At 38.9% G+C, this 72,089-nt stretch overlaps 1 protein-coding gene and 1 long non-coding RNA gene across 2 annotated transcripts in view; both read right to left on the reverse strand.

The window, feature by feature from the left end:
• Positions 1 to 22,788: 22,788 nt before the first annotated feature.
• On the reverse strand, positions 22,789 to 38,769 carry LOC117657274 (uncharacterized). The gene is made up of 3 exons (XR_004589097.3): positions 33,033 to 38,769; positions 28,017 to 31,787; positions 22,789 to 24,214 (listed from the first exon to the last, which is right to left on the reverse strand). It is a non-coding gene; the product is annotated as an uncharacterized LOC117657274 (long non-coding RNA).
• Positions 38,770 to 62,466: 23,697 nt separating this feature from the next.
• The window catches only part of BOD1 (biorientation of chromosomes in cell division 1), a 12,601-nt gene continuing 2,978 nt past the window's right edge, over positions 62,467 to 72,089 (reverse strand). The window contains exons 2-4 of the mRNA XM_034405414.3: positions 69,123 to 69,247; positions 64,160 to 64,362; positions 62,467 to 62,906 (exon numbers count right to left, since the gene is read on the reverse strand). Of these exons, the coding sequence (XP_034261305.1) occupies positions 64,161 to 64,362; positions 69,123 to 69,247 (327 nt within the window). The 3' untranslated portion in view covers positions 62,467 to 62,906; position 64,160. The remainder of the gene's footprint in view (positions 62,907 to 64,159; positions 64,363 to 69,122; positions 69,248 to 72,089) is intronic.

A 72,089-nucleotide genomic window follows, 5' to 3' on the forward strand; every position in this document is an offset into this window, starting at 1 on the left:
AAATATGACACAGTATCTACCTCACTAAGAAATTCAAGTGGGGTAGACTCCTTCATAGAATCATAAAGTTTGCATTGGGCAGATGCCAGTACATTTGACCTTCCATTTTGAGATGAAATTTTAATTTAGGGCTTGGTCCAAATCAAAGTGTAATAGCCACAGATCCTTTTTCATAAACTCTCATCTACAAACACACTTAATCCTACATAAATATAAGCGTACCCAAACAAAACAAACAAACACACATACTACCTGAGAATAAATATGACATTTTCCATCACAATCTCAATCTGTGCTGATGAAGAGTCATAAATGCCTTCCTCAAGAATCTTGGATTGGTATGATATGCCTCTTCATTCCTCATGGCCCAGCTGATCCATGCTGAGAACGAACACTAAGAGTGTATTGATAGATGTGCTTTGTTGCCTGCTTCCAACATTATCAACCTGGCACTGTAGGAGGAAGGCATGCAATGGATTCAGTGTCATTAACTGTAGGTACTTTAAGACAGTGGTTCCATGGGCCCCTGGGAGCTGTGATGTCATCACAGGTGAATCCTTGAAGGCTTGAAGAAATATTATGATTTAAATCTTGAGTTAACTCTTGGGGGCCACAAAAGGTATTTAAAGGGGGTCTGTGGTGAAGAAAATGTTGAGAATCGCTGTCTTAAGATATAGGATCCCAAAGTGCTAAACATCATAACCATTCATAAAATCATAGGTTAAATCCCACCTGAAATATGTATTTTCTCAGTAAAGCTACTTACTTGGCATACTTCAGAATTTTTCATGGGCTTCTCAACTTTATCGTTTGCTTCATACATCAAATCAGGTCTTAGTTGCTCTCCAGTAATTTGGCATTACCATATCATTCTTTGTCTCTTAGCAAAAATAAACATATTTTGTTTTCCAAATCCCAGTTGAATTGCTTTATAAGGGAGTTTATAACTACATGGTTAAGGTATGAAAAAAAAAAATCAAAATTCCAGAGGCATAACTTTGTTGGCTTTTATGAGCATCACAAACACAGAAGTCTGATGAGGATACTCTTAACCAAATGTCTAGCAAGCCAGAGCTGAAGGAAAAAAAAAGTGGGGTGGGGGGAAGGAAGGGGTCAATGTAAGGTACTGGCCATCTAAAGAAAAAGAAAACCAACATCAGTCACATATTTATCAGGAGGAAAGAAAGGGAAAGGTATTAAAAGAAGGCTGCCAAACAAAATAGCACAGTCTTATTTGATGCAAAATGCAGTTTCCAACAATAACGTCCTTAGTTTTTTGATATGGTAAATGTGTAAGCTCTTCTTGATCCCTGTCTGTGAATTGTGGCTACTTCTGACTCCAGAGTCCTTTTTTTCAGGGTTAAGACTAGGTGAGCTGATTGCATTTGATAGGGCTAGTCTGGAAAGGCAATTCCCTCAGTTAAATATTTGAAAATGTTTTCAGACGAGAAATATTTGTTAACATAACTTAATATAGCTGGGGGAAATAATAGGATCGCTATCTATTTTTTTTCATTGCAATAATGCAAAGGGACATTGGAAGCTGGTACTAGATTCAGTATTGTGTGATGGCCAGTCTAGAGAAAAAAAAAAGGACGGATGGGGGCATGATAGCAGTATTTCAGTATTTGAGGGACTGCCATAAAGAAGAAGGGATCAACTTATTTTCCAAAGCACCAAAAGGCAAGTCAAGAAACAAAGAACGGAAATTAATCAAGGTGAGAAATAATCTGCAATTAAGGAGAAACTTCCTAACAATGAGGACAATTAACCAGTGGAAAAGCTTACCTTTGGAAGTTGTGGGTGCTTCATCAGTTTTTTTAGAAGAGACTAGACAGTCACTTGTCTGAAATGGTATTGGGTTTCCTGCTTGAGTAGGGGTTGGATTAGAAGACCGCCAAGGTCCCTTCCAACTCTATTCTGATTGATTGATTGATTGATTGATTGAACTACTGCTACTGGACACCTCAAAGTGTCAAGTAGCCAAGACATCCTTTGAAAGGCACTGTGGCTGAAAGAAGCTGCAGGGCCTACAGAGGTGGCCTCAAGTTACCTCTTTTTTCTCCTCTTCATTTTTATTTATTTTATTTGTTAAATGTTTACACTGCCCATCTATCCTGTAAGGCGAGTCTCCTTCTTACAGGCCCTTGGAACTTCAATTCCATATTTGAGATGCAGGGAAGGGTGATGAACCTCTGCTATGGTTTATGCTCAAGATTTTTTTAATATTTCAAGAGAGATACTTTTCTTTCTGCCTCCAGGTTTAGGGACTGGGACAAAGCCTGGCTATGCCCTTGTATAGATAGACTAGTACATTTATATATGCCGTGTGCAAGATCCAGTGATGAAGTCAGTTTCTAGCAATGCAGAGAATGAGAAATGATATGTGTTTATTTGTAGCAATACATGGCAGTGTTGAGAAATTCTTCTGCTTCAGCTAACTGCCCAATTATTTTAGATTTACAACTGAAAAGTCCATTGTATTCAAAACCCTTATTCATGTAGGTTTCTGGCCCACCCTGAAAAAGCACAACAGTGTCAAATTTGCTCACTTACTTTTACCAGGGATTGTATATCCGAGGGGAAAACCTCACCTGTCATACTGACTAGGATGCACTCTTAGCATACTGACATTTATGAACTAATACAAAGTGGAAGATGATGTACATCAAGCTAAACCAAAGATCTAAATCAAGGTCCTAAATCATAAACTGTGGTGTGACAAACTACACAGCCTTTGCCAGTACTTTTAAAATGGGTCTTTCTTGCCAGGCAGAGAATCCATAGAGCCCAGCCAAAGAAAACAGTCAGTGGAAGCCAGGATTCTCTCAGTCTTGGCCTCCAATCAACAATAGTAGCTTTGGATGAAATCCATGGTTTGGAGCACATGCTCCTCAAGGTCACTTCAGAACACCATAATTACTTGGTATTTACTTCAGGAGCTTTGCAGGCGAAAACAATGTGGACAACAATACTGTTTAAGGCCCAGATCACTATCCCAGGACCCTTGGCTGATCTCTCTCAACCCGGAAAACAAGACCCAGATCATCACAGTCAGTTCTTGACATCCTTTTTTGTTATTCAAACAAAGAAATGTTGGCAAGAGGCAACCTGGAAGGTTGTAATGTAACACATTTATAGTGCTTCTAATGAATTGCATTATGTCAAGCCATATCAATGAAGACTATGTGAAGCTTCACATCTCCAGATCAGATCTCCTTTCTGAACGGAAAAATAAATGGAATCACTGAATGTCTTTGGACTGCAGCAATTTGATGATCTGGTAAGGATTGTATACAGACCAGAAATCAAGTTGATTTTCCAAATTTATTTGTATTGTAGAATGAGATTGGATCAACAACTGGAGCAAAATAGATCACGACAAAATGCACATACTTGGAGTATTCCTCTTGTTTTAAACTTATTTTTGACGAGAGAGAAAGAGAGAGAGAAGGGGGGAGGGAGGGAGGGAAAGGGAGGGGGAGAGGGGAGGGAGGGAGGGAGGGAGGGAGGGGGAGAGAGAGAGAGAGAGAGAGAGAGAGAGAGAGAGAGAGAGAGATTGGGTGACTTTGGGCCAGTCACTCTTTATGTGTCCAGCCCACCTTACAGAAATGTTGTGGGATAAAAAGGAAGAGGAAGGAGTATTATACATATTTCCTGCCTTATTTATAAAATAATAAAGACAGGATTAAAAAAAACAACAAAATTTAATATTGCATCTGACTCCAGCTAGATCTTTTGTTGAGGAGAGACTGACAAATATAACATCTTGATCCTTGTAAATTCTTTACTTTTCTCCTGCATCCTTCTTAGGGTCATAAGCAACCCTTCTCAGCACTTTAGGTTAGCTTTTAAGAGCTGCAATATTTGTGGAATATTATGGAAATTATGGAGAGGCCATCATAGAATGCTATATAATGTTTCGTTCTACTGCTGACACCACAATCACCACTTCATATACTTTCTACGACAGTAGTTCTTAACTGTTCAACCCAATTATTCCTTTTTTTCTATCTCAAATAATGTTCTTATCCCCATCAAAAGGAAAAAAAACCCCATCCAGATTGTTGTTTTATACAAGCATTTTGACAATGGCAATCCTAAACAGGATCCTCAGTTTACACACAAGCTATTATAAATTGCTCCGTTACCTGCAGGATATGAGCAAATCAGTCCCATGGTAATTACCCCCAATTTAAGAAACAGTTCTATGAATTTTTTTTGAAACAAGTATGTGTGGCCTTAATTCTAATTTCATATCTATCATCCTGATCCCAAAGCCATCCAGAATCATTTTGGATAGTGAGGTAGGCAGCATATAAATTTAATAAATAAATGAAAATAGCACCTACCATGTTTTCCCAAAAATAAGACCCTGTCTTATATTTTTTTGAACCCTGAAATAAGCGCTTGGCCTTATTGCCATGCGCTCAAAAGCCCAATTGGGCTTATTATCAATGGATATCTTATTTTGGGGGAAACAAGATAGCTCTTTTGCAATTTTCCAACCAGATGCAGATATGGAAAATTGTTAACCAAGAAGATTATCTAGTCTCCTTTTTTAAAAAAGTGACTGTAAACTGGAATAATCCAGAAAGTAGAAGAATATAGTTCATCATTAAAAGAGATTATAAAATAAGGCATTATTGATAAGGACAGATACGCATTTGGGCTTTCCTCATTATTGGTAACAAGCTATTATTGTCAAAGCGATTAAATGCTTGGAAGTTCCACTAAAACTTCAATTAAACCTCCTGTCCACAGAGTTTTCGCACTCTGAATATCTGCAATTTGAGAGATTTAAAGGAAGGAAGAAGGGGATACAATAATTGACTTTGGAGAGATATCAGTTTGTTAACATGTGTTTATACTGTATTTATAAGACCTGGCTGCCCCAGGGCAGTCTTCTTGGTAAAACAATGTCACAATTTAGTTTGCCAGAATAAGTTTTCTAGACTCTGCATTGCAGTAGAACTAATGAAGAGAGAAATAAGAGCTGGAAGCCAATAATCAGATTCAGTCTGTGTCAGGCAAACCACACCTGCTTGGTATCTCAGGAGCTAAGAAATGAAATTCATCCAGCTGCGGAATCTATGCCAAATCTGTATTAGAATGAATTCTTTTCTCTACCATGTTATAGGGCATAAAAAGACTTGGCTGACTTTTGGAAGAACCTTCAGTACCCTTTATACTTTATTCAAGTATGCTTTGGAATAATTTTATTTTAATAAGCATTTTATCACCAGGGATCAGATTTTCTTAAGGCACATTTGACAAAGGATTGTCCCAAAAAGTTGGAAGGAATTTTGGAGGTTTACTACTCTACTCTCCTGCCCAGTGCAGGAATCCACAGCCCATGCCAGATATGGGGTTGTCTAGTCTTTTTTTTTTTTTTTTTTTAAAGCACTCTAGTGATGGAGCACGCACAACTTCTGGAAACGGGCTGTTCTATTGCTTAATAGCTCTCTCAGTCAAGAAGTTTCTTCTTTGTTCAAGTTTGCTTCCCTCTCTGTAAAGATTTCATTCCTTCATTCTTGCCTTGCAATCGGGTATTATGGAGAATGAATCTACATCCACTTCCCTGTGATATTCCTTCATGTATTGAAAGAATGCTATCATGTCTCCCCTTGTCTTTAGTTTAAGAATATACAGTGCTTTTAACTACTGTTTGTAGGAGTTAGCCTTCAGGCATCTTGCAATCTTTGTTGCTCTTCTCTGCATTTTCCTCCCTCAATATCCCTTTTGTATTATGGCAACCAGAAATGAACATAGTATCTGAGTCGAGGATGTTGTGACTGTAGATTCGTCAGATTTTACTAAACTACAAGATCCTTCGCTGGTTTTGCTGATGCAAGATAATACTGTGAGGCCAATATGTGTGATCGTAACTACAAAAGAGGGCTATGGAAGAGTTAAGTTTTTATGGAGGTAGATAAGTGTGGTGGCATGTTGATGTGACTAAACCAGAGCTCTGTATCTGAAAATATATGGATACAGCTGGCTTGTACATCTACTAAATATTCCACTCAAGTGAAAGTACCTGAGATTAGAAATGTATGAGATTATATATTATCCTATTTTCTTCTTGCAATAATTTTGAAAGATAGATTATCCATTAGAATCAGAATCAGAACAGAACTGGAAGGGACCTTGGAGGTCTTTTAGTCCAGCCATTAGATAGGTACTCACAAGGCAGATGGTGTTTTGTGAGCTTAGTTCAGTCCTCAACATCACTAGGTAAAGAATCAGAAGATTATGGGAAAAGCTTATTATCTTAAATGCAGAGAACTGTAGCCACTTTAAGTAGACAAGAATAGACTAAACCAGGGGTCTGCAACCTTAAACACTCAAAGATCCATTTGGACCTGTTTTCCACAGAAAAGAAAACAGTAGGAGCCACAAGACCTGGGTGGGCGTAGGCAACTTGACGTCACTCACTCCCACCCAGTCACATGACTCTCTCTGACTCTCTCTCTCTCTGTGTGTGTGTGTCTCCTGTCTATTTCTCTCTCTCTTTCACCTCTCTCTCTCTTTCCCTCCCGCTCTCTCTTTCCCTCCCCTCTCTCTATTTCTTGCTCTTTCTCTCTCTGTGTATCTCTCTCTTTTTCTCTCCCTCCCCCTCTCTTTCTCTGTCTGTCTGTCTATCTTTCTCTCTCTCTTTCTTCCTCCCCCTCTCTCTTTCCCCTGTCTCTTTCTGTCTGTCTGTCTCTCTCTCTCTGTCTTTCACTCTCTCTTTCCCTCCCTCCCTCTCTCTCTTTCCCTCCCTCTATCTATCTCTCTGCAGGAAAAGCAACTGACATCTGGGAGGCAGGGGTGGGTTCTACTTACCTTTACTACCGGTCCACAATAGGGCCGTGCAGAAGCATTTTGATGACATCAGGGTTGGTGGGCGGAGCCTCCCACCAGTTTTATTACCGGTTCTATAGAACCGGTGCGAACCGGGGGCAACCCACCACTGCTAGGAGGTGAGAACGAGCCGCCGACAATGCTCTGCATAGTAATGGGCTCCAGAAGGAGGGGACACTGTCTCCCCCATTGTGAAGCACACTGAATTTTACTGTGCTCTGCAAGGAACTGTGAGAGCAGCAGGCAGCCATGGAGGTGGCAACAGGAAATGTACCGTGATGAAGGTGGAATGCTGTTTTGTGCAAAGGCAAGTGCAGGGGCACTTCGCTCCCACACTAAGGCTCCCGCCATGGCCACCTCCATGACAGGGTGACAGCTCTTTCATCCCTCTGCTGTGACAGGGAACCATAGCAGAGGGATGAAAGAGCTGCATGCCACTCTGGAGCCGTGGGTTGTCGATACCCGGACTAAACAAAGACAAAATGGGGTACCCCAAGGCTCTGTTTTAGGCCCAGTACTCTTCAACATCTTCATCAATGATTTGGATGAGGGGATAGATGGGGAATTCATCCAATTTGCAGACGACAACAAGCTAGCAGGAATAACCAACACTCTGGAAGATAGGCTTAAGATACAGAAGGATCTTGACAGACTTGAACATCTAACAAAATTAAATTCAATGGTGAAGAAAGTAAGATTCTACATTTAGGCAAGGAAAACAAAATGCACAGTTAAAGTATATGTGGTACCTTGCTCAATAGTAATAACTGTGAGAGGGATCTTGGAGTCCTAGTGGACAACCATATAAATATGAGCCAGCAGTGCGCAGCAGCTGCCAAAAAAGCGAACAAAGTTCTAGGCTGCATAAACAGAGGGAGAGAATCAAGATCACGTGAAGTGTTAATACCACTTTATAATGTCTTGGTAAGGCCACACTTGGAATACTGCATCCAGTTTTGGTTGCCACAATGTAAAAAAGATGTTGAGTCTCTAGAAAGAGTGCAGAGAAGAGCAACAAAGAAGATTAGGGGACTGGAGGCTAAAACATATAAAGAACGATTGCTGGAACTGGGTATGTCTAGTCTGAAAAAGAAGGACTAGGGTTGACATCAGTGGTGAAATTCAGCTGATCTATCTGGATCACGCGATCTGGTAGCGCTGGTGGCTCTGCCCACCCGCCCGGACATCATCACGTCCTGTTTTTGACCCTCAGCGCATGCGCAGAAGTTTCTGTGCATGTGTGGTGGAGGCGCGTGCGAGCGTAGTGCATGCATTTGCCATCCGGTAGCGAAGTTAAGTGCATTTCACCCCAGTTGACATGATAGCAGTGTTCCAATATCTCAAGGGCTGCCACAAAGAAGAGGGAGTCAAGCTATTCTCCAAAGTATCTGAGGGCAGGACAAGAAGCAATGGGTAGAAACTAATCAAGGAGAGAAGCAACTTAGAACTAAGAAGTAATTTCCTGACAGTTAGAACAATTAATCAGTGGAACAACTTGCCTCCAGAAGTTGTAAATGCTCCAACACTGGAAATTTTTAAGAAGAGATTGGATAACCATTTGTCTGAAGTGGTGTAGAGTTTCCTGCCTCAGCAGGGGGTTGGACTAGAAGATCTCCAAGGTCCCTTCCAACTCTGTTATTCTATTCTAGTCAATATTGTTAATATTACCTATCTACTGGTACTTCATTTTTACACTTGGAGGAATGAGTATGGAGCACAAACATTCCAGAGCTAGCTTGCTACAATTTGCATTAAATAGGAGTAATATACATAGGTTTTTAACAGGGCCCAAAGAAGACCATTTAAGGCCAGATTGTATTGGTGGTTTTAGAAAGAATGTTTATCCTGCAGTGAAGTGATTGCAATTTGAGCAAAGGTTTTTCCCATGCCCTAATTACTTACACACCCCTGGCAATAGAGACTATATTTTCCCAGTTAAGGATGCTCTCTTCTTAGTGCCCTCTCACTGGTGACTTCTTCGACATTTTTCCTAGGCAGGTCACCTGCCCCACAGAAATATATTTTTCCCCTGTGATTTCTAATCCTGACTTGATCGAATCAGGAGGCTATGAAATTAGTTAGGGACTCATCAAATATGCAGACTGACAAACCTGCCAAGGAACCTGAAACGATGCACTGATGTTCAAGCAGGGGTGCCATTAGATAATTATAGAGCGGGGGTGTCAAACTGGCAGCCCACGGGCCATGCCCACCCGCTCTGAGAATGGGAAAAATGTCGTGAAACGTCATGTGATGGCAGCGTGATGCCACGAGTCTGACACCTGTGTTCTAGAATGTTTCCAGATGGATGGAATATGCTAGAATTATTTTTTTTTGTTCCCCTAAACTGCTCTTTAGAAAGAAAGAACTGTGGGGAGTTAAAAATAGAAGATAGCTTTAACTGGAATTCTATAATTTTTTTCAAAGAAAGAAGCATCCCATCTACAAAAGCACAAACATAGGTTGGACTTAATGTTCTTATGGGTTGCCTTAATTCAATAGTAATGTGAGCTATTGCAAAATGTGACAAGCCAGTCCTATTCTATTTGGGATTTTACAGCTCATTCCACCATAGCTTTTCCCTTCCATTTGTCTCCTGATTCTTTTCCTACAGGTACTGAGGTCTGAACCTATACCTTTTGCTTGCAATGCCTGCCTTGGTTCTGGATGTTGACTGCTATAGAGCATGACGATGCATTTATCATATCAGTCTAGTTATATGTTAGAATATACTGAAATCTAAACTTCATATCCATTGCTAATGGCACGATAAAGCTTCATGGGGCCAAGCATGTTTTGCCTATGGCTGCAAGGTTTAACAATGGGTAAATCTAAAAGGGGAAAAAAAATCCTGTTCCTTCATCATCTTGTATGAACAGAAGGTAAAGATCCAACCAACATCACAGTGCACACAACATATTTTACTAGAAGAGTACCCAAATCTTCTGCTCGAAATAAAATTCCCTATTGCACCAGGCTTGAAATTTTAGATCTGGATAGCCTCAAACCACACCGTCTACCTTCCAACCTATGCTTAGCTCATAAGATTATTTACCAAAATGTCCTACCTGTAAATGAGTATTTTAATTTCAACCGTAATAACACAAGGGCTATCGATAGATTCAAACTCAATGTAATTCACTCTAATCTTGATTGTAGGAAATATGACTTCTGCAATAGAGTAGTAAATGTCTGGAACACCCTACCTGATCCTGTTGTTAGTCTCACTAATCCCCATACCTTTTACCTTAAACTGTCTAAGGTGGACCTTTCATGTTTCTTAAGAGGTCCCTAAGGGGCCATGCATAAGCGCACCAGCGTGCCTTCCATCCCTGTCCTACTGTCCCCATTTATATGTAATCATTCTATGTATTTATGGCTATGTTTTGCCTGTTTATATCCTTTTATTTGTGCCAATTTTTTTATGTGTCCATGTCTATGTCTATACTGTTACTTGTTTCCTTGTACCTGTTGACATATAAATAAATAAACATCCAGAAGCTCTTGCAAATCAATACATTTCTTCGGGATGGCATCTCGTTAACTTCTGTGCGAAATGCTGTGAATGTGCCTCGATATGGTTAATAGAAATCCTCTAGAGCAGGTGATTCCCACATGTGGTGGTGATGCCTCCTTTTGTCCCAGATGTTTCAAGGGATAGGAAAGCGTGCAGTGGGAAATTAAGCCAAGGATTCAGATGAGGAAGATAAGGAGTAGCATGACATTGACCCTTGCTGCCCTAAGAGGAAATGTGAGCAGGTGGTGGGAAGGTGGGGGGTGGGGGTGGGGGCAGGATTTTGCATGCCTGGAACATCAGGACCTTGAAGGCTGCTTGAGTCCGAGAGGCTAGTTTTAAACTGAGCAGAGCCTCCTGAGAACCTGGATCGTAACTCCAGACTTCAAGTCCAATATAGTTTTATAATGTTTGCCTGTCTGTCAATAACACACAACAGCAAATGCATATTTTTGCAAGGACAGAGAAACGAAGAAGCAATTTGAGCAGGGTTGGCAAGCAATGAACACCCCCCCCCCCAAGGACTTGGTTTAGAGCTATGGGCTTGTCCACCCATTAATTTCTCATTGGTTTCATCTGAGCTATTATATTTGACTCTCAGCTGTAAGTAGATGCTATTTGAGCTAAGATTCTGATGAAAGAAAAGCTCTGAAATGTTCAGGACAAAAGACAGACGCACACATAAAGAAATCCAGCTGGAGAGACCAATGTTTCAAGGGCAATTAAGATAAAGAGGCCAACTTCCATTTTAATAATAATAATAATAATAAAACACTGGTAGCATTATCTGAAAAAGCTCCGTGTTCTATTAATCAGCATCCCAAGTAACTAATTAGGTTACAATGCATTATTGGGGAACATTTCAAATAGGCGGTCATTGCCTTCAAATTTCATTTTTAAAAATTCAGCTAGAGTGCCGGATGATGGTATACAATATACTGCTTCTTACATTTCAAACTCTAAAGGTTTAATAAATATTACCATCTGTATGAGCCTCTTTGCAACTTCATATCTTTTGACCACTGCAATCTTGCTCTAGATTACATCTTATGGATGGGGTGATGGGGGAATTTTGGGGGTCAGGTTGCCCCAGTTTTATGAAGTGCTATTTCAAGAAACCTTTATTTATTTATTTTTTGCTAGCGTTGTCATGTGTACGCACACATACATTTTAGCTGACCAGAGAAGTGGTATATAAGACTAAGTGCAATTGCTAGTGCTGTTTTTCCATCATAATGTAATAAGTGATTAATAGTTGAGTTTTTATAAATGGCCAGAAATATATGCAAACCATTATGGAAATATCAGATAAAATGGCTATTAAGCTACAGAACCTCTGCTCAGTTTTAGGGATCTGAAGAATGCAGAATATGTATATGTCCATGTTTGTATGAACACCTCGCACATTAGCCTTTTCCTCCAGCTGATATGAAGAACTGAAAGTAACTTCATTGTTTTTAAACACTGATTTTTTTTTTCCTGGTCTAATAATACTAGAAATATTTTCTTATTTATATACCTTATGCCGTTTAAATTCACCTGCTCAAGTATGGTTTTCAGATACCCTATAAAGAAAGGGAGAACATGATTTATGAGAATAAACCCAAAACCAATGTAGATTTTGCATGCTTTGCTTCCTTCAAATTACAAAATGATACTGTTTACATAATCCATTTAATCTTTGCCACCATGGCACAAGACTGTTTTGAGGCAACAGGTTCATACTTGGAACCATGGCAAGGTTTAATTAACAATCAGAAATGGAAAGGGACATGCCAAGTGTCATTTGCTGCAGTAACCGCTGGTGCGTTCAGCTATGTCCTGTTGTTCCCAGAGTACAAACTTGAATTATGTATTTTTGTTTTTGTGCTCATTCAAGAGTGGAAGTGCCCTTTGTTTGACATAAAGTGTTAGCAATGTTCCAAAAGCAAGTAAATAGCTCTGTTTAAATAAGGTCCATAATGGTTTAGGTTTCTTTTTGTATGACAAAAGCATGTCAACGTCTGCCTTTCATACTCATCATCACTTAAATATTCAGCTCAGATTTGTTCAGGGCCCATTCATTCTTAACCTTATCTCTTCTTTTTTACCACTCATACTTCTTAAACAGTGGTGGGATTCAAATAATTTAACAACTGGTTCGCCCAGGGTCAGGTTGGCTGTCGTGGGAGGTGTGGCCCATGTGAGACAAGCCTCCAACCTGATCCTGGGTGAACCAGTTGTTAAATTACCCCCCCCCACACACACACTATCAAAGTGGATCCTGGGCGCTGCACTGCAATGGAGAAGTGCGCAATGGAGTGGCCGGCACAAGGGAAGGAGGAGGGAAAGTGGCCTTCTCCTTTTCTCTTGCTGGCCACTCCATTGCCTGTTTCTCCATTGCAGTGCAGGATCCACTTTAATAGTGGGGGTTGGGTAATTTAATAACTGGTTTGCCCAAACTGGTGCAAACCGGCTGACTGTACTTAAATATCCCATTCACAATACATTCAACCCAGAGGTGGGTTTCAGCAGGTTCTGACCAGTTCTGGAGAACCGGTAGTGGAAATTTTGAGTAGTTCGGAGAACCGGTAGTAAAAATTCTGACTGGCCCCACCCCCATCTATTCCCTGCCTCCCAAGTCCCAGCTGATTGGGAGGAAATGGGGATTTTGCATAACCTTCCCCCAGGAGTGGGGTGGGAATGGAGATTTTATAGTGTCCTTCCCCTGCCATGCCCACCAAGCCACGCCCGCAGAACTGGTAGTAAAAATGTTTGAAACCCACCACTGATTCAACCTACCTTTAGGTTTCTCCTGCCATACCCAACTCTCATTTCTGTATTCATTTAATCAATTTACATGTCTCACCCCAGTCCTGCAAAGCATACCTTTGTACTAGTGTTTGCACATTTTAAAACATCTCTATTTTCTCATTTTCATAAACATTCTAGCAATTTATCCATGTGCTCTAGGTGTTTACCATTTATCCTAAGTATAACTTTCAACTACTCAATCCATGTTTTCCTGTCACAACACATTAACTTTTAGATGTAGACTTTTCTCTGGGTCATGCTTAACATTTGCTTTAACTCTTTTGGGTTCTCAGCCAACTACTGTGCAGCACCTGCCTGCAGAATTACAATATATTTGCATCCCAAACTAACACAGCTATAATTTTGCTACAAGTATTCCTTGTGTATATTCAGAACTTCTTATCCACTCTTTTGCCCGTCATTAATTTCCTATATCTTTCCTCCCGAACAATCAGTTCATTTACATTTAGAATATAAATCTTATCTCTTAGATTTATATTTTCCTTTTCCATGTATACATACAATTAGATCTATTCTTTAAAAAAATATGTTCTAAACAGTTGCTATTATCCATTCTTGGGTCTCTGGCCCAATTATTGCTGGTCATTGTAGTTTTGTAAATTAGGATCTCACAAAATCCTTTTCAGTAGTATAAGGAAAGTATAATCTAGACTAACAGTCTTTGTTGTACCACCAAGTCTGCAAGGATAGTTTACAATAGTTGTTGTAGATTACAACTTTTGTTGTTGTAAGTCTACAACCAAAGACTTAAAGCAGTTTGGGGATGTTGGGGCAATATGACCAAGTGTGTACAATTAAAGCCCAGTTTACCACAAATACTCATGCTATTCTATGTAAATTAGGAATTCTGGAAATTACTTGGAAAGCCAACATATTACTCCCTGAACCCTATCACTAGGAAGGATGTGCAGTGAATTGATCTACACATAGGATATACTTCAAATTTTTCCCTATCGGTTCTGTAGGCATGGCTTGGTGGGTGTGGCAGGAGAAGGATATTGCAAAATCTCCATTCCCACCCCACTCTGGGGCCAGCCAGAGGTGGTATTTGCCAGTTCTCTGAACTACTCAAAACTTCCGCTATTGGTTCTCCAGAACCTGTTAGAACCTGCTGGATTTCATCCTTGATATACTTCCCTTTTCATTCTGTGATGTTCACAAAGCAAAGTTTATACAGTGAAGACTGAATCTTAGAATTCATATCCTACTTTCTTTAGCTTCTTGATAAAGTCATTGCAAACGGTCTCTCATGGTCTCTCAAGTAGCTGAACAGTTTTTCATTGCACTGTTTTAATTTCACAAAAAGTAAAATAAATTGCCAATAAATGAATCCATGAATTTGCCACATGCCCAGTCTGCTTAAAGCAAAAGGGGCTATGTGGTTAGACATGATCAAGCACATTTAAATATATATATATATGCCCAAGAATCACAATGAGGAGAGAGCAAATGACCACATGATGCAAATAAAGAAGCTTGCATCATATTATGAGGAGCTTGCATCATGATATTATGAGGCATTTTTTTGTCTTTTTTTCATCACTCCAGCTAGTAGTGGAGTGATGATAGTGGTCTCTCATGGCAGGAACTAAAGCACATGTGCATTGCACATTGATTGAAATCAGGAACAGTAGGAATAATGCTGACTCCACGTACAGTCCTAAAACTAAATGTTATACCTCAAACAGATCTGAACTCAAGAAGAGATACTTATTTTTTTTATCAGTAAATTATCTTCTGTCTGTCAGTGAGAGAAGTTTTGAAGACAACGTATTTCTTCTGCAGGAAACAGATACCTAGAACATATTTGCAGCCCAAAGCAAGCTGGATAGTGGTTCTGGTCTGCACATTCTGTATTGCCAGCATTAAGTACACATAGAATGGGTTTGAAAAAAAAAGTTTCATAGACACTTTTTGTCTATATATACTTAGACAAAAAAAATTTTTTTTCTGGTGTTTTGGCATCTAACATTTCAGTTGTAACTTTCCAACTTTTCTTTATACTGGCTGTAAAAAAAACCAGTAATAGTGAAACTGGGTTAGTCATGATTCCGAGAACTGAGGTTTTCAGAGTGATGCCATATATCACAATAAAATGGTGAGATCTGACTGCCCTTGTAAATTTGGGTTTAAACAAATCATTTTAATGTCAGTTTATGGACAGTTTTTGTTAGACAAGCGCATTGTTGCATAATGATTCCCTGTCAAAGATGCCACAGAAGTCAGTTTGCCATGCTGAACACATTAAGTGGGATGGACGCTTTGACTAATAAAAGCAGTCATGCTGAGCAACAGCTGGCTGGTTTTCTTGTGATTTGAATATTAAACTTTCAAAAGAAGGCTTTGCAGTTTTAGGAGGGGGAAAAAAAATAACTGGCTCATCAGTTTAAAGCTGTATCTAGATTGTAGCCTAGAAGATAGAATAAAGTTGAAGAGTAATGTTGGTTTCAGTCTTTCTGTGTATAGTGAAATTTATTTTTCTCCTCTCCTCTCCTCTCCTCTCCTCTCCTCTCCTCTCCTCTCCTCTCCTCTCCCCTCCCCTCCCCTCCCCTCCCCTCCCCTCCCCTCCCCTCCCCTCGGTTAGTTGCATGTGATTATACTATTCCTTATTTTATGTAATGGCCTATGACTATACAATAAGCTTGAAACTAAATTCAGTGCCATTACTATCATCATAGTCAACTTTGCTAGATCTGGCATCACCTTCTGAGATGATGCCATTAATCGTGGGATGAGAAAAACACATGATGCTGTTATTTAAAGAGTACCCGCTGAGCCAATATTTTCTCCTGACACTTGTCCCGGCTTGGATATGCAAACTGACAATGTTTCTTCACAAAGAACAGACTAATTTTTTTGGGGGGGGGGAGAGGATTAATGTTATATTCAGTCTAGAGGCATAATATACAGTACTTACATTCCTGCCACTATAACATCACCGCCCCCTAATTACTGTAGTATTTAGCTAATTCACCAAATCATTGTCCTTGGGCTGTATCTGCCTTTATATTTATTTGTTCAAATCAATTCCACATATTTCAATCAGTATTGCTGTGTATGTGGGTTTTCCCTATGGCAGTAACTAATTTTGCAGTACTGGCCTAATATTATTAAAATTGTATGGATGAAAAGGGTAATTAATACCTGTCAAACTGATTTGGCAATATTTTCTTAGCCTGTTTTTCAGTTCCTCTGTGTCTATGACTGAGATGTTTAGCAACCTATTACTGAAATTATAATTCATTTTTCAATCTTTTGCAACCTGCAGCCGTTTCTGTGGTTCTTATGGTAACGATTTATGCCCCTGAACTAAGCTCATGGGTATTATAACTCAAGTGAATTGGAGTGGCCACAACGTGCAAAAGCTAAGAAAAGAGGTCCACAGTGTAAGGAGTGACAGCACATCAAGATCACAGATGGTTAGATAACATTGTTGTTGGAATTTGTGTGTGTGTATCTGTGTTTGTTCAAAACAGTGTTCCACTGGTGACTGGCTGGACAAGTCCCAGCAGCAATTTCAGAACTGGTTGGCCATTGCCTACTTCCTTGGGCTGAGAGAGAGACTGGCTCAGAATCACACAGCATGCACCTAAGTGGGACCAGAATTCATGGCCTGGTTTCTAGCCTGATGACACAGTACTTAGAATGCAGTATTGCAGGCTAACTCACCGCCAAGAACTCAATTCTGACCATTTTAAGGTTGACTCAGCCTTCCATCCTTCTGAGGTCGGTAAAATGAGGACCCAGATTATGGCGGTAATATGCTAACTCTTTAAACCACTTAGAAAAGGCTGTAAAGCACTATGAAATTGTGTATAAGTCTAAGTGCTATTGCTGATGCCTTAACCACTACCCAAACTGGCTCTCAATGGACATGTAGCTACGTAATCTGTTATATTTAGTCAGATACTATTATGATTTACTGGGAATGATTGAGGGCAAAAGAAGAAGGGGATGACAGAGAATGAGATGGCTGGATGGAGTCACTGAAGCAGTAGGCGTGAGCTTAAATGGACTCCAGAGGATGGTAGAGGACAGGAAGGCCTGGAGAAACGTTGTCCATGGGGTTGCGATGGGTCAGACATAACTTCGCAACTAAAAACAACAACAATTATGATTTAAACCAATGAGGGTGCAATATCAAGTTCATTTTTTTAACATTTGTGTTGCAATATACAGGCACTCTATATATTTTTTAATAGTTATGCAACAAATATGTAGGATATAACCTTATGAAATTATAATTTATATGCGCGCACACACAAATAAAAATAAATATATATAATCATTGGCAACCTTCAATCTCAAGAGACTATGGTATACTGCTCTGGAAAGAGGTCCTAAAACAGCATCTGGTGTGACTAAAAAGGCCAATTTGAGAGTGGCAATCCCTTCCACTCTGAAGGCAGATATATTCTGTCCCCTGCCCAGCCCCCAGATTTCGCTGGTTACGGGACTGCCTCTTTGCCTCAGCCTGCCGAACAAGTTTCTCTTCAAATTGGAGAAGGCCATGCTGCATCTTTAGCCTCCAAGCTGAATGATCGGAGGTCAAGGTTTCCCAGTCATTAATGTCCATTCCCAAGGCCTTTAGGTCCCTCTTGCAAATATCCTTATATCACAGCTGTGGTCTCTCTCTAAGGCGCTTTTCCTGCACTAATTCTCCATACAGGAAATATTTCGGAATCCGACCATCAGCCATTTTCACGAAATGCCCCAGCCAGCGTAGACGTCACTGTTTCAATAGTGTATACATGCTAGAAATTCCAGCATGTTCCAAGACTGCGCTATTTGGAACTTTGTCATGCCAGGTAATGCCAAGAATACGTCGGAGACAGCACATATGAAAGGTGTTCAACTTTCTCTCCTGCCGTGCGTAAAGGGTCCAAGACTCACTGCAGTACAAGAGTGTGCTCAGGACGCAGGCTCTATAGACCTGGATCTTTGTATGTTCCGCCAGCTTCTTATTAAGCCATACTCTCTTTGTAAGTCTGGAGAATGTGGTGGCCGCTTTATATATATATATAAACAGAATGTGAAATGACCAAGCTCTACACATTCTCTGAAATAAAGAAACATAGTTAGCAACTATCCATCATTCCTTCTATTTACAAAGAAGCCATTATCGAAATTAAATCCACTAGTAGAAACACTCTCCTGATTATAAATAAATGTGTTTCGAACAAGCGCCTAAACTGCAACGCCCTTTGCAATCGATCTGTAATTTCAGAAAAGCTTCTTGCCTCCATTTGGAGGATCTGGAAACATCTGGAAGTCTTGGCAAAGGGAGCAACTGAATTGCAGCAGGGGAAAATATGCTTTCCAGTTCTTTTTGGCAAATGGTGAATGTTATACTTGGCTATTTTTTTTTTTTTTTAAATGAAGAGGGGAAGGGAGGGAGGTCGACCAAATCTAATGAAAGCTGGCTGGGATGAATGGCTGGTCTGTCTGGAGATCCCCTTGTGCCGCTTCTTATTCAGGTGCTTCCTCATCTGCAGAAGTTGATGCTTGTCACCTGTGCTGGGGGGGGGGAGGGAGCAGCTGTCTGGCTGGCAAGTGCTTGCTGATACTAATTTCATCATTCTCCATTTGTTGCCCTCGGGTCAAGCTGAAGCTTCCCTTGGGAACCATTGTAATGAAAGGCCCTTCACATCACCCACACAGCTGTACAAACTACAGCCACCTTAGCCCCTTGCTTGGCCTGGAATGCAGCTGGGATTTGGAAGCGGTGACTGAGCACTGCCTTTTGAGAGCCTGGAGGATTCCTTTTAGCCTTGTTTATCTAATCTCTGCTAAGGTCACCTTTCAGAAGACAACGAGCATTCAGACAACCCTGATTTGGGGGGCGGCGGGCGGGGTGGAGGGGGAAGAGAAGGGATGGGATAAGCTGTTTCAGGACTTCAAACTCCTGTCGCTTTCCCATGAGCAGAGTGTATATAAAGTGAGTTCCGGGCTCTGCGTAAGAAAGCAAAGTGAGTGGCATAAATTAAAGTCAGCAAATTCTGAACAAACGTTTGCATTAAGTCTCTGCTTTAAGCCTTAACCTCACCAGTTGAAGCCCCATGACATTTGGGGGCTCAAATAAAAATAGTCAAAAATAATCAAAAATAATGCTGGGCATTCATATGCAGGTGTGAATGATCCTGTTGGCCAAAGAGTCACCCTACATCCTGGTCAGCAAGTAAGGAAACCATTTGAAAATTGGCTGGTTAGCTCTGCCTTCTTCAGCATGGGGATTGCTGGCAAATTCCAATGTCAAAGCTCCTATTCCTTCCTGATCCCCCTTTTTAAAATCTCTTCCTGATCTTTGGGGAGAGAAGAGCTATATACAGGTAGCCCTCGATTTACAACAGTTCGTTTAGTGACCGTTCAAAGTTACAATGGCACTTAAAAGAGTGACTTAAGACCATTTTTTAACAGTTACCACCCTTGTAGCATTCCCCATGATCATGGGATCAAAATTCAGATCTTGGCAACTGGTTCATACTTATGACTGTTGCTGTGTCCCAAGATCATGTGATCACCTTCTGCAACCTTTTGACAAACGAAGTCAACGGGGTAGCTAGATTCACTTAATAACCGGGTTACTAACTTATCAACTGCAGTCATTCACTTAACAATTCTGGCAAGAACGGTCATAAAATGGGGCAAAGCTCACTTAACAAATGTCTCACTTAACAACAGAAAGTTTGGGCTCAATTGTGATCATATATTGAGGACTACCTGTATAAAATGCACAAGAGATTACTTCATTGTCAGTCCCACTAAAGAAACCAGATTAGAAAATCAACACCACAGGAAGGCTAAATAAACTTTTATTAAGTCATAATAAGAGAATCTTGCAAGTCTGATTCTGCTATATCTTCTTCCCCTTTTTATACTGTAGTGAATTGTGGTGGGCAACATCTGTCTGAGTTGCTTCCAAATATTATCTCCTTTCTCAGGAATTAAAAATCATGAGAAACAGTTCACAGGTAACAATAGCAATAGCAATAGCACTTAAGAATTATATGCCACTTTACAGGGGATCGCTACACCACACCACATCGCCGCTGTCACCGATCCCCATCACCTGGAACTGGCTGAAAACACGACACGCAGAGGCCAAAAACACGACGCGCAGAGGCAAAAAACACGACACGCAGAGGCCAAAAACACAACACACAGAGGCCAAAAACATGACGTGCAGAGGCAGTGATCGGTGCCAATATGCTGTGTTGATCCCTGCAGCCTGGAACGGGTCTAAAACGGAGCAGGTGGAGGCTGAAAAAGGCCAAAATGTGGGGGCCGCTGGGTGGGCAGGGCTTCGGCAATATTCACCATATAAGACGCACAGACATTTCCACCCACTTTTTTTGGGGGGGGGGAGAAAGTGCGTCTTATACTCCAAAAAATACGGTACTTCTTGGTGGAGATGGGAAGTGATTTTTTTAATCACACGGTAGTGTCCATCAATAGCTAATATCTGAGTTGAGAAGAATCTAGTAGACTAGATTCAGGAACTAGTACAAAGCCATTTCAGTCTTCCAAGGCTCACTGTGGCTGATCAGTGGTTGACTTCATTACGAAATCCCTGAACTTGAACTTATCAGAAAGCCTGGCAGTGTCTTTAGACTTGAATCGCAATGGTTTTCTATATCCATGCAGGTATTTATTTTTATAGGAAAAATGAAGTACTGTAACTACCATATGGAGTTATCAATTACTGCTGCTGTGAATGCTAATGAAGCAATTTTAATTTTCTTTAGTGGACATTCCCTCTTCAGACTGTAGGAAATCTTTCATTCCATCTATAGGGTTTTGAAAAATAAAATGTAGTATAAATGGAAGCTTCTCTCAAAATGTAAATAGCACTTTCAGAAAATCATCTTGGAGGGACTAGCATAGCAAGAAAAGGTCTCCACTTCCCTCCATCTCTGCTATTTCTAATTCTTAAAATGAGGTCTATAATTTACACATATAACATTCTAAAAGGATGGGCTATTTAGCTTTGGATATTAGTACTATCAGAAATACCTTGGATTAGCAAATAATTTTTTATCTTGAGGCTTTAATACATCTACAGTTTTCAGTGTCTGATAAAGCTATTAGAAGATTTCATAAGCAACTTAGCTAAAGTCAGGGCTTTAAAAATGAGCAGAAGGGTGATTGATAACTTGTCATGTGACCAATTGCTTAAACCAAGGTTTTTCTTATCTCGTTTCCTTCCCTTTCTCTCGTTGGGCCTTTGGTTCATGTGGCTCCATCAGCCACTTGGTTTTAGTTCTGTAGAAAAATTCGGATTTGACAAGAACCATCCATTACACTGCTGTGCAGCTGTTCAAGTGAAGACAACTCTAAATGCTTCCAGAAATTGTTTGCATTCATCTGCAGACATTCCTAGCTGGACCAAGAATGAAGGAGTCAGAATTGCCTTCTTTTTCCTTGGCAGAGAAGATCAAGCTTCTATCACCTTCATCACTGCCTGGTTTGTTCTCTGACAGGTAGGGATTTGGGGAGGACTAACTGTCTTCTTGTGCTCTGCACCATTCATCCTGACATCAGTAAGGAGGTTGTATTAAGAATACCTGAAATCTTTTCCCCTCTATCATTTATGAATGCTATGTAGCAATTGCTAATGGATTCCTACCTCCTTTCACACAGTAGGACTTCACTATTTTAGTAAGGCAAAGTCTAGACAAGTAATTTCTCCTAAGTAGAGAATGATTTTTCAAGTTGTTTTGGCTTGCAGCACAACATTCTTAGTGAACACACCTAACGTTTGCTCTTACCATATCCAAAATTAGCATTGGGGAGCCCAAGTCATCTTGCCTTCAGAGCCAAAACAAATTAACTCCCTAAATTTTCAAAATTTTCCTTTACAGCTGTTTGTGTCAACCATTCCTCTTAAGAACTAAAATAGCCTCAGTATAGTCCCTGAATACTGGATATCCATAATCCTTACCCCAAATATATTTTGCATTATTGAATAGTAGATAAACACAATTGATTGCTTGGTTCAGCAAGAGTGTTGACAGCTTATTCATTTCTTCTCTTGATTGAAATTGACTATGGTGAATTATTAGGTTAGTCTTGATTATGTGCCATTCTGTCAGTGTCAATTTCCAGTGGCCACATAGATAGACCTCTTCCATGATGATCTATTCCAAATTTGGCCTTTCAGATGTCTCCATTGCTGCTGAAATTTAACCAAACCACCTTGCAGCTGCCCATCCTCTTCCCTTGCACTTTTTCCAGCACCACAATAATTGTGATATGCCCCACCTTCAGGTTAATTGTCAACACTGATATCTGCCCTAGAATCTTTTCATATATATATATGAATGATATATTTGTAGTGCATGCTCAATTCTTCATTCAGGGCAATGAACACTGCCCATTTTGAATAGAGCACATGCATAACATTTGCTGTGAGTGCATTTCTTGGAAAAAAAAGATTAGTAATGGAGACCAAGTTATCTATTTGCGTTGCTTCCATGGAGGGAACCCTGATTAACTTGCAAAGAAGGTTCCTGGAAAATAATTTCCAGTGTAGAAATGGATATATCATACTTGACAGTTTTTGATGGAAACCAATTAAAGTTTGCAGCAGTACGCATTAATCATGTCAATGGCACTTTTAAATAGAAGAAATACTTTATTATCAGGTTTTTTGGGGATATTTGGAAATCTGTTTCCAAATTTCCTATTTTTTTTCTTGCTCGCAGCGTAAGATTTCCAGTGAGCAAATGCAATAATGTGCTATTTCTGACATTTTTATATAATCATTCATTCTTATTATATACTGTATATTTTAAAGCTTTCCTTCTGGCAATCTTTTCTCTGGTGGAGTGATGACAGTGTATTAAAGATGAATATTCATAAGGATTTGATGTAGCTCCTGAAGCATGATCTAGCAAAAATGTCAGACCTCCATTTTTCCCCCCTCTAAATTGTTTTTCAATATGAGTGGATTGATCGGCTGAAAAAGCAGCCAGTGAAAAGCCCCACCCTCCGGGTTTAAGTTTCAAGGGAAAACTCTTCAACTCAAGTTTTTGACAAAAGAAGGAAACTTCCCTTGGTTCTGTGAAAAGATGTTCTCCTCATCAAATGCGGAACTGTTGTGGCCCGCCAGCGGCTTGCGCGGATTGTGGCTGATCCCGACGACGAGGAGGCTGGTGTGGTGTCGCGCCAGCAGACTGTGCAGCTGGCGCTCGAGTTGGACAGTGAGGAGGCTGAAGAAGATGTGGTGCCAGAGGCAGGGATTTAGCCAGGGCCTTCAGAACCTCCAGAGACTCCTTTAAGTGCAGAGGATGAAGTGGAGAAGCCTCTTCTCAATGCACGAGCACGCAGAGCTGCCAAAAGGCAGGAATACTTACTCAGGAGGAGGTGTCCTCAAGAGTAAGGCTTGGGGCTAATTGGCCACTCCCTTAGCCTATTTAAGTTTGCACACAGCTTGTAAAAAGCTGCAGGAAACAACATGTGTTCGTTTGTTCGCTGATCATTGAGTTTGAATTTTCTCTGCAAACCTCACTTCTGGGCTTTCTGCCAACTCTAGTAAGACTTTGTCTTATCTATGGAATTTCTGGCAGGTTGTTGAGAATGTTTTATTAACAGCCTGCATTTGCAAAAGACTGTGTTTTGAAGTAAACTGAGTTTTGTTTGGAGTTTGTGTGTGCTGCGTTCTTTGGGATCTGTAGCTGGGGCAGAACAGGAACTGATTACAAACAAGGAAAGCAGAAATACCATTGCCCTATAACAGTGATGGTTCACCTTTTCGGCACCGAGTGCTGAAACAGGAGTGTGCAAATGCCAGAGCGCCAGAACCCGGAAGAGAGCAGCTGGCTTGTGTGCATGCGCGTGATGGAACCCAGAAGAGCAGCTGGCAACTGCGTGTGTGCCCACAGAAACTGGCACGCGTGCCATTGGTTCGCCATCATGGCCCTATAAGAAGGAGCAGTTCCTCTGTGTAAATGTTCTTTTTGGTACTTGAAAGTATAAAGTCCCAGATGAATAATAGTCAGTTGGTCAGAGGCAATGAAGTATCCACCTTAATTAAATAATCTGCAAGGAAAAAAATATATTTTCATGGATGTGTGCACTTAATTTTAAACAAAGCTTTTGAAGCAATTTCCACACTAGCATTTTGCAACAAGTAATGCCATTAACCTGCTGTTGCTGTGGCCACAGTTAGCAATGCAGAGAATTTTAAAGCATCAATGATTTTTAAAAACATTTTAAAACTGAGAGTTGGGTGGGGAAGGAAGCCTTCTTGTGTCTTAGTTCCTTCCGATTTCTTGGCAAGAACTTGAACAACATGATATATCAATAGCAGACTTATATACTGCTTCATAGTGCTTTACATCACTCATTAAGTGGTATGCAGAGTCAGCATATTGCTCCCCACAACCTCAAAGCTGAGTCAATATTGTGCCGGTCAGGATCGAACTCCAGACTGTGGGCAGAGTTTGCCTGCAATATTGCATTCTAACCACTGTGCCACCATTCTCCACTGTGGGAGAATTGGGAGATGAGGAGATGGAAAACATGGCTGCTCCTTCTTTGTTCATAATTAAAATTAAAAACTCTTTTTTGAGTTAGCAGGTTAGCAATTTCATTTATTTAATCTTGGATTTTCTTTCTTTCTCTTTCTTTCTTTCTCTTTCTCTCTCCCTTCCTCTTTTCTCTCTTTCTTCCCCCCTCTCTCTTCCTCTCCTATTACTAACAAAAATGATTGCAGCACCATCAAAGGTACTAAATTTATATCGCTACAAGGGTTCATGGAGCATAATCAATTTCATTAAATGCCTGGAGAGATGAAAAAGACTTCCACTCTCAACCTTTTAAGCCACCATACCTTTATTAGTCTTGCAGATGCCACAAGGGACTTTCTGTTTTGCCTCTAGCAGACTTGCTTGTTTACCCCTCTGGAAATAGCACATTAGTTAAATGATAATAAAAGAGGCTATTGCTTTCCAGCAAAGTAATGATGTGATGCTATTGACAGATCCATTTTTAAACCTTTATGGGGGGAGGGGGAAGAGACTCTCTGGACATAAGAGAACAAGAGGCCAGGCAGGGTGTTATAAAGATGATTTAGAGGCAATAATATTTGAGCAGCTGCTTCTAACATTTGTACTATCTATGGACGTGTTATAAAGTGGGACTGTTTTTTTTTTCTAGTAAGATTTAGCAATTTGATATTGTAGTATATCAGGTATTTATTCTGAGGTTGGGAAGGGAGATTTACTTTCTCTTCAAGGCTCCATCAGGCTTCCCAGGATTGCTTAACCCTTGCTCCACCCTTACTCCTTTTGATGGCTACTTTCAAGATGGCATTCTCCTTTTTGTCACTCTTCTTTACTTCCCAAATCTTCTTCCTTGACGCCTTTCTTTTACCTCTTCTGTTCCAGTCTTTCTCTGCTCATTTGCTCATCACACTGGTCCACCCCCTTATAGATTGCACACACTTTTCATTTTGACTTTAATGTATGAAATAATTATGATAGGGCAACTATTTTAAAATAGGTACATAGATGTCTTGTATATCATAACTGCTCACCTGTGACTGGCAAAACCTAGCACATACTTGTGGTATTGGTGGTGTTTATCTTTCCCAGTCCAAAGCAGTGGGACTTGTGTAGAACAACCAAAATGGGCCTTCTGTGAATGTATTATCACTGAACCATTAATCTATATCTTCATGGTTTCCACCATCAACCATTATAAATGAAGTAATGTTCGGGATTCTGTCTGTAGACCCTGATGCACACTTTCTGTTAATTGTGAGAAAAGCTCTTTCATTTACACATGGCTAGTGTCAGGTCAAAAACCAAGAATGACATGTGTTGATTCTTCCAAGCTGAGTTCTTTATTGTTTAACACCCAGAGACAAAATCTCGCCAGACTGAGGACTCTACAGTCTGCATCTACAGTATTCTCTGTGAGATATTAGAGAGGGGTTATCTTTACCCTTTTTCTCTCAGAAGTAACATCTGGATTCAGTTGCCTCTTATTTCTCTGGACTGCACCCATCAAACTTTTCACTACATTCTACCACATCTGGCTTTTAAAAAGATTATGAGCTGCTGCTCCCTCCTTGCCTTGTCATGATGAGCCATGGTGATGCAGTGGTTAGAATGCAGTAGTACAGGCTACTTCTGCTGACTGCCAGCTGTCGGCAGTTCGATTTTCACTGGCTCAAGGTTGACTCCGCCTTCCATCCTTCTGAGGTCAGTAAAATGAGGATTCAGATTGTTGGGGGCAATATATTGACTCTGTAAACCGCTTAGAGAGGGCTGTAAAGCATTGTGAAGCAGTATATAAATCTAAGTGCTATTGCTATTTGGTAGAACAGTTGGATGGTAAGAACATACATTACTTAAAGGCACCGTTTATTTTTGTATGTAGGTATGCAACAGTTAGGTTTCTCTCCATATTACACAGACTGATGGAAGTGTTGCTGGGAAAGCTAAGGCACTACCATGGCTCAATTCTGTTCATGTTTTTTTTTTTTTTATGTACTGTGAAAGTTTATTGAAGCCTTAACATTATTCCGCTTTTTTGTATCACATACATCTTGGAAAGTTAATCCTAGACATAAAGTCAATCCCCCAGGAGCAGAAAGAGGTGGCTCAAGGCAAGGAATTTATATAGTAATGAGCTGCACTAATTTAAGATTTGTAGGGACAAAACAGAAGGAAAGTCAGAACAATCAGTGGGAAAATTTCTGATACGGAATGCACACTTTTTAAAATTTTACCAAGATCGCCAAGGAACAGATTACAATTTTCAGATCTTGCCCCTGTTAATAAATTAATAGTAAATTTGTTGTGTTAAACTTGAGGGAGTTTATTGCATTGATTCTTTTAAAATAAAATTTACATTATCAAAATTCGGTGGTGTCCTTTCGAGGAACAGAAAAAGGGACAAGGGACCAGGGAACTGCATGCTTTTCCTTAGAAATCTATTTAAGCCTTAAATAATCAATAATTTTGAATCTTTTAATGATATATCTGCATTTATTTAGGGAACATAATTTAAAAGTTTGGCCTGCACAAATATGAATGACCACTAAATGACAGGAAAAAAGGTACAGAGTATCTAAACCAGTGTTTCTCAAATTTGGCGTTTTCAAAACATGTGGACTTTAATTCCCAGAATGCCTCCCAGAATGTCTGGCTGGAGCATTCTGGGAGTTGAACTCCATACATCTTAAAGTCGCCAAGTTTGAGGAACACTGCTCTAAATTATTACTGCCACCTAGTGATGATCTGGATTTTTATACGTCTAGATTTGGTAACCGTGATTACAGATGCAGAGTTGAAAGAGATATCAGAAGTAATCTAGTCCAAACCTTTGCTCAGTGCAGGATCCACAAAGTATATTTTAAAAATGACCACCCAGACTCTAGTGAAGGAAAACTTGTGACTTCTTTTGGCAGCCTCTTCCACTTGTATATTTAACAAATTCCTCCTGATGTTGAGCCTGAATAATAAGCCCATTCCTTCTTTTTTGAAAATCTCTCCGAAATCTGAAGACTCCTATCTCCTTGTAGTCATTTTCTAAACACATGCAGATTTTTTAAAAGTTCTCCAAAAGTTTGCTTGATTCAGGAGAATTATATGTGACTACCCCTAAAAACTTTCTGGATATTAAGATACCAAACTATCCAGGGAAGTTGGTTGTCACAGGGAAGGGCTAAAAGCTAATAATTAAAGTTGCATATCTGTTTAGCAATTGACTTTCAGTTAAACAATATCATTTGGGGCACTTCAGTTGAGGTGTAAGGGATTTCCCTACCTTCAAGGTCCATGCACTATGGATGATAAGAAATGTTCTTTCTTTGTATCTTACAGCTGCTTACCAGTCTTCTGTTCTTCCATTTTGGTCAACCTGAAGAATATGCAGCATATCATACACAGGCCATTCCTTTTTCCTGATTGACTCTCAGCAAAGCCATTGAGATAAAAGCACAGAAGCTGTTGGAGTGAGGAACTAGAAACTTAGAAATCCTGCTACCTCAAATCATACAAAAGAGGCATGCAGATGAATTGGGCGTCTGAACCCTGGATCCTTAGACAAATGAAAATAAAATGTGTTTCAGAGAGCAATTTGTTCCTCGTTAGTTTGGAAAAATAAGGCTCAGATAGAAACAGACCTATCAAATTAATGATCCCCCTCCCTTCATTGCACTGGAATCCCTGGCTTGCAGATGACAAATTATTTTGTTTTCTTCACGGTCTACTCCAATATTTTTTCAGACCACTTTTACGACTTGTATTTATTGCAGTTTCCAAATTATATTAAGCTGTGTAGCAACAGCACAATATTGTTCTTCATTCCTGTGGTAGTATCAACAAAGTTATAGAACCCATTTGCAACATTTTCCCCACCATTATATTTGACCCGAGACAGAAGACAGCTTATGAAGACAGGATAGTTGTGGTTGGCCTGGCCTACAATTTCTCCTCTTTTACAAGAAGTGGGTCATTGACAATTATTGTTTGAGCAAGAGAGACTTATTCTCAGCATGTAGCTGCAGATAAATGTATAAGTTTTAAATTTTAAACTGCATTTTGTAGGAGATGACCAAACTGAACTTGAGGGAAGGGGTCAAATGCCTCATCAGTCATGAGTCCCTGCGTGCCCACAAGAGATCTAAGTCCAGCCCACCTTGAATTCATTTCTATTCTTAACTCCTGCTAATTTCCCTTGACCATTAGTAGTTCAGATTCTTGTAGGGAGCTTAAACTTGCGATACATTTTTATACTCATTTGAACTGCCTGAATTTCTTGATTTCCCTGGTGCTTGATAACTTGTACATGTGTTTTCTCAAATGTTCTGCATGATCTCCCATCTCTCCTGCTATGGTCTATTTATGGCATGAGTTTCCATTATAACTACCAATGATCTGTGATCTATCAAAGTCCCCCCCTCCCCACAATTATAATGGTATGCATTGGTGGATTATCTTTGTAATTAACATTCTCAAACCTTAATCTAGTAAATTTCTATAAATCAAAATGAGAATTTGGTTTTTCCAAAATATATCAATTTTCAAACTAGAGTCAACGACAATCCCTTGTAATAGTCTACAAAACTCTGGCAACCAACCTTTCCAAGTAGTATAAATCTACAAAAAGAATGTGTCACTCTTCTGAACTTAGCTGTATGCAGAAATAACTGCATGGACTTTGTTTTTATTTATTTAGAAAATTTATATTTCGCCTATCTGCTTATGGCAATTCACGGCTTACCCATCAGTATGGGGCCATTTCATTTTCAAGAGCTTTTGCTTGTAGTAAGAGAATGGCTGCAAAACAGCTAGGATCTTTATGGCTTCTTGCATAGCTTTCCAGCAGAGCAAAAGGGATTTGTGGATGGCGTTAGCAAATCAATTTTATTTTATTGGAGGCGGGAGTGGGAACACAGATTAAACAACATGATTTCTATTTCCTGTTGGCCAGCTGGAGAGACTATAATTGGCTTCTGATTTTCTTTGAGCATATTGAACAAAGTAAAAGCAAATATGATTGGTTGGTTAGTTTCAAACTCTTTGAAGGGATTAAGGGAATGGGGGAAGTCAGACAACAGAAGTGACCTAAGCAAATCATATTACAAACACAGGTCCTTCTTGGTTTGCTAAGGCTGAAATTGCAACTTGCCTAGAATCAGAGCAGGGGCGAAATCCAGCAGGTTCTGACAGGTTCTGGAGAACTGATAGCAGGAATCTTGAGCAGTTTGGAGAACTGGTAGCGGACATTTTGAGTAGTTCGGAGAACTGGCAAATACCACCTCTGGCTGGCTCCAGAGTGGGGTAGGAATGGAGATTTTGCAATATCCTTCCCCCACGAGTGGGGAGGGAATGGGGATTTTGCAGTATCGTTCCCCTGGAGTGGGGTGGAAATGGAGATTTTGCAATATCCTTCCCCTGGAGTACGGTGGGAATGGAGATTTTGCAGGATCCTTCTCCTGCCATGCCCACCAAACCACGCCCACCAAGCCACACCATGTCCACCAAGCCATGCCCACAGAACCGGTAGTATAAAAATTTCATCACTGAATCAGAGTCATTTCTAGGCACCAGATTGCAGAACAGTGTTATACATGCTGATCTGGGAAGAAGTACATGGATTCAGTAACTATTTAGGAATAGCAGGATATAGGTTGGGGTGCTAATATTTCAGAAATTGAATGAGTTACTCTTATAGTTTCCAAACTACTGTAGCAAAGGGTTCTCCCTTGCTGTTTTTTCTACTTTTGTAAGAAGCAGGCAGCTGGTCAGACCAGAGAGATTATCAGTCCCAATCAAGTTGAGCATCAATTGTCTTTGACTGGCTGTGTGTGATCTTAGTCCCCCCCTCCCCAGCTTTGGCAGCTGCTGCCTCTGTCTGAGACTTAATTTCAGCATGGCTGCAGACAAGTGCCTGAAGAAGCCTGGTTATTAATCTATATCCTTGGCCTGAGGTGCAGCAGAATCATATCTGTGGTCTGGAATTCATTTATGAAATTAATATATGTCTAACATCTTTAGCCTGTTTTATCCTGGCAACCAATCCCTAAATGGGACCGGCCTTCTGGAATCGATGGGAAAACATGCCGGTCTCATTTCTTCATTGGACCTGCCCTGTGTTAGATAAGACTATTTGCTATATTTTAACTAGTAAAAGTGATAACCTTTCCATAATCGAATAGTGATTTTTGTTTTTTTAAAAAGAAATCATTTCAAGAAAAATTACTCCGATGGAGCCACCAATCTTCAGTGCCACATCTTAATGAGTTGAGTGGCAAAACTTGGCTGATGTGCAAAATGGACCATGTTCAGGGGTGGGCTGCTGAGGGCTCGCAGGGGCTCGGGACAACCTCTAGCTAAGATTCTGTGCAGTTTGGAGAACCCCCAAATCTCACTCCTGGCTGGCTCCGCCCATCCCATCCCTCCCAGGAGTCCCGACGTGGCCCGTTTTGGATGCAGGTAAGTGCAGGGCATGCATGGAGGCTTGGGGAGGGCGAAAAATGGGCTTACCGGAAGTTCAGGAAGGCCGAAAATGGGCCTGTTTCCAGCCTCCAGAGGGCCTCCGGAGCCTGGGGAGGCCGTTTTCACCCTCCTGGAGGCTTGAGGTAAGTCTCCGGAGCCCGGGAGGGTGAATCCACCCCCCTCCCCGGTGTGGTGCAAGAGGCCAACTAGGCCATGCTCACCATGGCCACACTCACCAAGCAACCTGGCAGAGAACCCCTTGCTAAAATTTTTGAAGCCCACCCCTGCCCATATTCAAACCCCACTGTTTTCAGGTAAGACAGAGAAAGATTCCATCCTGCTACATAGCCAAATCTGAACCGGTCTGATTTTGAGAAGAAGGCACATTTTTCATAAATCACTGATTTCAGGAATGTACATCTACTTCATTAAAAAAAAAAAGCTGATGGGAAACAGGAGTCCCTGTCTGTACAGTTACTTCCATTTGCATTGCAGGAAGCTGAGAAGTCTCCATGGCAGGTCTTCCTCAGCTTTAAAAAAACAGGAGGAGCGATGTGACTGGCACATTTATACAAGGACAACCAACTCTGCATCCTGGCTGTTCACTGTCACCAGCTTTGGCTCTCTGCAGACACTTCTTCCACTCTCCAATCCTCTGCCTCAAAGCAATAATTATATGATTAACACAATTTATATCAATAATGGTTTATGATGTAAGCATCGTAGACTCTAAATTAAATTCAATATGCAAACCTTCAAATGCTGACAATTAAGATGGTTCCCCTGGATTCCGATAACCCGCAGTCTTTTCAGTATATTATCTTTCTCGAAGGCGGAAAAGCTTGGTTCACTAAGCCTCTTTCTTACTGATTGGAGGGAGGGGGCCTCATTGGTGATGCTTTTAAAGCATGATTAATGGGTAATCACGGTCCAGTTCTCTTAGTACATAGTGATCCCACTTTAAAATGCAAAAGGGCAATAGGCTATCAGCTGTTTCTCAAGTTGTGCCAACTTGCTTGGGTGGTTAGTCTTAAAAGGTTGTGAGCCAATATAAATTACTAACGCACCATGGGAAAGAATCGCTTTATTTGCGACTTTCCCCTGGCTATCAACACATTTTATTTCTCCCAATATAGCTACAGTGATAGAGATATGCACGAACATATACGTGCACAGACCAGTACAAACAAGCTATGTGCCCTTCCCTTTAGGCATGTTGAGGGCCCCGTTATAACAAGATGGAGCAGAGAGAAAGAGAGACTAACCTTCTCCTTAAAGCCCCTTTGTTTTGATAAATCAATTCTCTGCATATTTGCAGAGTGTTAACCGCAACAGAAACAATAAAGTCCAATGTGGCAGAAATGATTTTAATAGTGGCTGGTCCTATAGCTATCTGGGTGAGCCATGGAAATGTTAACTTAGGCATTGAATATATGTTTCAAGCAGAAATAACATTATCTATGTGTTATATGTGTGGAAAGCCAGCAAGAAATCATGGCTAAGCAGTGTGGTTAGGTATCCACAATTTAACCCCATTTGTAAAATATGCCTTGGGAAGGTAGGGCTGACTGTTGTATGTACATGTCAATATGGACATAGCAGGAACAATAATGTGTCCCTCCAGGCAATTTGGACTTCAGCTCTCATAGTTTTCAATATAGTTGTGCGAATAGAGGCTGATGGGAGTGGATGTCCAAAATATCTGTGGAGGACACCGAATTATTTTGGAGAATTATTCCATAAATATAGTTTATGGAGATGTATGAATTGTGGTGATACAACATTTATTTGTGGAGGGTAATGAAGGGAAGTGGGGTACAGCTTTTCTCTCTTGACATATTTTCCCACTTGTAGGACTTCTTTTCAACATTTAGTGACTTATGCCCGGGGTGAAATCTATTTACCTTCCTTACTGGTTCGGAAGTGCACGCGCCGACCTTCTGCACATGCGCAGAAAGAAGTAACTACACCCAGGTGGATGGGCGGAGCTTCTCTCTGCCATCACTACTGGATCGCCGAACCAGCCGCCACGATCGCTACCGGATTGCCCGATCAGGTCCGAACCGGGAGCATTTCACCCCTGCTTATGCCTATACCTACAACATAAAGAATATTGTTACTTTGTGCTGGCAAATGACAATGGCTTGTAAAAGAAGGGATAGATGAATCAGGTAGTTTAAGATGAAGGCAAAGGTACTGCAGTTATATTCAAGCTGGAAGAATGAAGCCAGATACTATAGTCTAATTATGTGAAAGAAGATAACAAATCTAATGGAGTCTATTTCTTACGGTTATTTAAGACCGTAAGAAATTAAGAAATTTCCTACATTTGAAGGAAAAGGCAATTAAAAATAAAATAAATTGATTTTAAAAACATGAGGTTTATGAAACTATGTTGGGTTGGACAAGAGAAGTAATTATGTTGGACTCCACATGTAGAGGGAATCACATTCAAAGGATGTGAAATGTTTAGATGGATCAATATCTTTCCTTTAAGGATATAAAAATAACAATGAAAATATAATTCCAAGACTTATTTCAATACTTCAATTTCCTTGCACAGGAAAGGATGCAAGGTTGGATGGACTATTGACTTCAGTAAGGGAAAGAAGGAAAATCACATTAACATTTGATGCAGAGGAAAGAAGATTTGGGATGGGCCAGGTTCTCCAATGAATGCTCTGGACCTTTCAGAGTCCTAAAAAGTTGCTTGTGTTTAGGTGGGCGATTTAAGTGGGAATTGAAATAGAATTTCTCAACAGCTTTCAGCCATGGGTAAGTAAATTTGAAATACAATTTTCAAGAGCAATGAACTACAGTAATATCTAACTGCCTAGCCTAATCAGCATAAAACCAACCTAAAATCAGTAAAGTCAGTAGAGAACAAAGTAGGTATATATTATGTTGAAATGAGTGGAGCAACAAGTGATCCATGGAAGGTCCTTTACTAGTACATATCAGCTAGTGTCCTATTCTGGTCAAGATTGTCCAGCTTCAGTTATCTCTAGTCCCATAAGTTTGGAGGGGATGCCGGAAGGCACCATGTATGGATTGTTTTTGAAGACTATTTAGAAAATGAAGATACAGCTAATAGATTGTTGAGATGAGGCATTAGAATCACATTATACCAGTCTACAGGGATCCTGTCTGTATGCACACTAGATTCTTCATCTGAGACTCTTCTCTGAATGTCCCTATGAACTGTGGTGGGTGAAGGGTGGTTGCCAAGGAGAGGATGTTTCCAGTGAAGGCTTCCCAGTAATTGAGAATCCTGTTTTGGCTTGCTTGATTGCCTGAGGACATTCTCCCAACTCTGACCAACCCCTCTGGCCTTCTGATGTAATGTATTTACCTATGTGGCTATTGTTACACTATTATTTCTACCACATATGTGATTTCATTTCTGCCAATGACGTTATGTTGTGCTTGGTCTCCCACTCTATCTATCACATAATAAGGACCTAAGTATTTTTCCTTGGCACCAAAAAAGTACAGCATGTATTTTATGTTAGACAGACCACAGAATCTGAGAGATTAGGGGGATGCATTGCTAAATTCAATCATTTTTGGGTGAAGGGGGAACAACAATAACAACAGTGCAACTTGTTAGTGATAATTTCAACATGCTTTTCATTGACAGTTGCATTTTCTGGAGTAGGAAGTGAAAACCACTGACACAGATTCAATTAAAGATACACACACACACACCATTTTAAGTATCATGATTTTCTCCCACTTTTTAAACCCTGGTTTGGTAACTGTGTGAAGAACTTGCAACCTTGGCCATAAAATGCAATTTTCAGTCTTCATGAAAAGACTAAAAGAAAATTGAAGTATATCATACAGACATAGTGACTCCTATTTAAATTAATGAGACCTAATGCCATTTAGCATGATGGAATGGAATGGGCAGGGAGAATTATCTTAAATAACACACTAACAGTAATTTAGGGTAGCAAGGCTATATGAGAAGAAGGTTATACAAGGCTAAAGGGATTGGCAGAAAGGCAAATTTAAGAGTTTACTTTAAATTTCATATAGTTGTTTATTTTTTATTTTTTTACCCTGCGTTGTATTCAATTGAATGTGACACTGAGTAACTTCCAACTCCAAACTACATATATGGATAAAAACAATGTAACATAAGACATCAGAATGCACCACCAAATACTAACAACTATCAATATTAACAATTTTCTCCTTGAGAAACCATAACGACTTTGGACAGCTACAGCTATGAAAAGATTTTAGTTACAGGTTAAAATATGCCGTTATAGCGATAACAAGCCATTTGACCAACATGCAAGATTACAAGTGGATTTTACCACACATAAAGGAAATCTTTGGGGAAAGTGAGCTGCATAATTTCTGTGTTCCTTTATTTATTGGCTGCACATTCATAGATGAATTATGTATGTATGTATGTATGCATAGACATATTAGAAATCAAGCATGCTATTGATGAATCAAACCCCACAGGTTCTAGTAAGGATTGCAATGGCAAGCAAACTCCTATTCAGGGACTGATAATAGCAGCCAAGATAAAACAAACTGCAACAAAATAGAGCACTGAGTCTCCAAACGTAGTTGTAGGACAGACCCCAATAGCTTTTGATGGCCACTGCTACAGCTAAAAATTTCACAGGCTTCCAAAATGAGTTATCAAATTGGTCTTGCAGCAATTGCAAGTGATTACTGACTGAGGAAGGTGGGGAAGCTTACAGCCAAGTGCCTCTATAAATTCAAGATGCCAGGTGTGGTTCAGAAGGCAACTCTTGGGTGCTATCTATTTCACTTCAGCACATGCAAATGTGACGTTGTAGTGTATATTATTAAAGATGCTTGGGAAATTGGTACCCTGCTTAAGGCAGGGTACCAATTCATGCTGTAGATACCCTTCTGTATGAAGGGTTAAGGTATCATAAAAATATCTATGTATATTCAGGGGAACACTTGCTTGATAGCAAATAGGTAAAATTGTGAGTTTATTCTTTGGTATGTTTAGACCTAAACCTTCCATGTTTGCCATGGCTTTACGTGGACTCAGTATCCAGCCAGGAGTGGGGATAGCTCTCAATAAACCAGATTAGAATCTAGTGGGTGCTATTTAAATCTCATGAAAACGTTTCATTATGAAGACGTCCAGCCATTGGGGCCTAGGTGTCTATGGAATGTGTCTGTGTCTGTGGAAGAGAAGGGAACTTTGTATAAAGCAGTTCTCAATATGAGAAGCCACTTTGGAACAGAACCTGCTGGAAAGTGAATAGGTGACTCAGATTCTCTGGGAGAGAGGGGATATATATGTATGTGTGTGTATGGTAAAGGTAAAGGTTCCCTTCGCACATACGTGCTAGTCGTTCCTGACTCTAGGGAGCAGTGCTCATCTCTGTTTCTAAGCCAAAGAGCCAGCGCTGTCTGATGACAATTCCATGGTCATGTGGCCGACATGACTAAATGCCAAAGGTGCACAGAACGCTGTTACCTTCCCACCAAGGTGGTCTCTATTTTTCTACTTGCATTTTTACATGCTTTCGAACTGTTAAGGTTGGCAGAAGCTGGGACAAGTAACGGGAGCTCACCGTCACGCAGCGCTAGGGATTCGAATTGCCATATATTCCATATGTGTGTGTGTGTATGTGTAAAAATGGTTGAATTTGTAGGTTGATCTAGAGCGGTAGGTATACAACAATGGATTATACATCCCCCCTTCTTCAGGTTTTAAAATATTGGTTTTGGGACTCTCCGCAACCTTTAGAAATGTTATCATTCTGATTTGCATAGATGTATATAACTACAGATAATTACTGAATGAATGTATATCCAGCAGAGTTTTCTTATTTCCTTTATGCTGAAAACTATGCATATATTTAGAACACAATTGTGCTGTTGAGGTCAAACCTTCCCAGATTTCCATCTGTTCTATCTCTCTGGTATTAGATATCCATGAGAGCCAATTTGGTGTGGTGGTTAAACACCAGGCTAGAAACCTAGAGTTGATGAATTCTAGTCCTGCTTTTGGCACAAAGACAGATGGTGATCAAGTGATGAAGAATTCTTGGTTAGGTAGTGGTGCCATTATGGTAGAAGAGTAGAAATCCAGAAGGTGAAAGAAGTCCTATCATAAATAGGTTGGGCTGACCACATTTCAAAGTCAATTAAATATTACCCTTAATCATCCTGTAGGGATGGGCAACTTAGGGCATACCAGATGAGCCAAATACCAGCAGGCTCAATTAGAAGAACCAGTTTTGAAGAATGCTGGAACTTGTAGTTTAGAAAATCTAGAAGTTTACAGATTGCACAATGTTGATTTAAAAGGTCTACCTGCATAAAATTATTAAAACTCACAGTGTAAAACTCCCCAGCTCCACCACTGTTCTGGAACCTGAGTGCTTATTCGTCCCTAAGTCCTAATTCCAGAAGTACATTCAATGGAAGACATTATTCTTTTTCATTTTCTCTCAGATAGCTGTAGCTATAGTAGCCATCTCTGCCTTAAGGCCGGAAGTGAGCGCCCTCCAGTGGACATTAGAAGCAAATGCCAGAAAATTGGACTTAATAGTAAGAGTACAGTAATAGTCGTTTTCAGAGATAATGTCTAATTTCTCTGAGGTTTAGTGAGCACCTGTCTGCATGTACTTAGAAGAATGGTATATAATGTCCAGGAAATAATTAATATGTATAATATTTTTGCTGGATTTACAATGCTGTTTTGCATTAATAGGAAGCTATGTAGTTATCCACATTTGGGTGAAATTTGAAACTGACTAATGTATAATGGAAAGATTGCCATTATAATATATGGGATTGATGAATAATATGGGATTATTCTTATAGCAATGATAGGGATACTTGCGTCTAAAATATTTAGTTCTTCATTTCAGTAAGAACCAGCAGTATTCAGATGCCAGAAAGACCTGCAAATCCGTATTTTAAGCAGGCCTAAAACCCAGGAAAGGTCTGGATAAACGTAGTCCATCGCTAATCTGTTCTGGCACTTGAACCCACTAAATCTCTTATACATATCACATATACAAGATTATCTGCATTGTTGCTTGAGATCTGTTAAGTTCAACTGATGAAAGATGGACTAAGCTAAGCCTATCATTCATTTCTCACATGGAAGTTCTTGTGAAATCCCATCCGAAATCAGTTACCGAAATCCCCCCCAAAGTCAGAAGGAACCATCTGCCGGGCAGGATGGTTCCTTCCATTCTGGGTCAATGAGCAGCCTATATCAGGACATCTTTTGGATCATGCAATGTTTCACCTCTGGAAGTCTTCCAGGCTAAGAACAGACGATAACAATTCGAATGACATAAGAGGCTAGATATACTGATGTTTCTTTGGTTCAAAAAGAATCTAACCCTTCCTTCCTGCAAAACACTATTTTATGAAGTTTATGAGATCACATAGATGTATCCCACAATTATGTTTAGGGTAACTACATTCCAGACTTCTTGTCAGCCTCCTACTAAGGAATTTATCAAGGCTTTATTCTCTATAAATCTGTATTTTATGGGATGCATCTTAAAATTAGCTGGCCTCCCTGATGGATTCTTCTGAGAGCAATTTTTATTGCCTTGAGATTGGCCTGGATGCTTTAATTAGCACTGACTCCATCGTGTTTTTTTAAAAAATGATATCACCAACTTGTGGGACTGTTTATTTATACTGATGTTCTATTTATATATAAATAATATGTTTGCCTGTTTCTCATCAGTTCTGAGAAAAGCCACTGAATGTTCAAAACATCATCTGGATCTAGGAGCCAGTTCTGAATTTCTTTCTGCATTCAGTTGGACTTCAATTTGTTCTCATGTCTGTTCACAGATTGATTTTATTTACATAGAAGATTCTTGAGCACACATCTTCTGCTGTTTTTTTTAAAGGGACAAAAGACGTTTCTTCTTGATAAAAGCTAATATAAAACTGGATTCTTATGTGTTCAGGGCTACAGTTGTTAATAGTTACATGAGCGGTGGCAATTATTGCCCCTAAATAGATAGCAAAGATGGGGATAAAGGATAGGAAGAAGACTTATTACAATTATGTGTTTTTTTCCCTTATGTGAAGAAAATGTTAATTAATAAATAAATTGCTTGAGGAATAAATGCAGATGGGAAGGAGATTAAGTGAAAACCATTCCAATGGAAACATTATAATGGATAATTGCTGTCTTTAAACAAAATAAAGTGTTGGTTGAAGTATCTATTCCACAAAAAAATCTGTTGTGCCTAGTTTTATGAATTTGTTATACCAAAGTGATGATAAAAGCAAATTCTATTTCAAATTTTAGGAGCTCGTAGCACAGCAAAGTTTTGAGAATCCCCTGCCAGAATTTTTCAGTTAACTATTTTGATATTTCTCTTTTTGAAGGATGAACAGGATGAATTATTGCTGGAAAAGTTTGCGGCCTGGTTTAGCTAAAGCCCTTGGCAGAAGGCTCATTCTGTCCAATATTTCTAGGCTTTGAGTGGGGAGATTGAAAGGAATATTTTCCCCCTATTTTCCTCCCCCTAAATTGTGTTGAAGGGAGAAGTCTTGATGAAAGGGAACAGCATTCCTCAACTAGACAAGTGAGATATATCGGAAAGGTCAGCCTGGCTGCTGACTGTTTTAATAATTATTTTTATCAGAAATCCCTTGGCAGAAGTGGTCTGCCCGAGTTACCATTCCCTTCAGCTCATAATCGAGAGAAATGGAAAGTTGGATGATTTGGAGCATGACTGAAGGAGGATCAAGAGAGAATGAGTCCAGTGAGAGCTGGAATGAGGATGATGAAAGAGTATAGCTGTTCCTTTGCAAGAGAGAAAGCACCATCACATGGAATCACTCCAAAGGAGAATCTAAGAGACAGTGAGGCATAATTACAAGAAAAAACGAACATGCATGACAGAGAGAGAGAGAGAGAGAGAGAGAGAGAGAGAGAGAGAGAGAGAGAGAGAGAGAGAGAGAGAGACCGACCCAAGGTTAACGACAGAAGTATGTAATGCAAAAGCCTCACTCCTATTTATTGGAAATTTTGTGCTGATTATACAGAAGGACATGTCTTTAAATCTCTCTCTTTTTAAAAGGAAAAGTTTATGACACTGTAAAATTTAAAAGAGTCAAATAAGAATTTCAAATATTGGCAGGCTTCATCCATTCAAATGTTCTGATATAAAACTTTTTTCCAATAACTATTAAAATATTTCTAAAAATATAATAAAGTTTAAAAAAAACGATTTTGCAAAAAGGTAACTTATCGCTATAGAATGTGAAAACACTAATATGTTGATTTACGTTTAATAATATTTCTATACAGTTTGTGCCAATGCATTCTCTTGCACAGAGTGATCACAAGTTATACTTTAAGGGGGATTGTTCTGTATCTTCGAGAAGCAACTTCCTCTTTGGAGAGGCCCTACAGCTGAACTGAAAAAGAAAAAAAAAGACTACCAATATGTAGAATAGAATAGAATAGAATAGAATAGAATAGAATAGAATAGAATAGAATAGAATAGAATTTTTTTATTGGCCAAGTGTGATTGAACACACAAGGAATTTGTCTTGGTGCATAAGCTCTCAGTGTACATAAAAGGAAAGATACGTTCGTCAAGAATCATAAGGTACAACACTTAATGATGGTCATAGGGAAACAGTCAATATAAATCTTAAGGATACCAGCAACAAGGTTACAGTCATACAGTCATAAGTGGGAGGAGATGGGTGATAGGAATAGTGTCTTTAAGAGTACCATCTAATGATTATTTGGAGTTTTGCAACCCAGATATATGCTTATATTTCAAGATGATCACTATCAGAATATAGGTAGTCCTCAACTTGCGACAGCTTGTTTAGTGACCATTCAAAGTTATAATGGCACTGAAAATTGTGACTTATGACTGCTTTTCATAGTTGTGACCTTTGCAGCATCCTCATGATCATATCAACAAAATTCAGATGCTTGACAACTGACTCATATTTATGACGATTGCAGTGTCCCGGGTCATGTGATCCCCTTTTGCAACCTTCTGACAAGCATAATCAATGGGGAAGCCAGGTTCACTTAACAACTGGGTTACTAATTTATCAACTGAAGTGATTCACATAACAACTGTGGCAAGAAATGTCATAAAGTGGGGCAAAATTCACTTAACAAATGTCTCACTTAACAAATGTCTCTCTTAACAACAGAAATTTTGGGCTCACTTGTGGTCCTAATTCGAGGACTACTTGTAGTTACCTGTAGATTTCAGAGATCAGGATCCATAACAAGGGAAACCAAAACCAAAGGTCCTTGACTTGACAATGAGCAGTATCAAATCTTTTAATCTCTGTGTATATAATAATCTTGATTCAGTAATCATAGATTGAAATAATCCCCAGACTTTTAATAATAAAAGGACACATTCTGGTTTCAACTGAATATTAATCTTTAAAATCCTCTGTATTAAAATATGTATTTGAATCTAAAACTGTTTTTAAAATTGCCACCAAATGTGCTAAAATGCCATCCTAGGTTTATATTTCTTCCATATTCTCAATATGGTTTGTCAAATAAAATAGATTTTTGAAATCTACATTAATTTTATTGTACCATAAATATCCATGCCATCCAAACCTCAGGCCATGATCTTCCAACTCTAAAAGTCTCACTTCCCAGCATTTTCTCATCTATTCTTTTCATCCAAATCAAAGACCAAGCAGTAAAATACAATTTCAGATCTAGTAAACCCAATCCTCCACTAAAATAACATACAATTCAAATTTATCATAGTATTTTATTTTTGTTAACATTTTTATCTTCTGATTATTAATTTTAAAATTTGATAACCTACCAAAGTCCTTTAATTTTCCAATTAATGCTTCTACACCCTCTAGTGGATCGTCTAAAACTAATACAAAATCATCTGCAAATGCCCTGAATTTAGTTTCTTTTTTCTTTAATTAATTTCTGCAACTGTTCATCATATGGCCATTCTTTCTACAGCCTCAACAAGTTTTTTGTATCATGGTGGCTAGAAATGGATGCAGCATTCCAAGTGTAGCCTTACCAGGACAGCCCAATGGTCAAAGTCTTGTGTCATCACAAAACAAGGTTAATTCACCTGGTGCAAGGGTTTACAGCAAGCTAGGCATTTTCAGGAGAAAATGAAGGGGATCTCTCACTAAAAGGCTGACTATGTACTTTCAGAATTACTATATGAAATTGTGTTATGTGAACATCTTTCAGGATGGGAGAAGTACAGGTGAATTAGTTGTTCATAAGCATCAGAACTCATTGTAGTAATGTTGTTGGTCGAGATCTGAAGTGGAATTATTGTTGATGGTTTCTGAGATGCTCAAGATTTGTCAGGGAATCTCTGCCCTAGCTTGCAAATCAGAGCAAACATTTGCCTGGTATATCTTAGTGATGAGGATACAGATGTTTCTACTACCCAGGAAGCTAGTAAAAGTCCCAGGAATAATCACTGGCAACTTTTCACAAAGTTTTAGAAGAAATTGATTATTTGATGTCTTGTGCACACAAAGGCCTGCTAGATATATAAAGTGAAGGAAACAGACTCAACATGTTGTTGTTTTTTTTGTCCTATACACATATAGGACACCCCATGACCTAATCTTAGTATTTCTTATGGGGTTGGGACAGCTGAAAATTCTTACACGTTCCATTAAATGGATCAGATTACAGCTGTGACAGGAGGCCAAGATTCTCAGTGCAAGAGCTCAGTGTCCTGATATGAGGCCAAATGTTTGGGGTCACATATTTGAAATCCTCCCGATGAAACTCAATATCGAGGTGGATCAAGTAGTGCTCACCACGTGAGGCTAATATCTTCCTATACTGTCAGACTTGATCTAATCAGCCAATCAGCTTTGAGAGAGCCAAGTTAAGATGTTAACCATATCAGTTCCACAAGAACAAGGGCCTGTTGGTCTAAAAACGTTTTCACAGGTGATAGCTACCTCAACGTTATGGGGCAAATATGATTGCGCCCTTGTTACAGTTGTGTTGCTACTTACAAAGTAACTTTCACTCCACTTCATTTCCAGAAGCAGTTTTAAAGCCGCCACCTTTGTTGTGCCAGTTTTTAAAGCAGCCAGGAAGTCAACTGTGTCATGTTTAGAGTCATTGTTATATCCATAGAAGGGATACAGTACATATCTTTTGTTGTGACCCTTGGGGAGTGGGGGGAGTCTCATTACCTTCCAACTCAAAGTCCAAGCAAAGCCTCTTCTAGCATCTGAATTAATAGAAGGCCAATCAATTCCTTAGAAATGCATCATGACTATTATATTACAATATGAAATGGCCTGTTGAGTAAAGTAGTATTTAAAGATGCTGAGTGCTTAGGTCTTGAACCCGGGTTCAAGACCCAAGCGCTGTGCAACGGGATGAGCTCTTTAACTTGCCCCACCTCCTGCCAACCTATAGTTTGAAAACATGCAAATGTGAATAGATAAATAGGTACCACTTTGTTGGGAAGGTAACAGCACTCCACGAGCCTTGGCATAATAGTCATGCTGGTCACATGACCATAGAGATGCCTTCAGACGACGCTGGCTCCCTCGGCTAAGAAATGGGGATGAGCACCGCCCCCTAAAGTCAGACACAACTGGACAGGGGAAACCTTTATTGTTATTTTGTCTAATAAAAGCTCTGCTAGCAAGGTATCCTACATTCATAACAATTGGACATTTAAATTACATAGATTATATAGCATCTTTCTTTTGTTTTAAACATCTTAGCTTCACAGAAAAGGCCAATTTGGGTTCATTACCTGGGTAACAATAAAAGAGTAACAAAAATCAAAACACAGAAGAAAACATACTTGAGCTAGTCTAGTACATCCAGAGGCTTTAGGTTTGTTCCAGGTCAGTTCCAGATGGGAAATTATGAGGTCATGGACCAAAGGCAGGGGGAAACTTAAATGTTTAGATATTTTTTTTAAAAAAAATAATGCAGAATAATTGATTCATAAACTTAATTATTACAGAGTTAATAAAATTCTCTGAGAAAAGATTAAAATGGATGTTGTATGCTAAAACTTCCATTTTCCATAAGAATCTGGTGAAAAGGTAAGCTGTTTTGATTGTTGGGGACTTCAAGGTCACACTGAGAAATGGCTTGCTATCACCATCATCTTTAAAGAATGTGCTCCCTTATTAACCTTAATCAAGTATTTTCCCAGTTTCTGTCATGTACACTTCTGGCTCTTGACATCTCTCCCTTTCTATCCAGTTTGTCAACTAATAGAAATAAGATGATCAGAATTTGAAAAACAGAAGAGTTTTTATCTTCACTGCCAAACCCTGACATTAAAGCCTTTTAAATGGTAATATTTAGCTAAGGAAAAAAATCTTGTATTTCAAAATAGTAAACAAAATCCTCTACTATAAGGGATTGATCTTTTGCCAAGAAAATAGCCAATATCTCCACCCAGAAAAAAACAATAATTTCCCAGAACCCACTTCCAAGACCATATTCTCTTTTTCAAGTTATAGGAAAAAACTTAATTTTTTTCTTTATGTCTAATTCAATTTCCACTATCAAAATATAAAAATAACCTTCCTTCTAACATAGGTAAAAGGCCAAAATGGTTAAGTGCAAAAACATCATTTTTTACTGCATGATCAAATTTGATGTCACCATCAGAAGAATTCAATTAACTGCAGCCCATTCTTAAGATGTTTATTTCAAAATCTTCAGTAAAAATGTGCAAAATTACAACCTTATCTGTTAGGGGATTGCCTTCTTTCGAAATTAGTAGACCATAAAACTTGACCAAAGTTATTTGTCATGCTCTGATAAAATGTTCCTGTTCTTGATGAAAAGGAACCTTTTTAATAGTGGAAAAGTATTTTGCCAACGAGATCAAGTGGAATATTTTAAATGGCAAAATAACCCTTTCATAAAACACACACGATCTTTAAAACTTTTAAGAATGTAATAATACTTGTTGTCCATATTGTGTTATCTCCGTGGGAGGATGATGATGATGATGAACATGGGTCGTGGTCCTAAGTAATATCTACATAGTATGCCTACAAGGTTAATACTTAGTGTTCTCATGCAAGACCACAAGTAATAACAGAAACCCTTTTTTGCTGCCCTTTGCTTCCTGGGATACATTCTTAAATTTTGCATGTTGGCCAAGTGTGCATAAAACTTGTACCTTGGTGATGACATTCTGAACGGGAAGGCTGATTAATTGGCATACCTATAATAGATATGGTCTCAATGTTCTGCATGTGGAATTAACTTCGTGTTTTTAATCCGTGGTGCTTATTTCTTGTTAATTAGTTTGTCTACTTTGGATAAAAACCTTTACTTGGCCTCAGATTGGAGTACAAGAGGGAAAATCAAGTGGAGTTCCACATTTTATCTGACAAAGCTCGAACAGTTAGATGCATGACCCTTCCTCACTTGTACCTAACCACAATACAAACTTTTTTTTTTTTGCCATGTCTGTATGATGTTGTCTTTGTTTGCCCCCAACTCACGAGTGAGACAAGCTAGAAGATACTGCTTTGGGCTTCACCCTGGTACTGAGCATAGCTTCAAGGTGTGTAAAATCTGCTAGGTTTTGTCATCTGTCACCATGGAAGAAAGTGAAATGATCACAGTGATTTGGAACAGAAGCAAAAGAGGCATGATGGGCACCAGCAATGGTGATAATTTTAGCTTTCACTGAGGTAAGGAAGGGTGGAGAACAGTTGAACTCAGAACTGAGGAAAGAATCTTAGTCTGAAATATTGTTATAAGAGGGAAGAACAGAAGAGGAAGTATATATTTTTCCTCCTTTAGTTCTCTCTCTCTATTCCAGCCCTTTTAGGCATATTCATTCTCCCTTTTCTGTGTAAGCAAATGGATGTCGCCCAAGGAATTGGTACTCCTATAACACCGACTTAACATAGGGTTTGATCAAACACAATGCTGGTACTCTTTTGGATTATTTTCGATCACCTGGGAATTAGACGAAAGATCACTTTTTAGTGATCCCAAGAGAACATATTCCTTTCCCACAACTAGCCCTGTTCAATGTTTCATGAGAAAAGAAGCATAAGATTCTTTTCTTCTGTCTGTATCACTCTCCAAACTGGTATTTTATTTATTAAATTTATGTGCTGCCCATCTCATCTAGAGTATCCTCCAAACGAACACCATGACATTCAGACTTGAACCATAACACATAGAATTCTCTATCCTGACCAAGATGGCTAAAATTCTGGGAGCAGCAGCCTCAACACATCTGGAGGACAGCAGTTTGGACCAGGGGTGAAATCTAAAATTTGTTACTACTGGTTCTGTGGGCGTGGCTTGGTGGGGGGCTTAATGTGACTGGGTGGGCGTGGCCAACTTTTTTTTTTTTTTACTTTTAAAAGCAACCACCTTAAGAGGTTGCAGAAAAAAATGCTTTTAGAAGCCTCTGACGATCAGGCAAGTCAGTTGGGTTCACCAGAGGCTTTTAAAGGCATTTTTTCCCCTACAACCTTTTCAGCCGAAGGGGTTGCAGAAAAAAATGCTTTGAAAAGCCTCTGATGATCCCAGCTGAGCTGCGCGATCATCAGAGGCTTTTTTTAAAAAAAACTTTTAAAGCATTTTTTTTGGCTGAAGAGGTTGTAGAAAAAATGCTTTTAAAAGTAAAAAAAACCAGCCTCTGATGATCGCGCGGCTCAGGTGGGCATGGGGGGGGGGCGCGCGCAGGGATTTTTGCTACCGATTCTCCAAACCACCCGCCGCCATTGCTACTGGATCGGGCAATTCGGTCCGAACCAGAGCATTTCACCCCTGGTTTGGACCTAAATCAACTATCCACAGTAGCTTTGGTGGTAATTTGCCCTATTTTTAATCCATCATTTGTTTCCTGTCAAAGCAGAGGGAGGAAGGCAAGGCATGTTCAAGCAGCAAAGCAATCCATCTTCCACAATTGTTGAAATTCAGCTCTTTATAACCTTTAGAATGCTCAAGAAGAAGGGAAAGGTAATTGGATAGACTGAAGAATAGGATGTGGCAGAATCATTCCATAGGATGCACTTCTTTTATAGCCCTGGTCCTTGAATCTCTCATGACTAATTCAAGGACCAAAGCTCCTTAACTTTTCAGCAAAAGTCAGAGCAAATGACTTAGCAGGCTGTTTCTCCATATCTAGCAAGCCTCCTGTGATTGATTCAGAGGCCAGGGCTGGTTGCAGATGCTAACATTTCCCACCTTAGCAGTCACTGAAGCAAGAGTAGGCAAAGAGGAAGCAAGCTATATATCTCAAACCCCCTAACCCTCTGCTTCTTGGGCAACTGTGCGGGAGTGTCTCCTGCAATTCTCTGCTGTTCTTTTAATATATTTCCTGAGCAATATGGCAAAACGCATGGACAGCCTTATTTCCATCAATCTTGTTGGAAAAGGAAAAGATCTATTTCATTTCCAAGTATTTTAAATGTAACTATATAGGAAGTGAGTCTCTACTTCTTGTGGGGATTTAAAAGTGGCAGACAAAACTAGTGTAGGCCAGTTAAATCTGAAGAAGGAGGGGAGTATTGGATTAAAATCCCATTCATCTGGGAAGGGTGACCATTGAGTAGCAATCGTTCTGAACATAATCTGCTTCACAGGAATGTGAGTGGGGATATGATGGACACCCAGTTCCTTTGGAAAAGTATAGGTTAAGCATGTACGTCAAAGGCACCTACTCGTGGGAGAGCTACTTCAATAACGTTCCCAGTTAGTTTTCTACAAAGATTTGATAATGTAACTTTGAATTTGCTTTGCTTAAGATTTAAGAGTCAGATGAGTATATTTAGAAATTTTGGCAATTCTCAGCAGTCAATCTATTGCCAGACCCTACCCGTACAGCTCATATCTTCCTAAGATAAGGTGGGTGGTGGAAATTTGATGTCAGTGTCCTGTGAGCGTGAGTTTCAACACTTGTGTGAATTATTTGAAAGCCAATAGTGGGAGTAAAAAAAGAGTTCCTTCCATTATTCCTTCTGTGCTTTGATTCATCACATCCTCTCATTTCCTCTTCCTGTTACGATTTCCACTAAGGATTTCCTCAATGCTTTTTGCTGAGAAAAACTTAACGTGCCAAGCCTGTGGCATTTTGGGGGATGCTTAGATGCTTTATCTGCCCACTACTTGATGAAAGAACCCACAGCAAGTGGGAGGGTGTTTGTTTGGGTACATTTAACCTTTCCGGATAATGGGCAGAGAAATGGATCTCTCTCTCTCTCTCTCTCTCTCTCTCTCTCTCTCTCTCTCTCTCTCTCTCTCTCTCTCTCTCTCTCTCTCTCTCTCACACACACACACACACACACACACACACACACACACACACATACACCAGGGACTCCTGGACTTTGCAGCTTCCATTTATAGTGGCTGCATTTGCAATTAAAGGGTTGAAAAGGGGGAGTAGTCTCAACAATTCTACTATCTTTACAGCTGCATAACCAGTTTAGTTTTCAGCAGAAAGTAATTGGGATATGGGAAGAGGGTATTCTCAGAATGGGTTTCCATTCTCTCTTAATTTTTTATTTAATTTTACTCTATGTATTTGGCTGCTCATCTCAAAAAACTATATGAGGCTAATAACATTTAAAACCAGCAACAAGCACAAAATGCACAATCAGCCAAGATAAAACCAACAATACAACCACTTTAGAGTCTCCAACCTCCCTGCCCGCAAACACAGGGAGAGAAATGCAAATTAGTGCACATTTACTCCACTTCATACAGGATATAGATTTTATACTTTTAGACCATCTGAAGAAATATGTTCCTTTCATATTAGGATTCCATATTCCATAGATAAAGGAATGCATCAAATGAACTCAAAGTTTGAAAATTCTGGATAATTCAGAATAACAGAGTTAGAAGGGACCTTGGAGGTTTTCTAGCCCAACCATCTGCTCAAGAAGGAGACCTTATATCATTTCAGACTAATAGCTGTCCAGTCTCTTCTTAAAAACCTCCAGTAATGAAGGATCCATAGCTTTGAAGGCAAGCTGTCCCACTGGTTAATTGTTCTCATTGTTAGGAAGTTTCTCCTTAGTTCTAGGTTGCTTCTCTCCTTGATTAGTTTCCAACCATTGCTTCTTGTCTTGCCTTCTGGTGCTTTGGAAAATAGGTTGATTATTCAATTTAATGGAATACCATACCCAATATGGGATAGCTGTCTACTTTCCCTCTAGATCAGGGATGTCAAACTCGCATTGTCAGGGCATCGTCACGTGATGTATTTGGAATCCCTCCCACTTCGCTAAACCAGGCGGGGCCTGGGCCAGTACGTGACACATCCGGCCCGTGGGCTGCGAGTTTGACACCCCTGCTCTAGATGTGTATGACTGATCCCATTCATATAGCTACACCTGATGGCTACTATGGACATCAAGAAGCTTTCACATATAAATGTCCCAGTGCTACCAGTCAAGAGATATTCCTCAACTATTCCATATTATTCTCCCTCAGTTCTTTTCTGGTAAACAAAAAGACAGAAAAAATAGGCAGGAAAAATGGTGAGCAAGACAGAGGAAAATAATTGTTGAAACCCACATCTGGAAACATCCTAAATTCAGTAGTCCTTTGAAAAGCTTCTCATGAAGTAGTCAAATTGGAAGGTTTTCAATGTGTCTTCTGAGGAATTTGGGGTTTCTTAATTTTTTTGTGTCAGTTATTACAGGCTCTACTATAAAAGCAAGCAAAAACACTCTCCACTATGATCATAAAGCTTAAAACTGTGATAATTGTCACCACTTGCTTGTTGTTTGCCCATCACTGTCCCTAATATTAGAACATTATACTAATATTAAAATATTATTACTTCAGCTTGAATTCATAGATATCATTTGAAGCAAAGGCATTTCTTTTCCGCTTTTTTGAATATATTATATACTATAGCTATATTACAATTTTAACATGAATCTTAATCCCACACTCAGGATCTAACATCTATATGATGATGTTATATTGACATTTTACTTAATAGTACTTAATTGTGCATTCATTAAACACTGTATATTCATTTCATTCTACACCGAAATACCTTGAATTCATCCTTTTCTCCAGTAACTGAACATGTGGTTTACTTTAGCTTACATTCATCACTAATGTGATATATTTGAAGCACATTTCCTTTGACTAATCTTCAAGCCAATTCACACATTCAATAATCAATATTCAGTTATGGCAGACAATAGAAATCTTGAATTAACTGGGGGCTCAGAGATATGCATGCCAGAACTCGTAACTATGGGAAACTCTGCTCAGCGAGAATGCCACAAAAATGTAGGTCAAATGCTTGGAGTCCAGCTGACTCATGTCTTGAAGAATTATATTTGCCAGGAGAACCAGCTGGGAAAATTTAATTAGCATACTCTCCTAGCTATCATTGTGACATCCTTGACCAAATCACAACTCGCTGTGGGCTGCTTGAATTGCACCTGGCAACTGAGCTGAGTCAGCACCTGCTTGTAGATGAACTGCTTCAAATAACAAAGGTGCAGATTTGTTTTTACTCATGAGTTACTACAGGACTAGATGCAGCCTGTTGCATGAAAACCTACTTCTTTTCTATGTTTCACCTTACTGTGAAACATTGAGAAGCAATTGGTCCAAGCTGCAGACACCAAGCCATTTCCCTAACTCCATTTTTATATTCTGTGTAGGAGAATTAAATAGGAGAGGGCTGCCACTTCAACATTTTTGCATCAAGAACTACATTTTTCAAGGCTGCCTCCATTTCCACTAAGGATTTATCCAGAGGGCAGCATTTTTGCCATTGGGTCTGGGTAGGGAACAACAGACTTCAATTCAACCCTAAGTAGGAGCAGGTGGTTCTGGAGACTTTCCAACTTTAGTTGTGGATGGGCTTGCAAGTACTCTAGATAGAACTGGTGTGCAATTTGGGGGTCATCCTGGATTTATAGCTCCTGCTCCAAGAGCAGATAGAAGCTGTGGCAACAAGGGCCTTTGCACATTTACATGTTGTGCACCAATTATGGCTGTTCCTAGACCATGACCATGACCACTCATGCCTTGGTCACCTCCCAACTGGACTACTATACATGGGGCTGTCCTTGAAAAGTACTCAGAAGCTTCAACTGTTACCAAATGCTGTGGGGTGGGCAGTTACATGCACTCCTCATTCGACACATTGACCTTTATTTCACAAACTGCAGTGGTTTTCAGCTGAAGTATACTTCTGAGCTCAACTCAAGGTATTGGTGGTCACCTGTCAAGCCCCTCATTCTTGGGTCACTTGTTGGACCATCTCTCCCTGGTTCTCTTTTTTATTGTGGTGCCCACCTCTGAAACATCATTCCTTCAGAGATTTGGCTTCCCATAAGACTCTGAAGACCAGGTTTTTGCCTGGGCCTCTGGGTTTGGGGTTAAGCCTGTATCATGGATGTGTTATTGTTTTGGTCATTTATCTTCATGACAGTCTATGTTATTAATTGGTTTGTTATGTTTTTATCTTATTTTTAATTGTTAATTGCCCAGAGTTATGTTTTTCAGATGGGCAATGAGAAAGAGAAAGGGGGAGAAAAAGAGAGAAATGAGAAAATGTGGAGGGAGAGAATGAGAGAGAGGAAAAAGAGAGAAAAAGTGAGACAGAAGGGAGAGAGAGAAATAAGACAGGGAAAAGAGAGAAACAAATGAGAGAAAAGGGGGAGAGAAAGAAAGAAAAAGAAAGAGGGAGGGCGGGAGGGAGGGAGGGCAGGAAAAAGAAAAACAGAAATGAAAGGGAGAGAGAAATGAGACAGAAAAGGGGAGAAAAAGAGAATGAGAAAATGATGGAGGGAGAGTATGAGAGAGAGGAAACAAACAGAAACATAAGGGAGAGAGAGAGGGAGGGAGAAATGAGAGAGAGCTGGAGGGAGAGAAAGAGAGAGGGAAAAGAGGGAAACAAATGAGAGAGGAGGGGAGAGAAAGAAACGAAAGAGAGAGAGGAAAAAGAAAAAAATAAGGGAGGGAGGGAGGGAGGGGGAGAGAGAGAGAGAGAGAGAGAGAGAGAGAGAGAGAGAGAGAGAGAGAGAGAGAGAGAGAGACCCATTTCCCACTGAACACACCTGGAGCCACAAAACCCAGGTAGGCTAGGGCAGGTCATGTGACTGGGTGGGAGTGACGTTGAGTTGGCCATGCCCAGCCAGGTTTTGTGGCTCCCAGTGTTTTCTTTTCTGTGGGAAACGGATCCAAATGGCTCTTTGAGTGTTTAAGAGCAGACTCCTGTTTTAGAGTATCTACGGAAAGAAGACATTTTCTTCTTTATAAGGAACTCAATACAAAAAGAGAAAACCAAAGGCAATAAAGAAAGCCAATGTGGGACTACTTCATCAGTGGTGCAGTTTAGTAAAATCAGCAAAAGTCACAAGTTCTTGAAAGCCCTTTCAAGATCATCCAGTTTTGGAATTTGCTTCAATTAAAAGTCTACTGCCAGAGCATTTTGGAAAGAGCTTTATAGGCACTCCCTGCTCAAGGGTTACAGCAGTGGGATGTGTTTTTGGAGATATTTTTTAAAACAAAGCCAATATCCAAATCAGTGCAAGAAAAAGTATGTGAACCCCTTGGGATTACGTGGAGTTTTGCATGAATTGGTCATAAAATGTGCTTTGAACTTAATCTAAGTCACAACAATAGAAAAACACAGTCTGCTTAAAATAATACTACACAAACATTAGATGTTGCCATGGTTTAATTGAACATAACATGTAAACATTCACAGTGCAGAGAGGAAAAAGTATGTGAGCCCCTAGCCTAATGACTTCTCCAAGAGCTAACTGGAGCCAGGAGCGAGCCAACCTTGACTCCAATCAGTGTGATGATATTGGATGTGTTGCTGACAGCTGTCCTGCCCTTTAAAAACACATACCTGTTTTGGGTTTACTGGTTTCAAGAAGCACTGTCTGATGTGAACCATGCCTCGCAGAAAAGAGCTCTCAGAAGACCTATGATCAAGAATTGTTGACTTGCATGAAGCTGGAAAGGGTTACAAAAGTACCTCTAAAAGCCTTGATGTTCATGTGTCCACGGTAAGACAGACTGTCTACAAATGGAGAAAGTTTAGCACTGTTGCTACTCTCCCTAGGCGTGGCCGTCCTGTAAAAATGACTGCAAGAGCACAGTGCAGAATGCTTCATGAGGTAAAGAAGAATCCTAGAGTGTCAGTTAAAGACCTACAGAAATCTCTGGCACATGCTAACATTTTTGTTGACACATCTACAATAAGGAAAACATTAAACAAGAATGGAGTACATGGGAGGACACCACGGAGGAAGCCATTGCTGTCCAAAAAAAATATTGCAGCACGTTTGAAGTTTGCAAAAGAGCACCTGGATGTTCCACAGCACTACTGGCAAAATATACTGTGGACAGATGAAACCAAAATTGAGTTGTTTGGGAAGAACACACAACACTATGTGTGGAGAAAAAAAGGCAGAGCACACCAACATCAAAACCTCATCCCCACTGTAAAACATGGCGGAGGGAGCATCATGGTTTGGGGCTGCTTTGCTGCCTCAGGGCCTGGACGGATTGTTGTCATTGATGGGAAAATGAATTCCAGAGTTTATCAAGACATTTTGCAGGAAAATGTACGACCATCTGTCCGCCAACTGAAGCTCCGCAGAGGATGGGTGATGCAACAGGACAATGACCCAAAGCATACAAGTAATTCAACAAAAAAATGGCTTCAACAGCACAGAATACGCCTTCTGGAGTGGCCCAGTCAGAGTCCTGACCTCAACCCGATTGAAATGCTGTGGCATGACCTTAAGAGAGTGATTCACACCAGACATCCCAAGAATATTGCTACACTGAAACAGTTTTGTGAAGAGAAGTGGTTCAAAATTACTCCAGATCATTGTGCAGGTCTGATCTGCAACTACAGGAAACGTTTGGTTAAGGTTATTGCTGCCAAAGGAGGGTCAAGTTATTAAGTCCAAAGGTTCACATACTTTTTCCTCCCTGCACTGTGAATGTTTACATGTTATGTTCAATTAAATCATGGCAACATCTAATGTTTGTGTAGTATTATTTTAAACAGACTGTGTTTTTCTATTGTTGTGACTGGGGTGGCAAACCAATCACTTGTACCATCCCAGAAATTGTGCTTCCTGCTGTATGACATTTCCTCAATTAGAGATGGTTGGCAACTGGCATGCATTTATGATTGCAGCATCCCGGAGTCCTGAAATTGTCGTCTGCAACCTTCCTAGGGGGCTTCTGACAAGCAAAGTCAATGGGAGAAGCTGGATACACTGGATTCACACAGTTCACTTAACTGCAGTGGTTCCCTTAACAACTGTGGCAAGAAAGGTTGCAGAATCTTGCATGACTCATTTAACTGCCTTGCTTAGCAATGGAAATTTTGGGCTCAATTGTGTCCGTAAATTGAGGACTATACTTAATACTGTATATGCTTTCTTGAGATCCACAATAGAGGCCCTTCTTACATTTTCCTTTGGCAAGACATTTGGTAGGCATTTTTCTCTTCCTCCCCGTCCTCCCTTTCCATCCGTGAAGAAATATCCAGTGTTTAAATTACTGAAAGAACCTGCCAGTATCTTTTCACTTAACCCCACTTCCTGGTTTTAGTGTTCAGTACAACTGAGACGGCCTGGTTTTTTTAAATTTTTTATAACTGAAGATATACTTTCTATAACTAAAGATATATAGTATTGGTCGAGAAATCATCCAGGACTAGTGAAAGAACCAGTTGGATGGGAAAACAGATCAAGGCACATCTTGCAATTTTATTGCCAAGGTTCTGCAATTGTGGGAACAGTTTTCCTAGGAGCTAGAATCATTCATATTAAGGGGGGGGGGGACGACTTGCAAAGCATATTGCATAATTAGGAAGAGAGTGAGAAAACAGGTGACCACAGATAGAATATCTTGCACCTACATTCTGGTGAGGGATGTTGACTTTGATCCTATTTTAGTCTGGAACTGGAACCATTCCCTTCTACTTTGTTAGCTTTAACACATGTGAAAATATTTCTTCCATGGCTTTTGCAACTTCTTGATGTCTGGAAGTTTCCTGTTAAAAAGACAAAACTGGATCTTCTTCTCCTAATGCTACACTTCAAAGGAAGAAATTGTTAAGTGTTTGCCAATTGCTTTCTCTTCTTTTGCTGGGTTTAATTTGTTACTGCTTTGAGGGAAAGGAATGTGAATAAATCTCCATAGTCCTTTTACAAGAATATTTCTTGAATGTTTCAAAATGACCCAATCTATATACCTTTTGTGAATTAAACAATTATGTGGAAGCACTCAAAGTTGCACTATACCACCATGTAAGCCCTTAATTCAGTTGTTTTAAGAATTTTCTCTATTCACTCCCTTATATATTCAATTCACGATCTTATGTCAACATTATCATTCTTTACTATTATTTACCATGTAAAAGCTGACTAAATTGTTCCCTCCAAGAATTAAACGATCAGAAAGAACCTATCTAGGGGCCTAAAAGAATAGTTAAAAGGAAATGTTGCTGGACTTAAGCTGAGTATTAAAAAGTTACTGAGTGATTAAACAGCAGGATATCTCAGAAACTATAATAACCAAAGAACAACATTGTTGTGGATGCAAAATAAAATTGAGCGCAACTCTCAATGAATGCTAGTAGTTATTCATTGCATTTGAAGTAGACTTATTAAGAAAGGAAAAAAGGCCTCACTTCTTTCAAACAGAAGACTGCGATGAAACCTGGGGAGGGAGAGACAGCTTTTCTCTTAAACATGGAGACATATCTGACTAACTATAGTCCAGGTGAGAAACAGGCACTTTCCCCATCATTTTTCTCTTTGACCACTGGGCATAGTAACTCAAATAAGTTCATCAAAGCAGAGATGATACAATCTCAAAAAGAAAAAAAAGAAAAGAGGAAAGCTATGAAGTCATGGCAGAAGAAAGGACATTTTTATTTAGAAGTAAATTTTGCAGTGGCCAAAGTCTTTCTTATATATAATTTCAATAATCCTTATTACCAAAGGTCAAGTCTTCCTATACAAATCTTCCTCTATTCAAATTGCAGTCATAGCCTAAGATAAAAAAATAAAATAAAAATAAAAATATCTTGCTTGGCTCACCTAGGAAATTCATGGCAAGGGACAGGGTAAGAATTGATTCAAAGATATAGATGGGATTCCCCAGTCTTCCTCATACTGTTCCTTAGCTTATCCTTTTGTTTATTTCAACAATATGCTTAGAGTTTACAGATGCATGAATGACATCTCCCCATTACTATGTTTTCAATAGTTGGGAGATCTTATCTGTTTTAGCTGTGGTGGCGTACTGGTTAGAATGAAGTATTGCAGGCTAACTCTGCATACCACTGCCAGGAGTTTGATCCTGATTGGCTCAAGGTTGACCTATCCTTCCATCCTTCCAAGGTCGGTAAAATGAGGACCCCCATTGTTGGAGGCAATATGGTGACTCTGTAAACCGCTTAGAGAGGGCTTCAAAGCAGTGTGAAGCAGTAAGTCTAAGTGCTATTGCTATTAAATTATAAATAAATTTATAAATATAAATAAATACTGTTACAATACTAAGGGACATATTTGGAACCACACTGATTGTTCTAATGTTCTAGCTGCACAACTGATTTTTAATGATGGAATCACTGACTGAAACATACATTAACAAAACATAAGTTGCTGTATTCATGTAACATCTATACCCAAATTGTTATAGTTGATTACCTTGTTTCTTTCATTTTTCTATATTTTGTCAATTGTAACAATTGCAACAAATTCTACATGAGACAAACACCACGTCAATTAAAAACTAGGATCCACAAACACCGTCTGGCAGTCAAACGCCACGATCCCAAATCCATGAATCTCTACCCACACCGACACCAAATAGCACCAGTTTGATTGGCGCAACACAAAAATCACCGGCCATTCTACCATACGCCACACTCATGAGGCAGGCATTCCACAAGCAATTCCATCAACAGACACATTGACCTACAACCAGCCTGTGAACTCCTCAGAATCTAACTCAACCGCATAGCCAACCAGAAATAGCACCGACCCTTAACCAACCCACGCAAATCCCCCAACCAGCACTTCACCTCCCAATGAACCTCTCTTGACACACCCACACCTGACCCATCACAAGCCCTACTGACCACACGAAGCCCTTATAAACAGAACAACACTGACATCCCCTAAACCTTGCTGAGGATGTTACCTAGCCTGGTAACGAAATGTTCGGAAACCAATCCAAAAGCTTGGAGAACAAACCTTCCTATTCCTAGTCCTCATCCTATACCCGAGCTACAGATATCTGCCACTAAATAAAATGTGCAAAACACATATCAATAACTGGGTTCCTACAAGACACTGACATACAAATGGCTCAACTGCAATTTAATTGACTCTAGTCCATAGTTACATCCACAAGGATGATTTAGAAACATTATCTTATCAATATTCACATTAAAAAAAAACAGATCAATTTATGAAGGTAATTTCTCACATTCTAGGTTTACATGCGCCCACCACACATCTGATACTTAAATTTACTTATTTTCATTTTAGTCTAGAAGTCAACTCGTTCTTCTTCCAAACATGCATAATTGACAGGTCTTACAGTTGGACTGCTTTTGTCTTTATACAAATCACGTTTCTTTATCCCTGAATGTAGAGCTCATTTATTTTTGTCAGTGTGCTATATGACAAAGATGAATATCAACATTGTATATCCAAATTGCTAAAAAAAAAAAAGAATAAATACTGGATTTTTCTTTGTCATTTAAATTAAAAGAGATTTTAATAGTCTGGTGTATAAAACATTTTTCACCCCATTCCTTACTTAAAAGAGTGATAGTTAAGGCTTGAAAATGAATACAAGCAGAGTTCATTTGAGTATGTAATGTACTTTGAACAGATTATATATTAACTTCAGTCACACTGGCCACTTTTAAATATGGTAAATTAAAAAGTCAAAAGGCCCACGAAGTTTCTGAAGGGAATGGAGGTGTAGGGAAGAGATACAATTACAGTAAAACTACACTTTCCATTTTGCTGAAAACTTTCTAGCAAATTGTGCAGCTATAATATCAAAGATGTCTTGCTGTTTCCTATTTTTATACATATTAAACCCTCAAAGAACTGTGCTGCTTTTGAAAAATACAATCTTCAGTTGGTGCCCAAGGTTTAATTTATTTATTTATAAATTAAAAATTAAATCACAGCTGGTTTCTCATGACTAAGCAGACTAGTATATATGACCATGACAGGAGAAAGTTGAGAAGGCAGAAAATCTTTTAAGCTCTTTCACATTATAAATGTATCAGATGAAAAAATGCAGCAATTTCCTGAGGCCTATTAATGGCACTAGCATACTCTTCCAAGAGAGCACATCCAAGGTATTAAATGACTGCTCTAAGAAACAGGAACCAATTCAATTAAAACCTATGAAGTCTTCTAGGAAGAAGCAGCCCATTTGATCCTATGAGCCCCATCATCTGAAATATCCTCCTATTTCTTGGACACTTTTTGGAAGGAAAGCCCTCCATTTCTTCCCGAGTTACATCATTTAAGTGGACAAACTATAGTGTTTCTGCTTGGTCATTTTAAATTTAGGCTTTTTCTCAAAGACGAGCAGACAAGATCAACGTTTCATTGGGTAGCTGCCCATAAGATATTGGGCAATCCACATAAAAGAACAGGCAGTGCTTTGATTGTATCATTGTGGCTGCCTTCTTGATTGTTTTGATCACAATCCATAGATACCTCTGCTTCTTTTGTTACAATTTCCTTTGAAGGCTGAGCAGATGCTGCTTCCTTCCGAACTATAACAACAGCGAAGTCCAGCAGAAATGTTTCAGACCTTCCTCAAATTAATTTACTTAGCTCATGGCAGGACTAAGCAATAGTTTTGAACCAGTAGGGACTTTGGGATTTTAAGAGGATATTGCTGGCACTATCACAAAACAAGTGATTTTTTTTTTTTAATTTGATTTATATGCCGCCCTTCTCTGGAGACTCAGGGCGGCTTACAATGCGTTAAGCAATAGCCTTCATACTTTTGTATATTTTATACAAAGTCAGCTTATTGCCCCCACAAACTGGGTCCTCATTTCACCTACCTTAGAAAGGATGGAAGGCTGAGTCAACCTTGAGCCTGGTAAGATTCGAACCTGCAGAAATTGCAGGCAGCTGTGTTAATAACAGGGTGCATTAAACCACTGTACTACCAAGGCTCTTTTGAACAAGTGATGGTCGTTGTCAGTATGACTCAACTCCCCCCATGCCACACCTTTAGTAGGAGACAAATTGGTGAATTTCTCTCTGCTACTCCTAGATGCTTAAGGATATCTTCTACTGTCCAAGTGTCACAGGCCTTTCTCTAAGAAAGACAATTTCCAACGTAAATTTTGCTTTTACCCAAATTAAACTAGGACAAAGAAGGAAAATATCAACAGAAATAGCAGGTATTATTGCCTAAAATATCAACAGATATAGCAGGTACTACTGCCTTCCGTGGCTTACTTAAACTCAAGTTTGTCATGAGAATTGATCTTTGCAAATAAAGGGACATTGACATGCGTCACTAGCTGTTTAATATCTTTGAAATGTTAAATTGAAGAAAGCTTAAAATTCATGACCTCCAGGAAATCACTATATTGTCTCTAAGGTTTTCATTCATGGTTGTCACCATCTAGATAATCAACGTTTTATTTTCTAGAACACCTTTTCCCAATCTTCCCATGTGCTGGACTATATCCCCCATCTATCTTAACCAACTTGAGCAATATATTTGGAGAGTAGTTTGGGAAAGACACTTACAGAGGATCAGCATAAGACTGCAGGGTTATCATAGTGTAGGATTCGTCAACCCTGGAAAACTTGAGAGAATAGTTTTAAGGATATTCATATTAATTATGCAAATTTATGCATTTTGTATTATTTAGATACTTAGTTTCCCTGAAAATATCATTAATTTATGCCTCTTATTTCTGACCTAATACAAAAACCACCCAAAGACCAACTTTTCCTAGAAGTTGCAGGTTTTTTATTTTAAAAAAGAAATTATAATTGAGAGAACTATTTGATGCAGTATTACTTGGGGTATCAAAATACTTATACAATAGCCTAAGGCTGCCTGAGGAATTAGCATTAATTAACTATTACTTCAGTTTCTATGACTGCGCACTTGACACAACTGTTCCCTAAAATAACTGTAAATAAAAAGTTTTAAAAAAAAACACACATCACGGTCAGGATGAATCCAAGATATACAATTACATCATCAAAGACAGACAGTCTAGCTCACTGTCCAGAAGGAGAACTAGTCTTCAACACTTTACAAAAGGCCAACAGGTTCAGGACCATCTGAATCTCAGAGGGCATGCTCTTCCATAGGGGCACTTCACCACTAATCTGATCAAATTTGAGCAAATCTGGTGGGGAAGCTGGCGTAGCCGAAGCAATCCAAACTGATTCCCAATTTCACTAATGGCACCTAATATCCATTATTTGCAGTGTAGTGTCCCTGAAAGCCACAAGAATCCTCCAGATAATAATAACCACATCCCTGACCCCTATTCTGGGATTGTGGCTGATCTCAAACTGAGACAAATCTTCAATGCTTTTTAAGCTCTAGTTAGCATCTGCACATTCCTTTTGGGATTCATAAATACTAACTATGAGCAGGAAATGCTATATATGCTGCCTCAAATGCCTATAAAAATGGTCTTGTTGTCTTCTGATATATATGATACATACACACATATCAGAAGACAAGACCATTCTTCATTCTTTATTATTCTAAACAATACCTCAATCAAGGAACTACCAACTCAGACAAACAGGTTTACAGTATACAACAGCTTAATCAAGGAATCACCAAGACACTCCCAACAACACTGATAGGCTAAGCCACTAATATATAAAAATAAGAGCAAATCCCACTTCCCCCTAGCACGATGATGTTAATTAGTTTGGCAATGAAACATCTGCAAGAAAACAGCCAAGCTCAGAGAGCACTAAGGACCCCACAACAGAAAGGCATCAGGATAGCACTCACAATAAACTTCCAAATACATTTCAGACAGCTTTCAGGAAGCTAAAAATGACAATTTTAGAGTCAGTCACTGCAGAATTTCCAAAAGACTAGCAATGAAGGGATATAAAATAAAAATTAAATAAACAGAAACCATAAAAACAGTACTGATACTGATCTAAAAGAAAAGGCAGGCTTTTGTTTTTCCCTCTTTTTCCTTTTCTATCTGGAATCTTTAGTCCCCTCTAGTGTCCAATTTCTGAAATCACACAGTGTCAAATTTCTATCATGACTTTAAAACAATTTGGTTCCCACAAAGGTGTTGTCTATTTATATATAATTATTTCCAAAATCTTATAACAAAACCATTAGTATTCCAAATTTGTGTGGTCTCTTAATTCATTTATAACTTTGAGTTAAATTCTTATTTAGCATCTTGTTGTTTATTTTAAATTCTTTAAATCTTAAGATTTATAGTTAATTTTTCTTTTATTCTGCAATGAAGGTAAGCACACCAGATGATTTTGCTAACTTGTCATTTTGAAGTTCCCTATTAGTCTTAAGATACTTAAATAGTTAATTTCCAAAAGCGATTTGAAAGAGGTTAAATCCAGTGTCCCTAAAAAGACTCCACCACTGTTGAGAGCTTGATGGCTTCTCTACATCTCCTTGTGCTTCACTAATATGGAAAGTGAAATAAAACATTACAAATACTTATTGTAGAGTAAGAACAATACAAAAGTCCCTAACATATTGGCCTGGTATTGTATTAAACTAGTTTATTTAACTAGCGTTAAGAGACTTATGGAAGCAAATATGATCAGAACATTCAATCCCCGAAGCCTTTCAAATTCCAACAAATCCTTTGAAATGGACAACAAATACCACTGAGCAGATACATCAGTTCAATGTGATGGAATAGATATCCATATATAAAAACACTTCCACAACTGAGATTTTTTCTAACATTTTATTATTAAAAGTGTTCAGATATTTGCTTGCCAAATATTTGCACACAAATGTCCATCAGAGAGTTTTTGAGGCTCTCTAAGCAGCTTTGAACAGGCACCTGAAGAATGTCACAAACGAGACAACGGTCTCCTACTGCAAAGCCCCCAGAAGAAGCCATTTCTTGTTCCATGCCAATTTCTTTGATCAGACTGTAAGGGAACTGAGCATCAAGGTATAAAAGACATCACCCCCAGAAATCTGGCACAGACTTTGCTTTGGACACTGGTAAAAAGCCAATTATGAAAAATTCTTGTGGTTGAAAGAGACTTGGATAGGCACTGCAAGTGAGGTATTACTTAAATTCAATAATGATCTAGACCCAAGAATCATTTTCTAGTAAATTGAACTGCTTTATACTTGCATGCTCACTGCTCAATTACCTAGCCTTCTGGGTAATTCTGACACAGCGGCCTCTAAGGAGACCAAGCATACTGAAAAATGTACCCTTTCCTATTGCTACATTTCCCGATACCACCAAATCCACTAACATCACACCCGAAACCCTTTCCCCTACTGTGGCTCCTTAAAAAGATGCCATTCCCCAAACACAGAAATAGCAAAACAGATGCTACTTCAGCAAATAGCAATACTCTTCCACATCTAGTTGATCCCTCCATTCCAAACAGAAAGCACTGGTGACTTTTGCCAACCCTGTTCCTCAATCGCAGTTGATAATAGCTGACAATCTGTATTCCTGCAGATATGTAGCCCGTTGCCAAATTGTCAGCCTGGGTTTTGAAACTGTAGCCACCTTAAATCCAGAAACGCACTGCAAAAGGAAAAGATAAAAATCAGTTTTGCTATACTGTCATTAAGCCAGCTGCTACTTCAACTTAATTAATAGCCAAACAGAAAGGCTCTAAATTCAGCATAAACCTGATTATTCGGTTTATCAATGGTAAGATTGATGTGCTAATATGCTGTGATAACGGAACAAAGATTAAGGAGTGTGCTCTCAATGTTCTATCAGGATTTGGCAACTGTATTTTCTCTTGACAAATGACTAAAATACAGTTATTTTATACACTAAAAAGTGGAGTTTCTTCGCCATCTGACTTACCTTTAAAAGAATCCTAGAAGCAACAAGACCTTGTGGTTTCCAATGGCTTGAGGCGTAGCTTTAAAAGAGAATCTATTTTTGTTGTATGTCTAAATAAGGAGAGGGGCATGTCCTTAATACCACACTAAACTTTATATGCATACCACGTGTGAAGACAGAGAAAACCCTCTGCAGTAGAGACCGGATTTTCTCTATGATGCAGCCTATAGGGTAGCAACTCATGATTCTGGTGAAGAAAACCAAAAGGCAAATTTCCTATTCCTGTGTTTGAGCAAGTTGGAGCTCAGTGTAGATCTGGTTCTCTAAGTTCTAAAAGAGGTTCCCTAAATCTCTAACTTCATGATAACAAAGCAATGCACATTCAAATTCACTGCCATTAATTTTTGATTCAGAATAGCGAGTTGTGTTATATGGAGCATCTAACAGAAATGGTTAGTATTTACCAACATTGGGATGCTCTATCTGGACTCTGCAAAACCTATGTCCTACAAGATGAGAGCTACCTGAGAGATAGCTGTTGACTCCTAATCAATTGTGTAAGTTACCCAAATCGGTTAGTTAAGATAATTCAGGCTCAGCTGAAACAGCACTCTATACATGAATCTATGTCGTTCTTCACATATTTAATGACTGGTCTGTTTTGTTTTTTCAAGATTAATGGAGTCTTAATAATTAAGCCTTTAACTCAAGGATAATTTGAGCTGCAGTCCTTCCTGTATCTTTGAGTAGCTACTCAATAACCAAATTGCTGCCTTGCCTGGTAAAAAATGTACTATTACTAACAGACAGGACCAAGTACAATACTGCAGTCTTTTAATGACAAATATTATAGACTTCAAAGTCACAGCTTGTTCTTATTTTTGTAGTAATTTTGGCACTGTCTTTTGGCTATTTAATTTATACGGGTGGCTCACAAAAGGATTACAAATGTGTGCAAAGAAAGACATGAAGCAATACCAGACCTTACGAGGTATCTTGGGGTGGAGAAGGATTCTGACTCTCAGGCTCTGGGGGAGGAGGAGGAGCTGGCACCAAGTCCTCTTTCTTCTGTGCAGCCAGGAAATCATGAATTGCCTTCTCTATCTGTGGCCTGAAGATGTGGTTAAGTTTTGGATCCACCACCTGAGAAATAATTCTGTCTACTCCAGCTTCCAGCATCCCTGACCTGGGGCAGAGACAAAAGAGCCATTCAGCTTCTGTCAAAGATCTTCCCTGCAGCCCCCACCTAGAGCTCTCTGGAGCCATCATGTCAACTGCAATTAGCCTTAGAGTGGTAAGAATGACAGCATTCTTGGTAGCATTTACATGGGAGAAGCACCCCACCTTTTGTAAAGAAACCCCAGATGGCTCTGAGCCTGCACTTTCGAGAGTGCTTGCAAAATGGACAACAGATACGTGGTCGCCCAACCACTTAAAAAGTATCGTGGCCAGAAGTTGCGTTAGGGTGCTTGTGGGATGCAAATAAGAACAAATAAAAACCTGCCTTCACACAAAGCAGAGGGGGGAAAAGCACATCCATTGGTAAGGATAGGTGGGTGAGGGAAGTGACCTTTTTGGCTGGTACAAGAGAAGAGGAGAAAGGTGGCCTTCTACCACTGTCAATTGCTCTGACCTCTGCCACGTCTAGACATATGGGAACTTTTTTCACAAGACAAAAACAAACACTTGCAACACATGACAAAGAGCTTTTTTGAGAACAGTGTGTCAAAACCCAAGAAGTGACATTGCTTCAAGGCTGTGCTGGATAAAGAGAGCAGGGAATCAGCTGTCTGGTTGGGTTAAGTCATGTCTGCAAAAAGCCAAGAAGCAAAAACAGAGACACTGAAGAGCATTTGGGAATGCAACTGCAAACCTAATGTGACCCTACCTCCTGGACAGAAAACTAACAGTACCTACTATTTTGAGGCTATGTGGGCACTTAAGAAGATCAGTATTCTTTGACACTCAGCCTTTCAGAAGGGCAGGTCTAATCTGGCATGAACTCTGATCTGCTCAAATGCTTTTCTACCTCCTACTTGTTGAGTCGTGCCTTGTACTGCAATAGTAGCTCTATGCAGTGCAGATAAAGGCTGCAATATTGCTATTATAGTGGGCAAGCTTTCTGTAGTAGCAGAATTATACCTAGAAACCATCACTAGGTGCTCTGAGTATCCACAAGATTAACACAGGCATTATATTTATCTTATTTCTAAGGCAAACTTATTAAATGAAAAAGGAGGGGATTATGTGGTGCATAATTTGTCCCAAGAAACAAGAAAAAGGATATCCACAATCATAGAACAAGCAAAGCTAAGAATTAGTGACACAGATGCTGTTTTCTCCTTAGCATTTATTCTATTATATCAAAAAGGTTTGCCTCAGATTAAAAATTCCTTGATTTCCCAAACTGACTATATCTACATCATAAAGATGGCTTGCAAAATGCATCTTGGAATAAATTCGTGGTAACTAGTATTGATTGGTGTTGCAAACGATTTGTAGATCTGTTTATATTGTCTTTCTGTCCAGAAAGAAATCAAGAGAAATGCTTTGTATTCTTTGCCCTACCCTGATTAAGCTGTACAACAGTTAATAAACTAAACCAAACTATATTTTGAACTCAGTGTGTGCTCCTGCTCTATTTATACAAAACACCCACATCTTATTTCATACAAATGAGGCCTGGAGGACTTGCTATACTGCAAGGTGGGTTCAATGGGCGCTGTATTTGAAAATATAGCACATGAAGCTAGGGCAAAATTAATGTCCATTTAATTCACGCCAACATTAAATTAACATTAAATATGTCGATAGATAAAACTATTTTCCAGTCATGGGTTTAACATGTTCTTTCTGTCACATTAAACAGCTGGTAACAGCTTTATCTTACTTTGTGAATTTAAGATCTTCTCACTGTTGCCACTAGAGATGATTTTCAGTTAGTGTGCTGCCTTTTTCCTAGAGAAAGCTAATCTGATCACTTCCACATTTGTTAATTTTTCAATTGAATTTATAAACAGCCCCAATGTCTCTGGGCAACATACAAAATATACAGTAAAAAACAAAAGAGTAAAAACAAAGAATTACCTCACCAAAAGAAGAATGTCCAGAAAAATCAATGACAGTTAAACATTGATTACTGTAACCAAGGGCCCAGGTTTTAAGGGCTCATTTAAATAGGGCCAATGTCGGTCTCACCAATTATGGTGTTCCAAAGGGATTAGATGACATGTTTGAGGTGGCACTTCCCCTTCATTTTTTTTTAAAAGAAATTTCAGCAGCATGTATTATACGGCTTTCAATCTATTTCACAGAGGATATATTTTATGACTGTTTTTGGTTACACAGACTTTCAGTCAGAGCATAACTGAAGTTGTTATCATTTTGTGACTGAAACAGCATTATATGAATAAATAACATTAACCACAAACGCTATATTGTCTATGGCCAGGTAATTTGTTATCTTCAGTTTATAAAATATTAAAGGTGGGATATAAATAAGTAAAATAAAGGTGGGAACTGAAGAAGCTTCTTGGATGAGAAGCAAAACATCTTCAACAGCAAAACAAAGAAAGTCCAGTTGCCTTTTGAAAAAGCACCTCTGGGACAACCATGACCTAGATGACTGAGAATCTTCATAGGCATTTAGATATAAATGAATAAAAAAATATTTTTTAAAATTGCCAGTTAGAGCCTTAAGTCCTTCACTTTTGAGTGTCTGGATGTTAGAATTTAAAACAGGCCTTTATCAGTGCCATTTTGAACTTCACCAAACATTATTATGGCACTTATGTTTTAGCATATCTAAACACAGAAAAAGAATCAGGTCAGATTTATTCTTCTTTGTTTCAATGTTAAATTCCAAGAAAATGAAAATTTGGTAAGTGTAGTAATTTTATAGGCTGCAAGACAATTCTTATAAAAACCAAAGATTAAATCTTTCAAAATTATTTCTTCTAAATGGTCAGATTCACTTTATTATTTCCAATACCTCTAAATAAGCAACATAATTCAAAAGCAATTATAGAAACAAGGCAAATGGTTAGAGTTATGACAATATGTGAAAAACCTATTTCAGACCATCTGTTGGACTCATTTAGAAGATGTTATTGAAATATGACTTAGAAACTGAACTGAACAAATGGAAGATGATATGATTAAATGAATATAGAATTTAAATTATATAACTGCTATGCAACAATAGGATGGCTGTTAAATGGAAGACAAATGAATGTTACACATAGAGAAAACTAACACAATAAGTTTTACCACTGGTATATTACTCCAGTGAATATTGCCAAGATAGACACATTTTCTAAAAATTGCTGGAAATGCAACATAGGTCAAATAATATTTTTCTATCTGGTGGCACTGTTGTAAAGCTCAAAATTTTGAAAGATGATATATTACAGAATGAAACAGCTTTAAAGGCTGAATTCTCTTTTCTGACAACTGTTTTCACTGAACATTACCAAACTTCTATCTTACAAAATACACTAAGTTGGCTTTTTAAATGGCAACAGCTGCCCAGATTTTTTATGCCTTTTAGTAGAGATCACATATAAGTCCCTCTTTAGAAGAATGGCAAATTAAGCTATGGGAGTATTCATCTTGTTAAAAATAATCTTATATTTGAAAAATAAGTTTGATACATAACGTAATTTATCTCAAAAAACATTTGTGCATTATAATTCTACATATGGATATGAACTACATCTGAAGTTTAGGTTTTTCTTAACATAGGTCTTTATATTAATTTTAGCTTGATAAATATACAATTTTTATATTGAATGTTTCAGTTAATAGTTATTTCTTATTATTCATATTACACTGATCACTTTTTAAATTAATGAACAATGGCTTCATTCCATAATGGTTTTAAAGTCTTAAACTGATACAAATCTTAATATGCAATACTAATCTTATATTACTTTGAATTTTTATTCAGTTTTGTATAGCTTTTATATTTCTTTTCTACTTTATTTCAGTTTTTCTTATTCTGTTTTTTTTTTTCTTGGCTATGTTTTTAAATATCTGCTACTAAGTACATATACATTTTTAGCACATGTATGGCAACAAATTGTAATTCATTATTTCCTCTTCACTGCATGCTTCAAACAGAAGATGCGTTCCAATAATTTCTCCTGAATAATTTACAATATTAAAAAGTTATAGAAGGCATTCAAAATCTAATTTTACTTAAATCACAGGATATAATTAAACTAGTGGATATTCTCTATATATTTACAAAGAACACATGCTGCGTTGTGTGAACTGATTAAGTGCAATAACTACTCAGGAAACTGTACAAAAAGTATGTTACCACTGCACTCTGCTGGACAAAAGTACACTGTACAATTTTAAGCTGATAGAAGTATTGAGTCTTTTCTGGGATTGGAGATGATAAAAGAGGAGGAGATTTAAAATACTGCAAATTATCAATATGCTGTTTTCTCCTCAAAAGAAGGATTGCTTGTAATCCTCCATTATGTGGCCACTTGCTCTAGAAACACGAGTCCTGTAAGAATGCTCAGATGTCCCATCATATTACATTTATATAATATATTGCATATACTGTATGTTCAGGCTCTCTCTGAAAATTCAACCAAATATATGGGGATTTCCATATAAACTGTCATCTCTCCTTATCTGAAACATGCTGTTTTTTTGATACTACAGCATGAACCTACGAAAAGGCAGGTCTTTTTAAAGAAGTTTACAGGGCAGCAAACCCATGTCCATTTGGTTGCACAAATAGCTGCACCCCATCAAAATGTCCACACAGCTTATCTGTCAGACTGCAAAGAGGTCTAAGTAACACCTCAATAGGTAAAACATATATAGATGAAGGTCTACAAACTACCAGGAAACCTTCTTCTAATTCTTATCAAAATATAAGGGCTTATTTATCTTCAACAATTTTTATATTTAGTACCTTCTACTTACTGAATCACACTTTGTCTGAGCCCATTCCGCAGTTGGTTTTTGTTCATTGCTGGGTTCCATTCTTGCTTATCCAGGTGGGTAGATACAAAGTTGTCCACTTTCTGTCTCAAATTCTGATAAGCTGGCTAAACAAAATTGCATAATGAATACAACAAACTTGATGGGTTACTTATAAAGCCCTCCTTGGGGATAAAGATTTATCCTGGTCAAACTTTTGACAAGCAATTCTAAAAGAAAAACAAAATAAAGCCTAACAGCAAACTGAAACACAAGAAAATGAAACAAGCAGGGGAAAAGCATGGAAGCATACAGGAATATGTCCTAAGGCACAAGCATGCTTTTCATCCATTCTTTTGGAACAGCACACACAAAGAATATTCTTCAAATAAGATGATGCAGTGCTTTAGCTCTGAAGGAAAAAAGATACTTCATAGCATGTAAGGCTTCTAAGGTAGCCCTGTCAGTTTCTGTTCTTAAAACAAACTTTTTTCATGGCAGAAGATAGCCGACAGCGGTTGCAGTTGGGTGTTAAACTCATGCCTTCATGTGCTCTGAAGCATCTTTTTCCCTGATATAGTACTTCTGTATTGATTTACATAAATTCTTGTCAAGTAGGATTTCTGGTAAAGGCTCCCCATATATTCCTGATAAAATTCAAAGGATCCGTCTATAATAAGTAGAAGAATGACAGCAAAGCTGGCCATTTGACAAGAAGAAATAGTAGAACAGTGAAGCTTCTTTAGATAAAATGTTATTAGCAAAGTGTTCATTTTAAAGTAGAAATAGTTATGCATAGCTTATTAGAGAAAGAAAGGATACATGTAGAGGAAAATAAAGTATACAGTATTGCTTTCTGAAAATTATATATCAAAAGAACTTTAAAGCAGGGATGCAAATTCTAGATATGGCTGGATTCCAGCTTCTATCATTGCCAGCCAGCATGCCTGCCCAGAATTTAAAAGATTTAGTTTTGAATCATATGTTCTAATATTCATTTTATAAAAGTATTACAATGTTTTTATATTTAAAAATACCTGATTAGTTTCAAGAATATAAACAAACTTTAGTACATAAGACGATTTAACAAATGTTGAGCATCTTCTAATCTTCTAACTTTTACATAATGCTGATAGAAGAGAACATAAATTAAAAGAGTTAAAGCTTATGATTATAAACTTTCTATAGTTTGACCCTGAAAGAGTAGCCGTTTAATGACAAGGTGGTGAATATTTATTTTACAGTTTTATCAATTATATTTTGCTATTTGGCTGCATCTGGAGTTCAGAAAATATTACAATCATTATTTGTGTTATTAGTGTGTTTACAAAATGTAGTTCAAGGAAAGCAGACTCAACTCCATGAGGGGAATAAAATTTGTAGCAGAAATTGGAGACAGTATTATCTATACTAGAAATAGAATATATACCATACTTTCTGGGAGTATAAGACACACTCCCCCCCCTCCCAAAAAGAGGGTGGAAATGTTGGTGTATCTTATACACCGAATACAGCCATTTTTGGCCTCCCGAAACCCCCCCGCATGTCCTGATTTCACCAAAAACAGTCCCATTTTTCGCAAAAAGGGGTGCACATAGGCTTTGGGATGCCTGCAGAATGCTCTTGGGAGCTGGGGAGGGCAAAAACATGACATGCAGGGGGTTTGGGAGGCCAAAAATGGGGCACGCAGAGGCTTTGGGAGGCCTGCAGAGTGCTCCTGGGGGGCTGGGGAGGGCAAAAACATGACATGCAGGGGGTTTGGGAGGCCAAAAATGGGGCACGCAGAGGCTTTGGGAGGCCTGCAGAGTGCTCCTGGGGGGCTGGGGAGGGCAAAAACGCGACATGTGGGGAGGTTGGGAAGCCAAACACATGACCGTTTTTGGCCTCCCCAGTACCCAAGAGCACTCTGCAGGCATCCCAAAGCCTCTGCACATTCCGTTTTTCACAAAAACAGAATGCGCAGAGGGTTTGGGAGGCTTGCAGAGTGCTCCTGGGGGCTGGGGAGGGCAAAAACTTTTTTTCTTGTTTACCTCTTCGAAATCTTGGTGCATCTTATACTCCGGTGCATTTTATAGTCCAAAAAATACGGTAATAAAAAGTTGTATACTGTTCATCACAAGACTAGAGATTGCGTTGTTAGAAGGTTTTAGAGACCGAATTATCTTTTTTGATAAAGGTTACATTCTTCTGTTTGCCTTGATTTTTAGCCTCATGATACAATATATATTCAATCATTAGGTATTACTGGGTCAGTATGAAACAATTTTGTGACCTTGTATTTGATCTCTTAGCTTACATTAAATCCTTCTATCTTTCATAGGTATTTTATTCTTCTTCTGCTCAATGCTTTACCTTTGCTTATCTAGGCGGCTATGATCTTTTCTTTTTACTAGCTTGGCTTACATCAACTTTCCACACTCTTTTGGGCTATTTTGTTTATCTTTTCCTTTCATTTCCCATAGTTGGTAGCTAAGACGTGTGACAGTAAATGTACAAAGGTCTTATGTCAATGCCATCTGTGGTGGCATTGAGATGAGACCTTTGTGGTGAAGGCTTTAAACCCCAAGCATATCCTATTATATCGGGGACTAATACTGTCATGTAATTTCCTCCAGTTTTTTTACAATCTCTGATAATCTGTTAAATTTTATTAATTGTACATGGATTTTATCAAATATACACACTAATGTATATGCTATCCAACTTATATAATATTTAAATTTCATTCCTTATCGCCTTTAATTCTTTACTAATCCTTTCTGCTAATTTAGATCCTTAGAATATACTTATGCTTCTGTCTTTCTTCCTTCTTAAAACACATTGGGAGTCACTGACATAGGACATTAAACCTAGTGCTTTCTTTAGGACAATACATTTAGGACAATTTGTTTATCAGAAAGAAGAATCATTTTTCAATGGATGTTTAGGGTAACCCAATCTTTTATTTAAATTGATCACAAACATTGCCAT

Source organism: Pantherophis guttatus, chromosome 2, assembly GCF_059756535.1.
Source record: "Pantherophis guttatus breed Tessera chromosome 2, ASM5975653v1, whole genome shotgun sequence".
Classification (NCBI taxonomy): domain Eukaryota; kingdom Metazoa; phylum Chordata; class Lepidosauria; order Squamata; family Colubridae; genus Pantherophis; species Pantherophis guttatus.